The sequence below is a fragment of the Microtus pennsylvanicus genome, chromosome 4 (genome assembly GCF_037038515.1).
Source record: "Microtus pennsylvanicus isolate mMicPen1 chromosome 4, mMicPen1.hap1, whole genome shotgun sequence".
Classification (NCBI taxonomy): Eukaryota; Metazoa; Chordata; class Mammalia; order Rodentia; family Cricetidae; genus Microtus; species Microtus pennsylvanicus.
The window spans coordinates 37000009-37071875 of NC_134582.1; the positions used below are offsets into that span (position 1 = coordinate 37000009).

General features: G+C 43.0%; 3 protein-coding genes across 3 annotated transcripts; 2 read left to right on the plus strand and 1 right to left on the minus strand.

Annotated features, from left to right (window-relative positions):
* Positions 1-11957: 11957 nt before the first annotated feature.
* On the minus strand, positions 11958-24785 carry LOC142847731 (eukaryotic translation initiation factor 1A). Its single transcript, XM_075968709.1, has 2 exons — positions 24608-24785; positions 11958-13661 (listed from the first exon to the last, which is right to left on the minus strand). The coding sequence occupies exon 2, from the start codon at positions 13448-13450 to the stop codon at positions 13016-13018; it is 435 nt and encodes a 144-aa protein (XP_075824824.1). The 5' UTR covers positions 13451-13661; positions 24608-24785; the 3' UTR covers positions 11958-13015.
* Positions 24786-24889: 104 nt separating this feature from the next.
* Tmed7 (transmembrane p24 trafficking protein 7) lies at positions 24890-34954 on the plus strand. The gene is made up of 3 exons (XM_075968708.1): positions 24890-25296; positions 29026-29271; positions 32199-34954. Exons 1-3 carry the CDS (start codon positions 25093-25095, stop codon positions 32433-32435), a joined length of 687 nt encoding a protein of 228 aa, XP_075824823.1. The 5' UTR covers positions 24890-25092; the 3' UTR covers positions 32436-34954.
* Positions 34955-38081: 3127 nt separating this feature from the next.
* Ticam2 (TIR domain containing adaptor molecule 2) lies at positions 38082-60197 on the plus strand. The gene is made up of 2 exons (XM_075968707.1): positions 38082-38422; positions 53921-60197. Exon 2 carries the CDS (start codon positions 53979-53981, stop codon positions 54672-54674), a length of 696 nt encoding a protein of 231 aa, XP_075824822.1. The 5' UTR covers positions 38082-38422; positions 53921-53978; the 3' UTR covers positions 54675-60197.
* The last annotated feature ends 11670 nt before the right edge of the window (positions 60198-71867 follow it).

Sequence of the window (71867 nt, forward strand, 5' to 3'; positions counted from 1 at the left end):
GATTTTTTTTCTCAGAAAGATGAAGTCGGAAAAATTCATATTCCAAACACATGTAATGGGATTGCTGAGAAAAGACACAGGGCCCAGACATGGTGTACATCTACATGTATATATTGTACACGTATGTACACTCACATGTATGTAATGAGGTTGCTGAGAAAAGACATAGGGACCAGACATGGTGTACATCTACATGTGTGTATTGTACACGTATGTACACTCACATGTATGTAATGAGGTTGCTGAGAAAAGACATAGGGACCAGACATGCTGTACATCTACATGTATGTATTGTACACGTATGTACACTCACATGTGTGTAATGAGGTTGCTGAGAAAAGACATAGGGACCAGACATGGTGTACATCTACATGTATGTATTGTACATGTATGTACACTCACATGTATGTAATGAGGTTGCTGAGAAAAGACATAGGGCCCAGACATGGTGTACATCTACATGTATGTATTGTACATGTATGTACACTCACATGTATGTAATGAGGTTGCTGAGAAAAGACATAGGGACCAGACATGGTGTACATCTACATGTATGTATTGTACATGTATGTACACTCACATGTATGTAATGAGGTTGCTGAGAAAAGACATAGGGACCAGACATGGTGTACATCTACATGTATGTATTGTACATGTATGTACACTCACATATATGTAATGGGGTTGCTGCAGAAAGAAAGGCACAGAGTCCTGACATGCACAGGGTCCAGCACTCATAGCTGCTGCAGGAGGACCTGGAAGCCTCCAACAAGGCAATTTTCCAGGACTGGAAGGAAGAGGAACCAAACTGGTCATGGACTTCTAAGGTCTCCCCAGTGCTGTGAATCAGAGTTAATCAGCAGTAACTCTGATTCACAGCAGAAAAAGAGAGTGGAGATTCTTGGGCTGTATAATCTGCACAGGACCAGGAAGTTGGTGGTACCCTCAGGATGGAGGAGCATCTCCTTTGGAGTACTGCACCTCAGTTCACAGGCAGTAAAGGAAGGGAGATTAGATGCTCTTAAAGATACACAACCAAAGGGTTATCAATGTCAAAGAGCCACGGGAAGATCCAAACAGCAGAATTATCCTCCAGAATTGATGTCAGAAAACAAAGTAAAATTTCTAATTGTTATTACGATTTAGGCCAGGTGGTGTGGTGCATGCCTTTAATCCCACTCAGGAGGCAGAGGCAGGCAGATTTCTGTGAGTTTGAGGCCAGCCTGGTCTAAAGAGAGTTTCAGGACAGCCATGGTTGTTACACAAGCGCTGAAGATACAATAGAGGAAGTAGACCTTCATACTCGACATTACACTGCTGACAGATGGTAGTGGGGCTCCAGGTCTCCTGGACTCCTGGGTAGCACTTTTAACCACTCTGCATTAGTGCTTCAAGTTTACCAAATGCTGTGACCTTGTGCCTGCAACAGGAACACTACATGCATGGTCTTGCCTTTCTGAGGAACAAGGATCTCATTGGGGGAAGCACAGAAAAATTTAAATACATAGCTGTGGTTCCTCTTCCACTGAGAGTTAAGTAATTCAGTTCAGTTGATTAAAAAAGAATTCTACTGGGGCTGGAGGAAAGATGGCTCAGTAGTTAAAAGCACTGAACACTTCCAGAAGATCTGGACCAGCATCTCCATGAAGGCTCACTATTGACTGTCATTCAAGTCCCAGGGTATCTGATGTCCTCTTTTGGCCTCTATAGGCACCAGCACACATATGGTGCACAGGCATACATGCAGGCAAAACACCATACTCATAAAACTAATTGTACCAGGAGGCTGTTTGTTTGTTTGTTGGCCACCCAGACTCCCAAAATAACCACACAGAAACTGTATTAATTAAATCACTGCTCAGTCAATTACTATAGTATATTTCTAGTAGGCTCTTACAAATATAATAACTCATTTTATTATTTTATATTTTACCATGATGTTTGTAGCCTACTGGCAAGGCTTGAGCTAACAGCTTGCATCTTTCCCCGCTGGTGGCTACATGGTGTCTCCTGACTCTGCCTTCTTTTTTCCAGCATTCAGTTTAATTTCCCTGCCTAGCTCTACACTACCCTATTACAGGCCGAGGCAGATGTTTTATTCATTAACTAATAAAAGCAACACATAGATGAAGGTATTTCCACACCATTTCTCCTTTTCTGTTTAAATAAAAAAGAAGGTTTTAACTTTACCATAGTAAAACATATGTATATATTACATATAACAAAACAGATATCAAGTAAGAATTAAATTTACAATATTTATATTGACTTTATCTTTTATCATAACTAAGGAAAACTATAATTATAACTATCTATTCTTCAACTCCATCAAAGACGGCAGAAGGATATAATATTACCTAAGTTAACAGGAAGTGCATTGTAAGTAACTTTTAAAACTCTAAAATTACTGGAGACATCTCACTGCCTGGAAAGTCGCCCAAAGTTTTTTTTGTATCTTTGGAGCATCCATCTTTAGCCTACAGGCCCATAGTATCCAGTAGATTTTTCCATGAAGCAGGAAATTTGAAGATCGGTTTTGCCTTATAATGACAAAGTCCATTAGTTGGTTTTGCGTGTGTGTGTGTGTGTGTGTGTGTGTGTGTGTGTGTGTGCCCTGAAGAATGTCTGGCAGACTCTTTCATGAAGCAGGAATCCTGAAGGACTGTTTTACCTTCTTTAGGAAACTTTAGTAGCCATTTTTTTGTGTATGGGTTCTTCATGTCCAGTTTATACAGCATAACAGCAAGCAGTCCAGGCAAGAGCAGTTTCTTGGCCAAATGGCTAACAAACTTCCTAAAAAGCCTCTTTGATGCCCATCATCCTCTTGAAGTAATTGGCGCTGCCAAGAACAGATAGATGTGTCTCATTGTCATGAAAAGTCCTAAGTTCTTAAAACATTTTAAATGTCATATTTTGTAGTCTTTGAAAGATTTTAAGAATACCTATCTAACTGAAATATATCTTTCTATATATAGAAAACCTAACTAACATGACTATAAGCTTGACTAATATAGATGATTATCTATTAACCTTGAAGTTTTAATTATACTATGACTATAATCTTTAACCCCATCGAAGGCCTGAGAAGGGAGATACTATTACTGAGTAGGCAGGAAGTGCAGTCACGCAGCTTCCAAAATGTACAGTAGATGACACAGACAACTGGCTGCCTGAGCAATCACCCAAAGTCCCATTTGCAATGTTGAAGCAACCAATTTTGGCCAAGGTAATACATGTAGGCAAAACACCCTACACATAAAACTAATAAATACACGTAAATATTTTTATATGAGAAAAGAACCTACAGTCTATAGGCTAAACAACTGCAACAAGAAGAACCTGGACTAGAACCAAAAAAAGAGGAATGGTTGTTGCCACCATGCGATGGGCAGTTTATGTGGTGAAGAGTCAGTCTGACCTTTGTCCTTTGCTCCCAGGAAATGGGCCTTTGGAATCCCTCATGGCATTTGCTTACCTGGATACCTTTGGTAGCAGTAGACAGCAACGTGGTGGTTTCAACTCAACTTCTGGAAGGACTGAAAACTGAAAGTCAACCAGGTGGTCAGTCAAACAATATCTCTGTGACCAGTTCACAGGCCAAGCTCTGGACTTGCAGGATGGTGAGCTCCCTTGGTTGGCAGTGAACAGTGCATGCTGCCATACACTGTATAGGGGCAGGTAAGCCCGGTCCACAGCATCACTGGTAGCTCCCCAGGGCAACTATCATGGCCCATACACTGTTTGGCGGTAGTGTTCCACTGTAATGCCCCATCACCATGAGAATATCTGTCAGGATTTCATGAGTCCTTTGAATCTTGGGGAACTTTTGAATTTGAGAGTGGTTTTTTTATATTCTTTTTACACTTGCTGTGCAGTGGTGTGGGGTTTCCTGATTGTAGTTCTCATGGCTAATTGTGGAAACTATGCCTTTCTAGTCTTCAATCTATCTCCTGTAGAAAAATGGGGACATAATCTAACCCTCCCACAGGGAACAGTACACAGGATAATACAACTGAAACAATAAATCAACAGTCACGCTATCGTTGGTGGCATGCTGTCTGTTTTGGGGAGTTCCAGGGGAGTCATGCTTAGCTCATCCACAGAGGGTAACAATCCAGTCTTTGGACAGTGCCAGACACACATAGCTTTGATCCCACGTCCACTAATTACTAAGGGGCAGATTATTTAATCTCTCATCTTTGTGAGCTTCACCAATAAAATAATATTTAGATTACATAGAAATATAAACATTAAATTAGATAGACTCCATTTAACTCATTTTTTATCATTGATTAGTTTTTCCTGTCATTGGCTTTTCTTTTCTTCTTTTTTTTTTTGAGAAGGCATCAGTGAAATGTATAAGCCATCCACAACATAGTACCTGTACGCTAATAAACATTTTTCATAAAGTATGTTGAGAATATAGATGCTTCTGGGGAAGAGGCTTATGAAACTGTTAAGCTATGTGGGAAGACAAGTAAACTTTGCTTGTGAGGTGTGTGCTTAGCAGCAACATTACACACAAAGATATCACATGGTGTCTACTAAGGTTGGCCCACAGCCTCCAAATATGCCTTTTGGCCTATGTCATTTTCAAATATTTCTTCAGGTCTGGGAGCATCTAATTGGTTCAGAATCCCGAGACCTATTTGCTCCTAGAAGGAACTATGAGGTCTTGTTTTTGTGAATGGGTAGAAGAGGGCTGTATCTTTATACCTGGGCCCTTCTAGATAAGCTCAGCATGTCATCCTTGCTCTTGGTTTTTATTTTCAATTAACTATAAGTGTGGAGAGGATTGGAGCACATTAGCATATTTTTGCATAAAATCTCCATTTCACTAATCTTTTTCTTTCTGCTCTGATAGAATATTAAGTAGCTACCTATATTAACAAAGTATAGCTTTAAAACCTTAGATTTCCACATGGTTACCCTTAATTAGAATGGCATTTTTCTTGTCTGGTCTCTATTTAAACACTTACTACCAATTAGTTGATTGGTGGCTGATTAAGTCACTCATGTCCATGCCACTAATCAAAAGTGGATTCTAATAAGAATTCATGAAATCATGTAAGACTAGAAATCAAGGAGGGTTGGGAACTAGTGTAGCCAGTGTTGCCTGGGGAAGGCACGGCCCTGGTGCCGGGCAGTTGGTGAGCCTCTGAGGCTGCAAGTCCTCTTCTGAAGAGACTGGAGCAGTACCTCTGTAAATGGAGATAGCTCAAAAATTTTCCAGCCGCCCAGACCCAAATAATCACACAGAAACTGTATTAATTACAACACTGTTTGGTCAATGGCTCAAGCATATTCCTAGCTAGCTCTCATAGCTTAAAAATAACCCATTTCTATTAATCTATGCATCACCACGAGGCTGTGACCTCCCAATAAGGTTCCCAAGGCGTCTTTCTCCCTTGGCAGCTATATGGCATTTCCCTGACTCTGCCTACTCTCTCTATATATCTCTGTTTGGATTTCCCACCTAGCTTTACTCTGATAAGCCTTGGCTGAAACAGCTTTATTCATTAGCCAATAAAAGCAACACATATACAGAAGGACCTCCCACATCATCCCTCAGCCCATCCAGTGCCAGACAGATTTTGTCCTCCAACCTACTCAGTGAACTGTGGGCTTCTTATCCCAAAGTAAGGTCTTGATGTCTGACTTCAGGGTACAGGCTCCTGATAATTGTACCCAGGTTAGACCAGGGTTGCCATAAATTACATTCCCTTTCAGCTGGGTGAGCGTTCCTAAGACCAAGTGGGTTGCATGTATTCTACCAGCTCTCATGTGCAAGCCTGAAATGAACATTGTTACCTCATCCTGCTGCTTAGGGTCAGATCTCCGCCCATGGTAGTGGTGACTGTTCTTATCTGCTGGCCTGTGAGTGCAAGGAGCTCAAAGTGCCCAAGCACTTGGATCACTAGAACTCTTGGTACATGTCTTTGATTATCCTTTAATATCAGGAACCTTAACCTTTGAGAACCCAGAGTTCCCTGGAAGGAGATCCCTGTGTGTCAATGGCGGTGGCGGCAAGTGGAGCCATCTTTCTCAAACGCACTATTGTTTGAAAATAATTTAGGGATGTTCCTCATCCTTAATCCTCAGCGTGGTGGTGTGAGAGGTAGTGGGGCTGTCTAGCAGGAGGTCTTGAAGTTGTCGGGACTGTATCTTAGATGGGATTAATGCAGTCTTTGTGGGACCTCCATCATGCCCTGGCTTCTTTTCTCTCCATGCGATACCTCTCACATGTGTTCCCACCATGATGCCACCAGCCAAGAGCTCCTCATAACATCTGTGCCGCGCCTTTTGGACTTTCAGCCTCCCGAACTGCTAACTAAATAAGCATCTTTTCTTCATACGCTTTACGGTTTCTGATATCTTGTTATAGTGATGAACACACACCCCTTGGGCATCAGGAACGTGTACTTCTTATAGGGGGACAGACAGCACCATATAAAGGCCTCTGGTTTAGTCTTTACACTGTGTCTTTAAGGGTGGCAGCATTTCTAGGGCAGTGTGCCCATAATGGCACCTCAGCTCTAACTGTATATGACCATAGCAATACTGTGTAAAGTCGGGAACGTTGAGGCGATGCTATAAATGGCATGGTATGAGTGGATTGCCCACACTCATGCCTACTTTTCTGTGGAATGGGTTCGGGCTGGGTACTAGCTCTTTGGGAACTTATGCAAGTAAACATTCTCTAAGTCCCTAGAGGGTGGTGCTGACTAAGGCTCCCAGAGGTCAAAAGGTCATCCTATACCCAAAACAGGCCTTTTCCCTAGAAAGCTTAACTACTGACCATTCTAGGACAGAAAGGCCCCTGCCTAGGTTGACCTCAAGGTAGAGTGTCATCCAACCTGGCCTCTGGTGATGACAGATTAGACATAATTAATAAATGGTTAAATCGGTTTTGGTAATAGAAATGACATTATTGAGCCCATGCGTAGTCTTTGTCTCTGCTATAGTTCTCTTCTCTCTTCTAGTTGCGTTAATTCCCGTATAGGTTATGACAGATGTCAGGGACAGCACTACTAATACGGAGATGGCTCGGGGGCCAAGCGAATGGAAGAGCGAGCCCTGACCCTCAGTGCCTGCAGCGCTTAAGAACCGGCTCTGCACCCCATCCGGGCAGCACACTGGAGCTGAGCCTAACTTCAGGAATGCAGGTGGACCAGCCCTGAGGGCAGGAGGGCGGGAGCATGCCTCTGCCCCTCCCCAGCTGCCACGTGGTGGTCACCTGTGGTAGGTGACAGAGCTGGCCCCGGGGTCAAGAAAATGAAAGAGCTAGTCCTGTTCCTCACCAACTGCTGCACGCGAGAGAGTGGGCCCTGCACTCCACTTGGGTAGCACACTAGTGTACCAGCCTGGCAAAAGGAAACGGGTATGGGCCTAGACGTTAGGGACAGACACTTAGGTCCGAGAGTAGACCTGCTAGCCAGTGCAAACGCTGAGACGGGAACCGTGTGTATCCAGGGGGAGTAACTGGGGACGGGTGGCTAACAGAGGAGAAAACAGTGACCTTCTGCGGTCACACCGAAATCCTTCCCGTTTAAACAAAGGACACGCTCACCACGGTGCGTGGAACGCGAGGCTCTGTGTACGTGTATGCATCTGGAGAGATTTTTCTTCAACATTCATTTCTGAGAGCCAGAATCACGTTGTGGCTGATGGTTGGTGCAGTGTGCTAACAACAGAGCAGTCGGCTCAGATGGTTACAGAGGCTCCGTCCAGGGCTGGTGAGCAAGCACTGGCCACCCCAGGCTCTTCACCGCGGGAGGCTAGCCTACTGAGAACAAAAGCTCTTCTCACCATGCCAAGGCTGGGAAAATTGAGGGCTCTGCTTTAGGTTTTTGTTTTGCTTTGTTTTAACTAACAATCAGAAGAGGGACTTCTGCAAGCAAGAGTCAAAGCATTTACTGTGCTTTCAAGCAGTTCTGAAGTATGGGAGTTACAGACTGAATAAGTTTGGCCATGTGTCAATCATTGTTGGGCTGAGTGATAAAAAATATTGTGGGTTTTTCCCATGCTTTGTACGCTTGACAATTGCATAATTTAAAACGTTCCATCTGTTTGTAGCACTTTTATCTGCCCATAACTCAGGAGTGCTGGGTCTTTTTATCTGTCTTGATCAGAAGCTCATGTCCAGTGTCTGGAACAATCACTCCCCATTCTATTCTGGTTGAATTGTCAGCTTGGTATACAGTAATGCCTTTAAACAAAGATTCCGACTTTAGTTTCTCCCTGCCCAGTATGTGCATATGTGCATTCACTCTGGTGCTCGGCCATGTTCTTGATCTAGCATGGATTTTTTTTTTTTTTCGAGACAGGGTTTCTCTGTGGTTTTGGAGCCTGTCCTGGAACAAGCTCTTGTAGACCAGGCTGGTCTCAAACTCACAGAGATCCACCTGCCTCTGCCTCCCAAGTGATGGGATTAAAGGCGTGCGCCACCACTGCCCGGCTCTAGCATGGATTGTAAGTGCTTCTGTTGTAGTGACTTTTCGTGCCCGTTGTCACAGCAGTGACAAAAAAGGACAGGGTCAGGGACACCGGGGAGGAACAGAGCACAGGGAGTGCCCTGGGCTCACCAAAATGAAGATAGAACACACCCAAACTTGTAGACGGCCACCACAGTAATCCTTTAAGGGGAATTTATAGCTGTAAATGCCTGCGTAAAGAATGAAATCTTGCCGGGGGGCGGTGGCCACGCCCCAAACCACCTCCCGTTAGTGGAGTACTTTAAGGCGTGTAAGAGAATACACGCATAGCAGGAGAAACAGTAAAGGTTAGAGCGCAAAGACATGAAGCTGAAAATGAAAACCAGCAAGTCTAAAAGCTGGTTCTTTGAAAAGATTCACAAGAATTGCCAACTTTTTAGCTGACTAAAATAAATAAATAAAATGGAGGTGGAGGAGAAAGATGGAAGAAGGAAGAAGAGAAGGATGAGGAAGAGGAAGAAGACTCAAATGGCTGAAGCCAAGAACGAGTTAGTGGCCATCACCTGCTAACCCTAGAGAGCACAAGAAAGGTGCACTGGGCATTGGCACGAGGCTGTCAGCTTTTCCAGAGTCACTGAACACAGCCTTCCCATTCTAGCGTTCCCTGGGCTATGTGGAGGAAACACTACAGAAGTTAACACACGCATTACCGGAATGCCCGCACTTACTAGTCATCAATTGCTGAACCTTTGGAAGGGAAATCTACCTCACCAGGCTGTTTCCATCTCCACAGGCGGGAGGAAATTGGTGCTAACAAACTAGAGAGAGCCAGAAAAAAAAACAGTAGCAATGTGGCAATTCTACAGACCACAAGCACAAACTATAAAAGTGACATCATAGTGACCATTTGAAGAACAGCAGCAGCTGCATGAGCCCAGGCAGATGTTGATGATGCAGACAGTAGTTTAGCCTGCTGGAGAATGATGGAAGCTCTGGTCTTTCTGCGCATGGCACTTTGGGGATTTTGTAGCACTCAGCAGCAACTAGATGCCTGTGTAAAGCTCCCCAGTTAACTCTGGCAAGTGGCTAATCTTAGATTATGATTACTCAATTTAGGAACCCTCCAGTATTTACTTAGGAAAATATGGCTGCAAAATTATACATTTAGAGACCCATAGGGATAAAAGGACCCCCAGCTTGAAAGGCTCCTCACATGCTGTTCGTGCTTGGCAAGTCTTTTTTTTTTTTTTCTTTTTTGAGACAGGGTTTCTCTGGTTTTGAAGCCTGTCCTGGAACTAGCTCTTGTAGACCAGGTTGGTCTCGAACTCACAGAGATCCGCCTGCCTCTGCCTCCCAAGTGCTGGGATTAAAGGCACGCACCACCACCGCCCAGCGGCAAGTCTTATTTTAAGTGCTAAGAGCCGCCTGTGGTCCGTCAGTTGATTGCCTGTGTACAGCACTGTCAAGGACCTTTAGTCCTTATGAAGGGCAAATCAACCTAAACCCTGTGCTGACTCCTTGTCTGAAAGGGTGGACCCTCAGCTGAGAAAATGCCTCCATAAGACCTACCTGTAGGGCATTTTAGTTAATGATTCATGGGGGGAAGGCTCAGCTCACCTTGGGTGCAGCTACCCCTGGGCTAGTGGTCCTGGGTTCTGTAAAAAAGCAGGCTGAACAAGTCACACCCCTCCATGGCCTGTGTTTGCTCCTGCTTCCAGGTTCCAGCCCAGTTTGAGTTCCTGTCCGGACTCACTTCCTTCAACGAAGTGTAAGCCAAGCAAACCCTTCTCCCCCACTTGCTTTTGGTCATAGTGTTTCCTCACAGCAACTGAAACCCTAAGACAGCCTCAGTCAGTCTTCTGGAAATCCAAACTCTTCCTCTAACTTCTGTCTGCACAGGCGTTGTATGCAGGGGTCACATTCAGTTGTGACTGCTTTCTTCCTGTAATGAGACCTTCCGGCAGTGCAGAGGTGGAAATCCCCACACAAAGTCTTGTGAATACTTGTGAGATGGCAGGACACAGTGACACAAACACTGGGGAAGAAGCTTCTGCCTCTACGTGCCCTTCACTCGTGTCTCTCCCCCACTCCCGTCTCAGTTTCTACTTCCTGCCCTCGTTCCAACTATGCTCCATCGTTCTTGTTTCTTATTGTCAAGTACTGTTCTCACCCGTTTAGAAAAAGCACCCCAGCTGCAGGGGAAGAGCCTTGGCTCTTCTGAAGACAAGGCACCTGCGAATGACTCTCGGGCCTTTGGGGTGCAGCTTCAACTTGGCCCATGTGACGTAGGATTTTTGCCTTGGAAAAAAAAAAAAACACCTGTGACTGGCAAGCAGGATTTAGTAAGAGGATGCTCAGCCACCTGTCATCTTTCCAGGGTCAGTCTTTATCTTCAGGTGCACAGAATGTGGAGATATCTAATAAATGTTGATTAAATAACCACTAAGGATAAACCAACAAAAAGCAAATCATGGGGAAAGAGGCTAAGGAGTAAAGATCTCTAGGTTGGATGGTGGGAAAAGAGGGGAAAAAAGCTCGAGTGCAGAGAAATAGCCCTTGGTGTTGAGTGACAGCACAAACCCCAGTATTTTCATGAACAGAAACAGCAATGTCCATCTAAGGGGAGGTAGAAAACTGGGTACTTCCAAATGGATATGGATAAAATTGGAGGGAGGTATTAGGAGCAAAATGTAACACAAGAATAAAAAGTTGCTGGCTAAGGGCAGTGTTCATGTATAAGCTCTTATTAGAAAATCAGTTTTAAATAGGGCAGGGTGGCACTAAGGCAGGGGCATGGCCATTTCAAGGAATAAATAATGACAGCTATCATAACACATCCTAGGATATGATCTACATGAATTGTTTTTGTGGTCAGTACTGGCACTGAGGGTGAGAAACCCTGAAGCTAGAAGATCTGACTGGTTGATCTACAGGAACAGTCTCTTGTTTGCTGTTGAAAGAAAACACCAGGCTAGCTGGCCCATGATCACGCTTCTTCTGTATTAACAGTTTACAGTGGTAATGGGACAAATGTCAGCTAACAGTATAGTTAGGTATGCTGCGTAGAACAAGCTCCAGAAACGTGTTCTCTTTCCAGAAGACACATTGTCCTTCTGGGGAGAAAGACAATGCCAGTCCGGCACCATGTCCAGCTTCATTTCACAAAATTAGCCTTTACAAGGAACTGCATACCCATCTGAAGAAATCCACCCACCAATGACCAGGAAAATAGAATTTGCTTTTCTTTCTTTCTGACTGGGGAATTTTCTTAAGCTACATTATGGGCTAATTGGGAAAAAAGAAAAAGGTGAATACTGTTATTTTCATGTCCAGTCTCCATTTAAAGGTGCCTGTAACAAAGCCTGAGAAAGCAACTACTCTTTAGGGAGAAGGTATCAAGGGCTGACAGACAAGGTTTATACTCACTTCCCACGCAGACCGACACCAGCATCACTTAAACGAGCAAACAGCAAATTCATCTCTTAAGCACCAGAGTCTAATTTAAAGAAAAAGCCTCTCGCATGATGAACTAAAAATCATCCAGTCATTTATTTTTGTTACATACCAGAGAGATAATGAACTTATTAAAAGGAAAAAGTATTTTTATGCCAACATATTTCACTGGGCTTCTCTTCTGGACTCTGCCGTTCAGGAAACAGGGACTGCCTTTGCATTAAGCTGTGGCTCCTCTCCCTTTAACCTACGCTTAGGTTAAGGAAGACTTTATTTATACAATTATGTAATTAACTTCAATCCATACACAGCAATTATTCAAAGCCTCAATACAGTAGCTTTTTGGAACTGACTTTTTACACAACCTACTTTGCAAAGTAAAAATGTTTTATGTGCTATTAACAACCACCTTCTCTATGCAAGTATCAGAACATATTTATTTCACTTTTTATTTTCAACTCTTGCATATGCCTTAGGAAAGTAAAAATTACATATAAACATTGTCAACTACTGTATTTCTAAAGTCAAGATGATTATCACCTAAGTGTTTAATTTCTGCAATGGCTAATTTTTAAAACTCAAAATTGCTACTGATGTAATTTAAAAACTGCACTGCAAAATGCCTATTTATGGGTGGCAACAACATAAAGGCTAAAATGTACAGAACATGAAAAGTATAAAATGGCATGGCTCCGTAAGTACAAAAACAGCTGCATTCTGACTACAAATGTGGAAATCTGACTCAAGTCTCAAGGCATAAGGGCCTGAAGCAGATGTGCTGGAACCGGGGCATATTCAGCCCAGGATGCTCGACAGGCGGAACTGCTGACACAAAGCACTCACGTGCCAGAAATGAAGCGTCCCAAATGGAAAGGCAGTCTCAACAGTGCACACTGCTCTACCCCTAAGTTCAGTTACATCTATAAGAACAAAGGGTTAACATGTCACTTACGATAACATCTTTGGTTTTCAAAGAAATATAATACTTCAAAAAATAAAAATACATCAATCTGCTTTAACAAGTCATATTCATGCTAAAAGAAGTTTTACTTAACAGCTGAAGGTCAAGATCCCAAGTATGCAAAACTATCTTCAGAAAACTTGGGATGTAGCATGCTTAGGTTAGCTTAGATATCATCAATGTCTTCATCATCATCTCCAATATCATCAAACTGGATTTCATCATCATCCCCAGGACCAAATGTGTCTGTTTCATTGATTTTCGCATGTTCTGGAAGTTCCCCGTACGCCTTCAGACTTCTTGCTTCATCTGCATTATACTTCAAGATTACATCAGCTTTGTTATCTTGATAGTCTCGTAGACCAATCAATATAATGTCTGAGGTATTTATCCAAACCTTTTTTCTCAGCTTTCCTCTGATGTGGCACAGCCTCCTTACACCATCGAAACACATTGCTTCCAACCGTCCATTTCCCAGCATTTTGATCACCTGGGCATACTCTTGCCCATCTTCTTTAAACACCAACTCTCTTTTTTCAGATTCATTTTCATTTTTACCTCTGCGCCTGTTTTTGCCTCCTTTGCCTTTATTCTTCGGCATGATGGTAAGGGCAACCACAACAGTCGAGGTGAGAGAGACTTTACTGACGTTGCCTGCAACTCCTCTCCAAGAGGAAAGGATGGGCGGCAGGAAGTGTCTTAATAGTGGTAGATTGGAAGAAACTGTGCAGTGGCTGGAGCTTTCTGGTAAATTGTCAGTTCAGAAGATCCACAGGCAGCAGAAAGTGTTCCAGAGTCCTGGCTTCTGCTAGCTGCAAAAACAAAAATATTTTCAGTAAAAGTTCCCTGTAAATATTAAGTCACCATGGAGAACAGGCTGGGTCAGCTCTGGGTTGCACCGTGTTGTCTGAAATATTGACTTCTAACCTCTGCCCAGCCATGGCTTGATCTATCTAATGAAGCAACAGCCCTGACCTGAGCTACTCCATTTTCAGCGTTAAGTGCCAAGAAAAAATGGCTCCACATCTTGTTTACACAAGTAAATACCATCATCTGCTAGCACACCAGGAGACACAGACTGGTATTTCCTGCCAATCAACAGTGAAACCCATCAAATTACAAGACACATGAGCTTACCAAGCACACAAAAGGTCCCCTCCTCACTGGAGACTGTACCAGAAGGTGCAGGCAGAGGCCGAATGTAGCATTGAATAGCTGTGGTCTAAGTGCCCTACAGGCCTGCCCCTGCTCCTCCAGTAGCTGTCTGCTTTCAGAACAGCCCCTCTACAATCCGAACACAGGCAGCCTCTTTGACCCCTTCTTAAGGAAGACTCTGCAACCCACCATAAAGTGACGTGCAATGTGTGATCTGGGAGTTAATATCAGTAATTAAGGTTGAAATAAAAGACCCTGTAATTGTCAGTGATCAGCTAGCAAGCAAATCTGGCTTTCTTAAATCAAATAAAATTAATGTGGGTTTATGAATTATTGTATTCAATAAATTCTGGCATTGTATAACGACACAAGCATGTCCATCTATGCTCCTGATAAAACACTCAGAAAAGATATTCTTGACAGAAAGACTGTTTAGTTACTAAAAAATTCAAATATTGCACTTTTAATAAATTTAAGTTTTTGTTTCAAATTTGAACTACGTTTGTGTGCATACATTCGTGTGTCTGCGTGTAGCTGACACACGTACACACGAACATGTTCATGTGGAGGCCAGAGTCACCACCGGATGTCTTCCTCAATCACTCTGCATCTTGTTTTTTTTTTAATACAGAATTTCTTTTTAAAGATTCATTTATCTATTATGTGTACAACATTCTGCCTCCACGTGTGCCCACATGCCAGAAGAGGGCACCAGATCTCATTACAGATGGTTGTGAGCCACCATGTGGTTGCTGAACTCAGGACCTCTGGAAGAGCAGCTAGCGCTCTTAACTACTGAGCCATCTCTTCAGCCCCTCCCTCTTGTTTTTTGAAGCAGGATCTCTCACTGAACCTGGAGCTCCAGGATTCAGCTAGTGATGAGTAAGCCCCAGGGATCTCCAGCACTAGGCACGCTGGTAGAGTAAACCCAGAGTGCCGGGGAGCAAGTCTAAGTCCTTATGCTTCTACAGCAAGCACTTTGACCATCTCCCAAGCCTCCTTACTTTTCAGTTCTTTCGGGAACTTAGATATAATGCCTTTTTCTCTTTTCTTATATACCATCCATAGACCAATCAGATAAAATTAACATTTAATTGAGTCTAAATATCTTAAAATGTCGAATTATTTACTTTATGTAGATATATTTTAAATTTCTCAATTTTTTGCAGAATTTATTTCTGAATTTTTAAATTTTTTGAACTAACCCAAAAATATCATTTAAATATTTTAGTATTTTGATATTTACATAAAGATGTCCAGTGCTTTTACTAAACTCAAAATTCCTGTCAGTCCTGAGTCTTTTTAGGATGAGCAGGGCGAATAACCTCCAGTTAGTAATGTTCTCCCTGGCTCTTCAACTCGGAATTTTATTTCTTATCGCCAATATTATATTGGTGAGTTTTCTGTCATTTGTTTTTAATCCCAACAAGTTTTTCTTTTTATGGTTTACAATTTTTGAAAAACAAATTGTATATTATCAATTGCCAAGAATTTATTGTTCCTACTAAATTACTAGTACAGTTTTGCAAACATTTGTTGTTACTAGATTAATTCAGCCACTCATTTAAGGCACATACTCAAACATATAAACTAGCCTCCTACAAGCATGCTTTCTTAGAACTGTGTTATCAACAGGCTATTCCACTTTTTATCAACTGAGACGGAGCACATGTGAGACTAGTGAAACCTGGGTGGGATTTCTCTCTACTAAGTAAACCTTTAGTCATGATTCAGAATCCCACTCGTTTCTTTCCTAAGTGTCCTTACATTACCATAAGTAACCACATGGATTTGAGGGTTAACTGGTGCGACAATCCTTGCAAACCTATATTAGATCTTATGCAGAGCACTAAGCGATATTGTCTATATTGCAATACATGCATAATATATTTAGAGCCAGACTGCTCATAAAGTCTGGCTATTTCGTGTCTCCTTTTCTCCACTTATGTTCTCTAGGGTGCCATCAAAATAAGCCACATGAGACGCTATTTTAAAAAGCATTATCACTGCAGCAGTCAAGTTCCACAGCTACTTGATTTCTTAATACCTTGTCATTTCAGGTCATCAGTAGTGACAGTTGAGCAACAGTGCCCATTTCTCTATGTATTCCTCAAGTATTGCACAACACAATCTAGGGTCTGTTTCAAAGACTCTGCTTTGATTTCTGGGGCTAGTCCCAGGGTTCACTGGGTAAAAAGATGGTACAGTCATGTTGGGTAATTTGAAGGAATATTTATAAACATGCAATAGCAAACCACACCATAAAGAATAGTGCAATGCTCAGTGGGGTGGTGGTGGCGCACACCTTTAATCCCAGCACTCGTGAGGCAGAGACAGGCAGATTTGAGTTTGATGCCAACCTAGTCTACAGGGAAAATTACAGGACAGCCAAAGTTACGCAGAGAAACCCTGTCTTGAAACCACTAACCACACACAAAAGAACTGTACAATTCTCTAGGACTATAAACAATAGCTTTGTATTTAGGGAAAGAGAGAACAGTTACTGGTACAAGTTTAAGATATTTGGGCAAGAAATTCTGACACCCTTGTTGACAACTGTCTGTAGCTATGAGGCTTTAATTCCAGCCTCTCTGTGGATTTGTACATCTGTCCTAACACTAGAACCGCATGCTGTGTAAATTCCTGCAGTAAGTTTTAAAATGATGAGGTATGACTCACTAAACTTTGTTCTTTGGTTTTTTTTGACTGTTTGAGGTCTTTTCACATCCATATGATCAATCTGTCAATTTCTACAAAGGTAACTTAAATCTTGGTAGAAAATGCATTTGATCTAAAGTTAATGATTTAAACTTTTTCATATATATACGATATGTATTTGCCCCACAAATATGAGGTTGTTTAACATTTTTTATATTATTTGTGACATTATTAACAAAATTTCTTAGTATCACATTGTTAGAAAATGACAACAGAAAAGAAACTTTGGTCTTTTCATTTCCGAATTTTTTTTCATGGTATTGTGCTATCTTTAATAAAAACATGTTCTGATGGTATAGTATTTTCTTACATATTCTCTTTACTTAACAAAGGTTGTGTATGTTAGGAATGTAATCTTACTGTCTCTGACCTGCTGTACCCTGTACATTGTTCCTATTATCACAAGCCTGGAATCTGCTTTGTTATGAGAACTGTCTTCTCTGCACAGTGGTCTGTGCCTTCGGGCAGGTTTATTTCTTACGTCTCCACCTGGAAATGGAAGGGCTGTGACAGCTGGATGGAGAACTATGTTTTAGCTTTGACCTTTGGCATTCAGACCATTTGCTTGTGCAGTTCATCCCCCAACTAGTGTTGAGGAACCTAAGGGACAAAGACCAGAGTCTTATTCAGTTTGTGACACTGACAGCCCTAGCCATGTTTTTCCAGGGCTCAAGAAGAGCCAAGCAAACAAACTTGAGAAAACAAGGACATCATACTGTTCACAGCAGCAACGAGGGGCCAGTCAATAGGGAAAGATGCCCAACCTAACTACTGGTCAAAGAGTTGCACGTGTATTAAGAGATTTCTTTCGGGGGCTGGAGAGATGGCTCAGAGATTAAGAGCACTGACTGCTCTTCCAGAAGTCCTGAGTTCAATTCCCAGCAACCATATGGTGGCTCACAGCCATCTGTAATGAGATCTGGTGCCCTCTTCTGGCATGCAAGCATACAGGGAAGGAATGTTGTATACATGATAAATAAATAAATCTTAAAAAAAAAAAGAGATTTCTTTTAAGCTATACAATTAGCATAAGTTAAGTCAATAAGACCCACTGTGAGTTGGGGAAATTGGCTTTCTTCATCAGCTCTGCTGGAAATGGACCTGGTGGGTATGAAGAAGCAAACTGTGAACATGCTCAAATACCACAGCTCTGCACTTGGTATTAAGTGCAGTAACGTTGAGAGGCTGTGTCCATGGGCCGCCTGCCTTCCTCTTCTGGTGTATCAAGTCTGAAACAGCCTGACTGCCCTTCCTGAGGCTTTGTCTTGGTCATGTTTTGAGCTGCTAAATTTGTCATCTTACTTCAGATCGAGAGCAGGCTTACTTTACAGTAAAAGCAGTAAAAGCGGTGGGTTGCCCATTCAGTGAGCAACCCAACTCAGCTGCAACCCAAACCCACTGTTTGCAGCAGTCATCTAAGCCTGATCACTCTTGCAGGACTTGATGGCAAGAAAACTCAATAAAAATATGTGACGTTCATGCTGCCTACTGTGGAATGAGCAAAAAAAATCTGGAAAAAAAAAGCTAATATTTCAATTTTCTTTCCTTTTGGTTTTTCGAGACAGGGTTTCTCTGTAGCTTTTGGAGCCTGTCCTGGAACTAGCTCTTATAGACCAGATTGGTCTTGAACTAAACAGAGATCCGCCTGTCTCTTGTCTCCAGAGTGCTGGGATTAAAGGCATAGGCTACCACTGTCTGGCTTAACATTCCAATTTTCTATAAATAATTAAATTGGGTCTATTGAAACTAATACTTAAGCAGCACGGTGTACAGGCGCATGCCTGTAATCCCAGCACTTGGGAGGCTGAGGTAGAAGATGAGGAGTTTGAGATGACCTGATGTACACAGTGAGTTCCAAGCCAGCCTTGTTTACATGGAGAGACCCAGGAGGTAGGGGGGCTTCAGCCAAGAACGGAGGACTTCCAGTGTAATGGCTTCAGAGTAAATAAAGAACACCCATCTCAACCCCTTAATTTTCAAAAAACCCAAGAATAAAGAGTGTAGAATCCCATTAATATGGTTTCAAACCTTGACTTTACCATTATTAGTTTTACAATCTTAATTTCTCCATGTATTTAAAAACACAGTTATGTTTGTTTATGCAGAGATATATGTGTCTTTGTGTGTTTTGCTTCCCTATGACTTCTATGAGTCCTATGAACAAATATATCTGAACCCATATGAAAAGAACAGTTAATGTTTTGGAGCTTGCCTAGCATGCAAAAGAGCTGCATTTCATCCCAGCACCACAAAAGCAAACTGTCCTTCACACAGCACTTAAATAGTGTTGATAGAGCAGACCACAGGCTTCTTGGTGGTGGCAGGGACCTTGAAACTCCATAGAGTTCTGGCAATAAACATGGCTCCCACCAGTACCTCCACCACGAAGCTAGACTCTCAGAAAGCTAAGGAATGGTGTGGACCCAGTCAAAGCCACAGCTTTAATCCTAGCCACATCGCTTAGCAAATTAAAGACTCATGTGGTCAGAAAAGGATATACAGTAAAGTTAGATTTAGATGAAAAAACCTCTAAATGGCTTAGTGTGTGTTTAAAAATATATGTAGGCTTAGAACACAAAAGAAAAAGGATAACGTCCTTAAAAAAAAGGGAGAGAAGTTGGGTGTGGTGGCACACGTCTTTAATCCGAGCACTTGGGAGGCAGAGGCAGGTGGATCTGTCTGAGTTCAAGGACGACCTGGTCTACTGAGTGAGTTCCAGCGCAGCCAAAGAGACACAGAGAAACCCTGTTTAATAATCTAATAATTACAGTATTTGTCTGTAATTAGATTGAGGGGAGCACACTGGAACTACTTAAATATGCTTTATGAGCTGTCTTTAGTGAGGTGGGAAATGCTGAATAAGAACGAACGTGGCTCCACCTTAAAGGGATTGTCTAACAAGCACAAAGCCTGTTTCAGCTGGGAAGTGGGGAAGAATGAATACACAAATGGGCATGAACTGGCTCCCTGAGCCCAGTGGAGAGAGGACATTCCAACAGTGACTCTCTGAAAGGCAGAAGTTGCTTCAACAGACCTCAAAAGGGAACTGAATGTATAGTTAACTCTATCTATCTATCTATCTATCTATCTATCTATCTATCTATCTATCTATCTATCTACCTACCTACCTACCTACCTACCTACCTATACACACATACACACACACACACACAGTGGCCTTCCAAAGGACACTCACTCTTAACTGGGCTCTTCTGAGCTGTAATGTCCCTCACACAGGCTGTCCCTACCCCAGGGCCTAGATGAGGCTAAAAGACATTGTTTATTATTCTTTCCACTATTACTGGACGCACAGGACAGCTCATGTAAACCCTCAGTTACGCCCATGAACTGATAAACTTTTCAGCTGCTTCCTACCTAGAATACAGACTTACAACTACCTGTGGCTGTCAATGTGGTTTGCTTTCCAAGACATATGGCATTTTAAGTAAAAAGATAACCAATCACATGTGATACAAAACAGCCTAGTAAATACACCATTTAAAGCATGCATGCCACGAAAGTCAATTATTTACAATGATTAAAATAGCATTACCATGTATATCAAAACAAAAGGGGAAGATTTTGGTGCTCTATATTACACTTCTCTATCATTCTATAACATGTCTTTAACTAATATAGTCGGGCATTCATTATGTGCCAATACAGGAGCAAGAAAGTTATATAAGGGGAGTTATACGGTGTCTTTAGAGAATTGGAGTAACTAAAGGAAGAAAGTGTCTTACATAACAGAGGAAAGCACCATGAGTTATACTGAGCATGGGGCTTAGAAAACAGATCATCATTCATAGACTGAAACGACTGCTTTAAGCACCCCCACCCCAGCCTCTTCTGTGTCTGCCTCAGGTACTGCCCCCCACTTCGCTCTCCTGAGCATCCCTACCTTCATTCAGTCACAGCAGGCTAGTCTTTCTGCGCCTCTGTGATGACTCAGAACCTCTCCGTTCCAGTCACCTTGCATCAGCAGACACTCCCATCAGCCACCTAGTCAACCACTGTCATATTTTTGCTAATGACTTTTTTACATAGATTAATCTTACTTCCCTATTTATACACCTCAATCTAATCTAATGGCAGACAGAACATTCTTTTTAACAACAGAACTCCAACTAGGTCCTTTTGTGGTTCAATTTGCCTGTTCTTCACCGCACTAGGGAAAGGCTTACATTCCTAACGTGACTCTCTAGAAGAAGCTGTCAGTGTTCTTTCTCCATTACCTAACCACTCCCCACTCTCCCTTTTGTTGGTCTGGTGTTCTTGAGAGAATTCTGCTCAAATGTTTTAGCTGCAATTCTGTAAACCTCGGAAAGCTGAACAAGGCAGTGCCTGTGCGGTAATCTGGAAAGTGAACACCACCACCTGGTGGCCAAAGGCTGTTGGGGCAATGAGGTTTTCTGAAACAGAAAGGCAGCGTGGCTCTCACTACCTTCAATTTCCATATTGCTACACAGATTGGGGGTTTAAAATACTGGCCCTTATAGAGAAACCCTGTCTCGAAAATCCAAAAATAAATAAATAAATAAATAAAATTTTAAAAAACTACTGGCCCAAAATATCAAGCTCGTAACACCAAATTTTAATTCTGCCATGTTGAGGAACTTCTACAAAGAGACAAGCAATATGGTCTACCAAACTTCCTGACGAGCTAACCATCCAGGAATTGACTGGATTCCTGGCTTTTAGAGATTTCTTCCATAGTTGCCATTTCAGCTCCTGGTTAGCAGTTTCTGGAACTAGTGGTTTTGACCCTCTGCTTTTTCCTAGAAACAAACGTGCCCTGTCTGACAAAGCAATGTCAGGGCTTCCTCGTGGCTTTGTTCTCTATTCGGGATCAGATAGGCTGTCACACTCACACACCAAATTGTGAAATTCAAATTTACTGTGGGGAAATTACAGGCTGTAGAAGCTCTCAGAGATTTAGGAATATGGACTCCAAGCATCTGTCCTGTGTCTGTCTGTCTAGCTCTTGAAACAGACATTATGAAAAGGGGCTGGGCTGACTGATGGCCCAGAGGGTAAGTGCCTGCTGCACAAGCATGAGGACCTGAGCTCAGACCTGCAGAGCCCATAAAGAAGCCCAAGGGGGTGCCCTGTGCCTGCAACCCCAGAGCTAGGGAGACAGGCAGTTAGATCCCTGGGCTTGCTAGCCAGCCTGTCTAGCCCAATCTGTGAGATCCTGGATAACGTGTTTCCAAACCCAAGCGGAGATCAATAGAGGGCACTTGATTATCAACTGCTGTCCCCCACATCTGCATTGAGTGCTGACTACTGGGTCCATGTGACATTTCTTAAGTATAAAAGATATTTGACAAGTTTTTACTAAACTTATGAAATATGGTCATGTCCCTTATACCGTGTAACAAATAACCACCAACTCGGTGACTTAAAATAACAAGCTTATTCCCTGACAGCTGAAGTGAAGGTACTGGCTCACTCTGTCTGGAGGCTCTGAAGAGCTTCTCGGGACTATGGACAAGTTTCGGTGTTCCCTGGCTTGTGCACACACCACTCAAATCTATCTGTGTGTCTTTTCTCTATCAGGTCACCAATCACTGCACTTAAAAGGGCTCACTCGAGATTTAGGATAATCTCTTCTGGGGATCTTAATTTAACAATAACTGCAGAAATCTTACTTCCAAATAAAGCGATATCCAGAGATGGGAATGAGGTCTTGGAATTGTGTCTGAAGGTATACAGCTCCAACCTATCACACACAGTATGTTTGAAAATGAGGCATAATTACATCAAATAAAAGACACTGCTTTACTACTTTTATAAATCTAGACTCATAGAAAAGCCTGAATGCTCACCTCCTTCAATCTGCTATGCTGTGTTGATCAAAACACATGAAAAATCCAGCCTCAAAAAATACAAACCCTCTGAAAGATCTTCAGAAACCTCCAGACTTCAGAAGATATTCTGAGAATCATGCTCCACAGTAAATACTCTAAGGTACATTGTACAGTATGATATAAAATTATGCAAAGTGGGGCTGGAGAGACTGCTCTTCCAGAGGTCCTGAGTTCAATTCCCAACAACCACATGGCGGCTCACAACCATCTCTAATGAGATCCATTGCCCTCTTCTGGCGTACAGGCAAACATGCAAACAGAATACTGTACACTTAATAAATCTTAGCCCGGCAGGGCAAGGGTGGTCCATGCCTTTAATCCCAGCACTCGGGGGCAGAGGCAGACGGGTCTCTGAGCTGAAGGCCAGGCTGGTCTGTAGAGTTCTTAGGCAAGCATCAAAGCTACAAAGGAACTGTCTCAAAAAACAAAACAAAAAAACAACAATTTTAAAAATATGGAAAGTGAAACTTGCAGGTCATGTATGTATTCCATAGTCTACATGTATCTTTCACGTTATTACATGTTAGGCTTTCCCCAAACTGGCTGTCCAGTTCACCTTTCTACTAGCAGCGCACAACCATGTCTAGCATTGTTAGCCTGTCGAAGCAGCCACACCAACACTTCCTTCTTTCTAACCTCTCTTCTTGCCCTCTCTTTGCTATTTAGTTGTTTTGGCCACCAAGATTGCCTTTGTTATACTACACTTACAGAAATAAAATGTTTATCATTAAAAAAAAATTGCCTGTCTGGTAATATTTAATTGCGATTAAAAGTGATATTGCGCTGATTTTTATTACTTTTTTTGAGATTATAGTTCTATCATTTCCCCTTTCCTCCCTCACAAACCCCTCACACTGTACTGAGATTTTAAATCTTATTCCTTCTTTCCTATTTATTTGCACTGTCCTCTTAGGAAGAAAGAAGGCAGACTGGTTTGGGTGTGTTGTAGATATCCCCTCCACCCCCACCCCCGCAGGGCTGAAGAGTCAGCCTTGGACAAGCTCTCCTGAGTCACGTTACCGCTCAGTTCTTTTTTCTTTTCTATTTTGTTCGTTTTTTTTTTTCGAGACTGGGTTCCTCTGTCTATCACTAGCTGTCCTGAACTCACTCTGTAGATCAGGCCTGCCTCTGCCTCCCTGAGTGCTGGGATTGCGGCCCGAGGTTAGTTTTACCTCACCCAGTTCAGTCAGAAAACAGAACCTACAGTTCTGTCAAATTCAGTTTTACTTTCACTCGCCAACAAAATAATATTTGTTTCTGGCCTGGTTCTCAGGAAGGTGTAGTCTCTCCCCAGTGAAGATGAAATTAAGGCTGTGACCTCTGGCCTCCATTCCTTTGGCCACGGCAGAAGCTTTGGGTGCCCCAGGCTATAGAGTAGACTTCCGTCTCCTCTTTTATATAATCTACCCCACCCTCACTCACAAACCCCCGTTCTAATAAAGTCCATCCCTGCCTCTTTCTAAAAAAAAAAAAAAGAAAGAAAAAAAAGCCACCACCTGACTTGCAGACGCATGGTAAAATGTATTAAGAAACGCCATGTTGCTCATAGGTAAATTAGTAATTCTGCTGTAATTCTGTTGTGTTGGATCCTCAACTCCCTTACTCTGGTGGAAGGACCCTGAAAAGGGGTACACAACAGACGTGTGCTTTTATTAAACCGAAACTTAGCTAGTGCTCACCACGTGCCAGCCCCTCCTCTAGAGGCCCTTCCCAGATAATGAAGCGGTTCAATAATCCGTATTTATCAGCACTCTTTATATTAAAGCAGAGGATTTAAGCATCCAGAGGTCAGAGGGCCGGGAGGTAACGAGCGGGGACTAGAAATCCCAGTCTCGTGTTCAGCTCTGAGAACATGCGCTCTTTGCCGAAGCGGCCTCCTCCACCACTGTTACAATTAATAAGAGCCTCCTGCAAACCAGAAAACGCTCCGCCACCGGCGATGGGTCCCCGCTCCCCGTCCCCGCCCCGGTGAGCTCTTCGGAGTCCCTCGGAGCGTCCCCAAACTCGGTACTCACGGTGACAAAACGCAGCGGAAGCCCTTCACCACCGCAGCCGGGCGAGCAGCGAGACCACGCGCCCCTCCTAGGCAACGGCCGGCCACGCCCCTTCCGTGGAGTTCCCGCGCGGCCCCGCCCCTCGCCCAAGGAGGCCGCCCCCGCAACGCCGAGGCCTCGCGCGCTTCCACGTCCTCACTCCAACGCCTCGCCCGCCCCCCGGATATCACATCCGGGTCGCTGGGGCCTGCCCCGGCCACGCCCCTTCCGCCGAGGCGCCCGCTGTACTTCCGGTCAGCGAGGCCTCTTGCTCCGCTGGTCCGCCGGCTGTGCCCCTGCGTCCCTCAGCTCTTCCCGGAGCGGCGCCGGTTCCCTCAGCGCGTCTCTTCGGAAGCCCGCGCTCGCTCCCCGTCGCACGCGTCGCTGAGGCTCGCGGGCCGGCGGGGGCCGGGACTGCTGCGCGCGTCGAGGCCCCGCAGCTCCGTTGAGGCCTCCGCGCTGCCGGGATGATGCCGGGGTCGGCGCCGTCGCCGCGCTGGGCCACCGCAGCGGGCCGTTGGGGATGCAGGCTGCTTCCGCTGCTGTGGGGGCTGCTGCTGCTGTCGGGCCCGAGCGGCGCCTCCGAGATCACCTTTGAGCTGCCCGACAATGCCAAGCAGTGCTTCTACGAGGACATCACTCAGGGCACCAAGTGCACCCTGGAGTTCCAGGTACCCCCAGCCCCAGCCACTGTGGTTGGCCTAACCTGAGTCACATCGGTTATGGAGGCAGGGCGTTGTGAATTTCAGAAATGGTTCCTGTGGCTGTGACATTCTCCGGTGCCATTCATTGAATTTGAGCACTATTAAATTACTTTATTCTTTAAGAAATTAAGGGGTTTATTTTAAGTTGTTAATGCACACAAATGCCCCATCTCTACTCCTGTAATACACAACTCCAGTGTAATCGGATTTAATATAACTCCATGATCTTTTAGGGTCTTGGGGGGTTGTCTTTTTATGACCCCGGACTCTTGGTTACTGCAGACGTGATTGGAAGCTCTCTGTTAGGGGATTTTTAAAGATCATCTGTCTAGGGTGTTGTAAAAAAAAAAAAAATTGTGACTACACCAGAGGCTCTTTCTCAGTTTGGGGACAGTGTAAACCAGGAACTTTTCTCTTCAGTGTGATTTCTTAAAGTAGACTAAAACAGTCTCCCGTTTTTGTTCATTGGCTCATTTAACATTCCAGCAATTCTGGAGTGCTAGGTGGCTCGTAGTCACCTGTAACTGGAGCTGCATCCCTTTGTTATCCAACAACCTCTGGCCTCGACTGGCACTCATATGCATACACTCTCTCCCAGACACGCCCATACACATAATTGGAAATAAACGTATTTTTTTAAAGAAGCGATAATAGCTTCAACTAGGTTCGCTTAGTGCGGAAGGAGAAAAACAAAAGGTAAAATCAACAGTACGTGGTAATTTGTGTTTATATCGGTGGTAATACTTGATGAGGGAGGGAGAGGAGACTAAGGATCAAAAAAGAATTGAGGATATATGTGTGTATCAATTCTCAGCATATATAATTACAAAGGAATTGTAAGATGTAAGTCAGACTTTCCTGTGTTCAATATACATTTCTTGAACTTTATATCTGTAGATAATATGCTTGGTGCTATAACAGTTTAAAAAAATCTCTATGTATACAGAGTGCCAAATGTTTTATATATGTTCTTTCTCAAGAAAACTAATATAAAATAGAGAAGAGTTTGTATTCCTTTCAATTGGTAAAACAGAACCCAAGGTGGGCTTAGATCCAAGGTCACCCAACTTGTAAGGACTAGAAATGAGAGTCTCAAGATGAACTCTATTGTGGTACCGCCTAGAGTAGACACAGTCTGGATATTAAAGTGCAGTGCTACATGGGCAGAATGCTGGCAGGGGACAAAGCGCTCACCAGGAGAAATGTAGTGGAGCAGTGAGGTTTGAGCTGCCCGAGGAAGGATAATTAAGGTTTGGTCTGCGATATAGCAGAGGAGGAAAGGGCACACTGAAGAGATAGTTTGAAAGTTCCAGCAGGCCTGGCATTAGGCTAAGCTCTGGTACTAAAGTCTTAGCAGGTGGCACTGAAGTAGTAAGAATAGTTTTGCTTGGGCTGGAGAGATGGCTCAGAGGTTAAGAGTACTGGCTGCTTTTCCAGAGGGCCTGAGTTCAATTCCCAGCAACCCTTGTGACTTACAGCCTTCTATAATGAGATCTGGTGCCCTCTTCTGGCATGCAGGCAGAACACTATACATAATAAATTAAAAAAAAATTTGCTTTTATGGCTGTGCGAGCTGAGAGTTCTAAGAGGTGATTTTGGATCAGATTGTCTTTTTTTCCCCTGTAACTAACATGATTTGTATTTGGTCTCTCTGCTCCCCTGTAGCCCAATTCCTGACTCTGAGCCCTGCTCTAAAGTTTAGTTACCTGTGCCTATATGGCCAGAAGACTACTCAGACAAAACTCAGCTCTGGTTTCTCTGGTTGCACGGTGTTCCTTTTCACACTCGAATGGTCCTGGTCTGAGTACATCTGGCCCACATGGCAAAAGGGAAGGGCAAAGAAGGCCCATACCTGATCTCTCCAGATCTCTGTGAGAACTTTTGGCAATGATGTTTTATATTACATTGTCTTGTAATAAACTAGGTTTATAAACATTTGCAGTGTTAGGTCCTGTGATATGTTGGCAAACAAATTCTGTTGAACTCCATTGTCAGTAGAGATGTTAGGCAGAGAGCTTGTGAAGTCTGGGGGTGACAACAGGAAGTTGCTGAGGCAAGAGGTGGTAGGAGGGAGTGCATGCTGATATGACAGATCTTGACTCTTGATAGGGTATAGTGAGTGTTCAAAAGATTTTAAGTGAGGGATTTTTTTTAATTGAAGGATAAAAATAGATAGGACACCCCAACTCCCACCCCACAAGGAGAAATTGCAAGTTGTGGGGTGCTGCAGCTGACATCTAATATACTGAGATTGCAGAGAGATTAGTCCTAAATGTGAATGTGGTATGGTGCCCAGAACAATACAGCCCCTACTACCAGGTTGGGAAACCCCATGTTAGAAGAGATTAGATTTGAGAACCTTTAGGCATTTGGGACCATAGCATATTGTGGATTAGTAATGGGCGGTTTAGGATGGTCAAGAAAGTGTTGTGACCTTGTGAACAGATGGTGGAATTTGAGTTTGAGATGATACCCAATTTTAGTCGGAACGGATGAGCAAATTTAGAAGAGGTACTGTTAACTAAAGTAAGGTTGCTTGTTTTTAAATTTGATAGAACAAATGTGGCTGGTAACCAAGTCTTTTTTTTTTTTTCAATTTGTTTTATTCAGAGTCCTGTAATCAGGTATGAATATCTAGATATGTTAGAATGAAGACGTTTTCTCTTAGAAGAAAGGGTATTTACTTTTAAAGAGAAGGGTAAATGCCCTGTTTATTAAATGCTTTTTAAAATTGTAGCCTCAAATGTTTTATCTGACCATGTGTGCTGGCATACATGTAATCCCACCTTCTTTGTAACTGAAGTGGTGAGTTACAAATTTGTAGTAGGCCAAGCAGTGGTGGTGCACGCCTTTAATCCCAGTACTTGGGAGACAGGCTGATCTTGCTCTGGTCTACAGAGCAAGTTTCAGGACAGCCAGGCCTTGGAGAAATCCTGTCTCCAAAAACTAAAACACAAAACTGAAAGGAAAACAAAACAAAACAAAACGTGTGCTGGCTGGAGGGAGAGTTTACCCGTTAAAGGCTTGCAACCAGATCAAGTTTGTAGTCATTCTGATCAGGTTAGCAAGATCTAGTCCACAAGCAAAATCAGGCAAGGGATGTAGCTCATTGGTATAATATTTACATAGCATTGCACAGCCCTAGTCTTAATCCAACAAGTTCATTCATTTATATTTATACTTGTACATGTTTGTGTGTATAATATATATGTGTACATTGTAGCTCTGTGAGTACAAATTATATCTTGTGTGACTATTGAAACAAAAGGTCATATAAGTAATAGAAATTTCTTTGAAGTCTAACTTAGACCTCTTTGTCTTACTGATGTATAATGTCAATGGTATGTTAGCCAAGAGAATTAATGCCTGAAATAACATTTCTGTACCGTCCACTTTCGTGGTTAGAGATTGCCAAAACTGTTGTCTCACCATTTTGTTTTAGCTATAGCAACCAGTACAGTTGTCTGAATGGTTGATATGATTATATTTCCTCTCTGCTGTTAGGAGGGGACCTCTTCACTTTCTATAAAGCTTTAGCTGAACTGAAATTTTAACTCTGTCTTTAATCCACTGGTAAAACTCAGGGTCTGTGAAGTTGTGATAGGAAGACCTCTGTCAGCCTTACTGTCATTTTAGCAAGAAACTTGATTTTGTTTTCAAATGTTAGCTACCGTGATCACTGTAACTCTCTTCCAGGTGATCACTGGTGGTCACTACGATGTAGATTGTCGACTAGAAGATCCTGACGGTCAGGTGTTATACAAGGAGATGAAGAAACAGTACGACAGTTTCACCTTCACTGCTTCCAGAAATGGGACATACAAATTTTGCTTCAGCAATGAGTTTTCTACTTTCACACACAAAACGGTGTATTTTGATTTTCAAGTTGGAGAAGACCCACCTTTGTTTCCCAGTGAGAACCGAGTCAGTGCCCTTACCCAGGTAATGAAAAAGAGCTGAAGAGCATTGCTTAAAAGGGGGAAGAGTACATAATGTAATAGCATGTATTCACTCCTTGATGAACATTGAATTTTGAAATGATTTAAAAATCTAAATTCCTGCAGATTAGACATTCAATAGATAATGAGGCCTCTGTGGTGCAACCCCATGTTCAAAGATGTTATGAACCCCTAAGTATAGAGAAAGGAAGAAGTGCTAACGCGGGTGGTAGCTCACAGCTCGTCTCCCGTTGCTGGGACAGAGAGCTGCAGATAACCAACCTAGGCGGGGAAGGGTCATTTTGGTTCATGTGTCTCAGTTTGCAGTTCTGGTCAGCTAACCTGTGGAGAAGTAGAACACTGCCAGGGATGCGCAGCAGCAAAGAGAGGAGGGGCCAGGATCCTAGTATACCTTTCAAGGTTGAACCCCCAAAGACATAACTCCATTCTAGTAGACATTGTCGCCTAAAGATTCTCTCTTCTCCCATCAGTGGCCAGTGCTTTAGCATATGACCTTTTGGGACACTGGGGACCCATACCATAGCAGCCACTAAGATAGAAAAGTAGCAAGGCTAATAATTCCAGTGTTCTAAAGCATCTTCTTTCAGTTGTAAAGGAATGCTACAGTATCATAGATGGCTTTAAATATGGATGGAATGTTGGCTCAGCAGTTAAGAGTGCTTGCTGGTCTGTAGAGGACCCAGCAATCATCAGTAACTCTAGTTCCCCAGGATCTGATGCCCTCTTTCAGACCTTGGTGGGCATACGTACATGCAGAAAACACTCGTGTGTGTGTGTGTGTGTGTGTGTGTGTGTGTGTGTGTGTGTGTCACGCATGTGTAAATGGAGAAAAAATTTTAATAAAAAGAACTGCTCTAAATCATTAGAAAGATAGAAATAAAGATGAAACAAGATCAGCCATGCATTAATTAATATGGATATGGGACTCACTATTTTGTTTTTTTAATATATATGAAAAATTTTCACTTTTAATGATTTAAAAATTAGCCTATATCTCAAAAATTGTAGGAATGAATTTAACTTAATTACAGTAATTTTCTCCAACATAACAGTTCTTTGGGGTTTTTTTTGTTTGTTTGTTTGTTTTGTGGGTGAGGCAGGGTTTCTTTGTGTAGCACTGACTGTCCTGGAACTTACTCTGTAAACTAGGCCAGCCTCGGACTCACAGATATCTGCCTGCTTCTGCCTTCCAAGTACTGGGATTAAAGACATGCACCACCACACCAGCAAGTATAACAGTTCTTTTTTTTTTTTTTTTTTAAAACAGGGTTTCTGTAGCTTTGGAGCCTGTCCTGGCACTAGCTCTTGTAGACCAGGCTGGCCTCGAACTCACAGAGATCTGCCTGCCTCTGCCTCCTGAGTGCTGGGATTAAAGGCGTGCGCCACCACCGCCTGGCTCAAGTATAACAGTTCTTAATTCATGCTCCCTGACATAATCCAAGGGGTTCTTACATGTTAATTGCTATATTGCCTATCAGAAGGTCTTGTTCTGTATTCCAAGCTCGTCTGCAACTCACCACATAATCCAGTAGGTCTACTTGTGCTTTGATCTTCTTGTCCAAACTCGCCCGGTTTCATATTATAGGCATGCATACCTGGCAGTAAAATTTGAGTAAATAGGTTATTTCCTAATGTCTGTGTATCTTAATTAAAATTAAGACAAAGTTAGATGTGTCTTATAAATTTTTCCTACATGGTTTGTGAGATAAAATAGTAATGAATTGTGTATTTCATTTCCAGGATTAGGTTTTCAACAGTAGAATATTAAACGCTGCTATGTGTGTGTGTGTACATACATACACATATATATATTTAAAAAGTATAACCATTTTTAAATCAGATAACAATCATACAAAAAGTAAAATGTCATCCAAGTTGAGGACCACAAGCCATTTAATAGTGATGCTGAAACTTGAATGTACTGGGTTTGTACATATTGGTTTAGTCACTGGCCTGACAGATTTATTTATTGAAGAGGTAGCTGTTTAGAAAAAGATAATTCTGGAGCTGGAGCGAAGGCTCAGCAGTTTAGAGCACTTGTTGCTCTTGCAGACGACCCAAGTTTGGCTCCCAGCATCCATGTGGTGGCTCACAACTGTCTGTAATTCCAGTTCTTGGGATCCAGTACCCTCTTCTGGATTCTTCTGGCACCAGGCATGTACATGGTGTACATGCACGTATGCCTGCCAGACATTCATGTGCATTAAAAAAAACCCTAAAAACTAATGTGAAGAATAACAGGTATTCTTTTCCCACTGTCAGATTCAAAAGTTAGCTAAAGATGTTGATAATACTTCTGCCTGTTTAAAGTTTCAGATAACTTTGATTAGTTGGTTTGGGTCTTTTGCATATTTGGTTTATTTTTTTAGAGTATGTTGGTTGTGTCCTCTGCTCCCATTATTGGTGAATTTACTAACCTACTATTGTATTCTTTTAGTTCCGTTTTTTTTTTTTTGGTTTTTCGAGACAGGGTTTCTCTGTAGCTTTGGAGCCTGTCCTGGAACTAGCTCTTGTAGACCAGGCTGGCCTCGAACTCACAGAGATCCGCCTGCCTCTGCCTCCCGAGTGCTGGGATTAAAGGCGTGCGCCACCATCGCCCAGCCTCTTTTAGTTCTTAAGAACTTTGTGAAATTTAATAGCCACTGACCCTAACTAAAAAAGGAAAATATTCACTTTTGTTAGTTTGTGTCCCATCAACTGGTTGGTGGAACAGGCCTCTTTCAGTGGCTGGCCCAGGGGAATGTATAGAAGAGCATCGCTGCCAGGGCAACTAATAAGAAAGAAAGAATGGCTGCCTGTTCACTACAGCAGAGTTAAACCAGTGAGAGATTGAGGTGAAAACCAGCAGGAGAATATGCTAGGTGTAAAACTATGAAAGACGTTAAACTAACTGGAAATGTTTCTATTTAGATGGAATCTGCTTGTGTTTCCATTCACGAAGCTCTGAAGTCTGTCATCGACTATCAGACTCATTTCCGACTGAGGGAGGCTCAAGGCCGAAGCCGTGCAGAGGATCTAAATACAAGAGTGGCCTATTGGTCAGTAGGAGAAGCCCTCATTCTTCTGGTGGTTAGCATAGGGCAGGTGTTTCTTCTGAAAAGTTTTTTCTCAGATAAAAGAACCACCACAACTCGAGTTGGATCATAACTACGCTTTCAGATGCACCATTGCCACTGTAATTACTGTCCTCTAACTCTAGGTACTGAAGATTTAACATTGGCAGCATTCTAAAACCCTTCTCATACGTGCTGGGAGAGATGTACGATGCAGATCCCCATGGGGAGAGGACACCTTTTTTATTTGTAAAGATGGAAAAACTTTGGACCTTAATGCAGCTATTCATATGAAATACCTAACACCAATGATCTACTTTTTCTTGGTTTATATGTACTCTTCATACACTAAACTTTGGTATTCTGATTCCTTTTAACCATTTAAAAATCCTTTTCTTAATAGGTAGTTGAGACTTTAAAAAACAATCTTAGATTTAATGTCTGTGTATTACAGAGGAAGAAAACTGCCTTTTAATTGTTTATAGTGAATAAAGTTGTGTTTTTAAGAAAACCAAAAGTGATTAACTGTAGTCAAGCCCTATTCTGCACTGCTTAATTTTATGGGGGAAAATAATCTACCATAGAACTATTAGTTAATATTGGTACAATTCTCATTGATATATCATGATATAATTTATTTCTTGCTAGTTTGGAAAATGTACAGGTTTTTGGTTTGTTTGTTATCTCTCATTCTATGATTTATAACTAGCTATGTTATTTGTTTAGAGGTGTTGCCATCACTCAGAAAAAATGCATAATAGACCTTAAAAATCAGATCGTGTAACTTAGGATAAAGAATATGAGACACTACAATGTGGGTAATGAAATAGAAACATTTTTAGTGAGTTGTCGGCGACATTGCATTTCCAGGGCTTTTACAAAGAAAAAAGGGGATCTGAGTCGTTTGAATGTTCTGGTCATGTCATTCCCAGCTTCAGTCTACAGTTGGGACCGGTACCACATAGGTGCCATACTGACTATGTGGTGCACTGAGAAGTCAGTTTTTCTCTTCATTTCTGTCTTGTTTCTACAGATTCTGACTAGCAGCCCTAAAATTACAAATTTTGAATGCTGTGAATGTTTCCTATTTTAAAGTCTTTAGAATTGGTTCTACTGTTTGTGTCTTACTCTTGTGTGGATTAAGTTGATTGAAAGAGATTTTGATCCAAGTATTCAGAATAGGATACATAATGATGGAAAATTGTATAGGTAGCAGGCTTCTCTTTTGTTGAAAAGAGGACAACCATGGCAGTTGCTTTTCAGTCATGCCTCTTCACCACAGGTGATGAGAATCAGATGAGTCTCGTGCTGTGGAGACTTTAACACTTGACATCATAGGATAGTGACTGACTAGCGATTCTAGTTTTTTACCATTACTGACTAGAGAAGTTGACTCTTAAATTTAAGCCATTTTAAGATGTGCACGCGCATGCACACACACTTCTGCATGTAAGAGCAAAATGAGTTCAGGTTGTCTTGCTTACTAATTTATGATGTCCCAGTGTAGAAGGAGTAAACATGTTTTCCATCTCTTAGGGTCTTGACGACTAGACCACTACTCCTTAAACAAACTTTACAAACAGATTAAGAAGAGTTTAAGATTTTGGAGATTTATCTATTTGAGTTCTTGTATTGAAGTTGTCCTGCAGCTTTTTAAAATGTCTCATCTACTTAGCTGTGAATGTTTTAATCACCAATATTAATGTGGTTACTCAGCATGGGCACATATTAAATGCCATATCTGGTTGCCATGGACTCTTCAGATACTTTACACTGTAATTAAATGGAGTCAGGTATAGATTCTGCCAGGTTTGGCATAATAATGCCCTCACTTAATCTGTGCCTCAAAATGTCATGATAGTAAATATTACTATAAATCATTTTTAATGAAACCATGAGTCAAACATGAAATCAGCAGTTACCTAATGTCAGAAATAGTATGAATTTAGTTTCATTTCTTAATAGCTCACTAAATTTTGACAGCTATCTATTCAACTGGTATGAATATATAAGAAAATACATACCCAACATAAATGCTGTGATATTGTTTTCCTCCTATGATGTATTTTGTAGCTTGTCTTTTTTTTTCTGTAATCTTTATATAAGTTGTTGCAGGAGTTTGAATTTTCCAAATATTGTTTTTGTTTGGTCATATGACTAAATACATATTTGAACATCATAATTGTATTATTTTTAAAGTAAATAATGGAAAACAACTTTATACATGAGTTATTTCAATATGAAATATTGAATGAAGATATGTTTTAAGATATTGCTTTGCTAATAATCTAAACATTCTTGTGTTCTATTAAAACTATAGTTTGTGGCTTACAGCTTTTCCTTTGGGCTCAAATACAGTGGACTGAAGCAATTTACTGAACGGTTTCATTTATGCCTATGCTATCCATCTTTTGTTTCAATTTCTTAAATCTATCATTTATAGTTAAGTAGGATAAAGCTATGAGTTTGGTTTTCAAAAATTAGGCAAATTAATATATAAATAATACAAAGGATTTTTGTTTACTTTTGAAAAAGAATTTTCTCTAAAGATGGTTCCACAGGATTGCACCAATCAGTTTCATGTAAAATAAAAAATTTTAAAAAATCAACAAATTGACTTCACTTGTTTCTATCAGAATTTAATTCTTTCTAAAACTCCTTAGAAATACACAGCTCATAGTACTGTTTCAGACTGGGCAGTGTTTATATGTTAAATGGTTTCAGAGAGGAAAGAAAGACAAAAGAGATTAGCCAGTGTGTAGCAACTGGCCAGGTGTGGTGACACACAGCACCTTTGATCCCGGCACTCAGGAGACATGGGCAGGCAGATCTCTGAGTTTGGGGCCAGCCTGTCTTCCAGGACAGCCAGAGCTAAACAGAGAAACCATGTGTGTTTCAAAAAACGAAGACAAAGCCGGGCGATGTGGCGCACGCCTTTAATCCCAGCACTCGGGAGGCAGAGGCAGGCAGATCTCTGGGAGTTCGAGACCAGCCTGGTCTACAGAGCTAGTTCCAGGATAGGCTCCAAAGCCACAGAGAAACCCTGTCTCGAAAAACCAAAAAAAAAAAAAAAAAAAAAAACGAAGACAAAGAACAAAAATAACACAGCTCATAGTATTGTTCTGCAACAGTAGTGTTTATTTTTCGTTTCATAAAGGAGGAGGACATAGGAGGAACTAACGAAAATATTATAAAGAAGGGTGCAACCACTGCTTTGTTTTTTTATCCTTAAAATTCTTAATGAAAATGTTCATGGACGACATTGATACCATCAGTTGGTCTAATTTTTAAGTCAGCTAACTTAGATTGTTTAAAATTTAATAGCCTTAAGCTGGGTGGTGGTGGTTTGGGAGGCACAGGCAGGTGGATCTCTGAGTTCAAGGCCAGCGTGGTCTACAGAGTGAGTTCCAGAACAGGCTCCAAAGCTACACAGAAACCCTGTCCTGAGAAACCAAAACAACAAAAAAAACTTAGAGTTGACTTGCCTTCACCCCACCCACACAGACTGACAAGACATCTGGTTCCTGGGCAGGTCTCTACAAAGAGGAAACTTAGAGTTTGTGCAAACTGGCATTTGTTGAATATTTACTTTGGATTGTGAAGGACTGAAAAGTCTTGTTTTTTATCCTTTTAAAAACTTAAGTTTGGGGCTGGAGAGATGGCTCAGGGGTTAAGGGCACTGGCTGTACCTTCAGAGGCCCTGAGTTCAATTCCCAGCAACCAATTCTGGCATGCAGGCATACATGCAGACAGAAAACTGTATATATAATAAATCTTTAAAAAAAAAACAAGTTTATGTGTGTATGACCAATTTAACTTCTTCAAATAGTACATGTATGTGTTGTGATTATCGATGCAATATTTGAAGCAATTTAAAAGAGTGGGAAAGGCTGAGTCGGTTTACCCTGGACGGTAATGACTTTTAGCTCATTGGCGCACTTGATGTGTCAAATGGGGAAGTAGGTGTTTGTTACATCTGTCATTAGTTTGAATGTTTCGGAGGAGAGACAGGTGGAGCAGTATTTATTGATTGAAGTTCTGTGGTTGCTAGGATGGTAAACCTTCCAGCTACCTGCATTCAGCATCTTCACCTTACAGCAGGAACGCATGGAAGAAGGTGAAGTTAGCCATAACAGATGGCACTGCTTTCCTTTTTGTCGTGTCCTTGATGAGCTAACCCTCCTATTGATTACTAAATGGCCTGGCCCGACAAATGATCAGCCTCACAACTAACCAATTGCAACAAAGACTGATAAAACTAAACCTTGCTGGTTCCTTCATTGAGGGAAAACTGGGGACATGCTGCTACAAAGGCTAATTTTCCACTGAGAACAAAAGCAGAGGTTTGCAACATTGTCCAAGTCACCACAATAGAGTTTGAGATCACACATGAGGGACTTAGAGATGCTGGCTTTACCGCTGCTTCTTCGCAAACAAGGTTCTCTGAATTTCTGGGAATGGTCGGGAGAACCAGAGGAAGAATACTGACTCAACATTAATCTGGATGCACACAGTTAGATTGATGATGTGATTATACATTGTACACAAGTGGTACACATAAGTAGTTTATAGTTTACTAGAGAAGAAAAGGGGCACTGATTCTTAAAGCTTCTAGAGGAAGAGGGGCAAGCAAAGGAAACTGAGAGAAGAGGCAAGAAGAGTGCAAAGACCATGTGGGGCAACACCCAGGCAACCCTGGAGAAGACAATGGCCAGAGAAAAAACAGGGCCCTAAGGAGCGGCAGGGCAGCAGTCTGAGTAGGGACTATCTACTGGCTCCCAAGGTTAGTGGTACACCCAGTTGGCTGCTGAGAGAGGAGAGTAACCCGGAGGTCTGCTCTGTGTGCCTCTGACAACAGGCTTCCAAGCCCAATTTGCTATCCGTGGGCTCCCTGGATTTGGTTAAATTCCTTTCCTCTATAAGCAAGTGGAAATTGTCAGCCAGGCATGGAGGCGCACACACTTTAATCCCAGCAGAGCCAGAGTCCCTAAATTGAAGGCCAGTTTGGTCTGTGTTAAATCTCAAACCCTGGAACAAATGGCTGGGGTGCCTATTAACAAATCAAAACGAACTGGCTGCCAGATTCTCGCAGCATCCCTCAGTACCTACCCTTCCCCCAGAGACTCTTTCCTATATAATCCAGATCTTTTGGTTACTCGCTCTTTTACCTGTTGCTGTCTTGGCTGCTGCACCTGGTCCCGGTCTCCCCCCCCCCCCCCCGTCCCTCTCCTCATGGTCCACTGTGGACTCTCCCAGATGTCCCTGTCTCTGACTATGCTCTTCCCATATCTCCACAGTAAACTTTCTTCCATCGTACCTCAGAGCAGTCGCATCGGGTTTTTTTTTTTAATTTATCCTACTAAGTGAGTTCCAGGACAGCCAGAACTGCATAGTGAGACCCTGTCTCAAAATCACCAAAATGTCAGAAGAGAGAAGATCTAACGGAATTTTTGAGGTATGTCCAATATTGGAGCCTGAGGTAAAAATCTCGAGTATGGGGACTCCGGAAGGTTTGTAGTTTTACTAGATTCTTCTTGTTGGTTGGTTTGGTTGGGTTTTGTTGTTGTTGTTGTTGGTCTTGGGCCTTATTTGGACTGTAAGGAACAGATAGAAGCCGAATTCCTTTCCGGGCTTCTCCTAGTCTGGACTTTGGGACTTAATTTAAAAGGAGGAAAACAAATTCAAAACGAAGAAAACAAAAACCAGGGAGCCAAGCCGGCATTTGCCTGGGTAGCAGTTCCCCACGGCATTTCCCCTCCTCCGCCCTTGGCCATCTGCTTCCTCCTGGGGACAGTGCACCCCATCCTCCCTCCACTCGGTCGTTGGTGGCCCAGTCTGCCAGGACACCGGGAGGCCCGCAGAGCACGACCTCTGAAGGCGAAGCCCATCGCCCCAGGGCTCCAGGACCAGCCCAGGTCTTCACTGGGCGTGGCGTGCCGAGTCGCAGCAGCTTCGGAACAAGATCTCTGGCAGTCACGTCCTAACTTTCAGACCTCTGCGACAAGTCACCTGTCAATAAGGGCTTGTTCAGTGGGAGAAGAAAACTGAAGAGCCTCGTGGACGCACAGCCCTGCTTCCCAGGCAAGTTGCGGGCTCCGGGAACGGGCGGCTGGGAGTAGAGTAGCGTGCTGCCCAGGTCGGTCCGCAATGTCTGCTGGGCAGGCCCGGTGCCTCCATCCGAGGGCTGCCCCTTTCTGGAGGGAAAACCCGCGCACCTATTTGCCAATCTTGGGTTTCGTTTTGACTAGGAAGGTTTTGTTTTAAGACATGTAGTGGAGGCTAGCCTCCACCCCTATGTAGCCCATCAAATTTCTATCCTTCCTATCCCTCTGGAGTGCTGGCAACAGATTTTTGAAAGACACCCAGGACCATGAGCAAATAGCCCAGCGGCTTACGTGACTTTTAAGAGCTCTGTGCTGTTTCAGCCAGCCACGCAGAGCCAATGCAGAAAGATTTGTGGGTGAGGCTTTTTATTCTTCTGCTTTTCCAGGGCTAATTTGAATGGAGGTCATTTGAGCTGGTTTCAATATTGCATTAGTTAGAACCACTCAAGTTCTGTAGAACAATAAACTTCTAAAAAGTATTTTAAAATATGATCCTTACTGATGTAACATTTTAGCAGTGTCATGGACATATTCGGAGTTAGCTCCATTGTCTATCATTTCTATTGGAGAACAGATGAGCACGTAAAGAATAATGAGTTATATTTGAGGCAAAGTCATTGTTACTATATGGGGCTTGAAGTACAAACCACGTTTCTTTTTTTAAAATATTTATTTATTATGTATACAATATTCTGTCTGTGTGTATGTATGTAATGGGGGCACCAGACCCCATTACAAATGGTTGTGAGCCACCATGTGGTTGCTGGGAATTGAACTCAGGACCTTTGGAAGAGCAGGCAATGCTCTTAACCTTTGAACCATCACTCCAGCCCCCTACAAACCACGTTCCTGTCGTACAATCACATCTCCTTTGCTCCTCATTGGTGGGTTTTTTTTTTTAGTCATCAATTTAGCAAGTGTGTAATGTTGAATACCACCTTTAAATAATACCCCCCAGGCCAAATGTCCCCATATCCTGGCTCCCCTTTATAAGTAGCCTCTTTGAAAGGCTTGCCTCTGGGCCTGTGTTCCTACTTCTATTTTTTTTTCTCCTCCTCCTTTTCCCCTTGCTGGCTCTGGGTGACATCAGGGACAGTCTTGTGAAAGCTGGTGTCTGTGCACAGTTCTCAGTTCTCGTCTTCCCTGACCAGTCAGTCGCCATTGTCATAGGCGCGTGCCTCCTCAGTGGTCTGCTTTCTTCCTTAGACTTGCAGCTTCTTGGTTTCTGCTGTGTTCCCACCCCATTGGTCACTGAGGCTTCTCAGTGACTAAAGAATGTCCCAGAGCCCAGGTCTTGGCTATCTCTTTCTTAGTGATATATTCTCCCCAGATGAGTTCCACCGGGAACCATTAGTCCCTGACTATATGTAACATCTATACAATGATGGCTTACAAATTATAATCTCTAGCTTTACTTCTCCAGTTTGCAAGCCTACATCCAGCTCTTTATTGACGTGTCCAACTAGCAATCCAATAGATGTTTTAATTTCGTATATGCAAACAGAACTATTGATGTCACACACAACGCACTCAGCCTCTCATTTGCTTGCTGTTAGTGATCTTCCGTATCTCAGTGAACACTGTTGCCGTCCATGCGGGTCACAATCCGGGAACTGTTATTTTCTGCCGGCCCTGGGGACTGAGCCTTGTGCATGACCGGCAAGTGCTCCACCTCTGAGCTACGGCCCCAGCTCTAGGAATCATTCTGGCCTTTGGTTGGTTGGTTGGGTTTTGTTGTTGCTGTTTGAGACAGGATCTTGCTATGTAGGCTGGGGCTGTCTTAGAACTCACTGTGTAGACCAGGCTGGCCTCAAACTCAGAGAGATCCATCTGTCTCTGTCTCCAGTCTCCTGTGTGCTGGGACTGAAGGTATGCATGAGCACCCCAGGCTTGCTGTCTTCATTTCAGCTGAGATTCAAGCCTCCAGCAAACTCCGTGGTCTGCACCTGACTGCCTTCTCCCTCTCAAGCTAAGCCATAGGAGACGTTTCTGCCCTGGCTTCTCTAGAGCCAGCCTCTAAAAAGCAGTGATTTATTTATTTATTTATTTTTAATGTCAACTTTTATTCTCTTCAAAACCCTCTGGTAGCTTCTCATCAGAATGATTAAAAAGCAAAACAAACAACTTTAACAGTGGCTTTAAAGCCTGGGATCCTACCCCCGACTTTCTGATCTCTTCTGCCTTCCCTCTCTGCCACAGTGACTGCTACTCCCTCTGACTCTTCGCTCCCCTCTTCCTTCTCACGTGCAGTTGAGCTCTGCCCTGGTATAACCAGACCCTCTGCCACTGCCCTGCGAGTGGGGTGCTAGGTACTGAAGCTAGTACAGCAGCCGGCCTTTATCCGCTCAATCCAGGGGGTTCCTGAAAACCGTATGAAAAGTAAGGGTTTCTTCATGCATGTACCTATAGGATGGCTTAATTTATCAATTAAGCATAGCTAGAAATTAGTAACTGACAAAATAGAACTGTAATAGGCATATACTGTAATAAAATTGCCAAAATAAGGGTTACTTGGATACTCACCCTGTACTACTCTGACAGTTATCTGATATTCTACACAGTGACTGCCGGACAAACAGAATACAGTGTGGATATTACCAGACAGAAGGATGACTCAGGTCCAGGTGGGACACGGCTTAGACTAGTAAGAAACTAAAACAAGAATTACACATTTCTGGACTTTTCCATTTAGTAGTTTTGGATTGTGGTTAAACCCATGAAACTGAAACTGAAGGAAAGCAACCCCCAGTAAACAGAGACTGCTGTGTCCTGTGAAACTGTGATATCTAAACCATCTGCCTGCTGCTGATGTTAAAACTGTACAGCCATCTTTCTTTTTATTTTTTTATTTTTATTGATTTTTATTTTTATTGAGTTCTATATTTTTCTCTGCTCCCCTCCCTGCTTCTCCCCTCCCCTTCAATCCTCTCCCAAGGTCCCCATGCTCCCAATTTACTCAGGAGATCATGTCTTTTTCTACTTCCCATGCCGATTAGATCTATGTATGTCTCTCTTACTGTCCTCATTGTTGTCTAGGTTCTCTGGGATTGTGATTTGTAGGCTGGTTTTCTTTGCTTTATGAGTGAGTACATGTGATAATTGTCTTTCTGGGTCTGGGTTACATCTTTCTTTTTTTTTTAAGATTTGTTTTATGTATACGGTGTTCTGTTTGCATGTTTGCCTGCTGGCCAGAAGAGGGCACCAGATCTCATTATAGATCGTTGTGAGTCACCATGTGGCTGCTGGGAATTGAACTCAGGACCTATTGAAGAGCAGTCAATGCTCCTAACCTCTGAGCCATCTCTCCAGCCCTGCCGTCTTTCTTTTGACTGTCATTTGGACATTCCATTGCCTTAAAATTAATTCTATTTTTAAAAGTAAATCACCTTTCCCCCTTTGGAGATTTGTCTTTTATACAAGTTCTTATTTTGTCTTCTGAATATAGAAAATTAAAGAAAAGAGCTGGATACGGTACCAGTCATCCATAATCCTAGAACTTTAAAATTCATCAAAAAGAATAGGCAATAATCTGGGAGGGGTGAGGAGAAACTCTAAAAGATTAGATTCCCAAAATCAGAAAAATAGATACGCGGATGAAAATCAATTTTTCATTTTGTTTTTTGTACTCGGACAGAGGCATTTTTTAAATTATTTATTTATTTTATACATATACATGTATATGTATATGGGTGGGTAACCACTAGCTTTAAGGCTTCCTACAGACACACACACACACACACACACACACACAAATATATACATATATATCAGTGTTCTGCCTGCATGTATGCCTACATACCAGAAGGGGGCACCAGATCTCATTAGAGATGGTTATGAGTCACCATGTGGTTGCTGGGAATTGAACTCAGAACCTCTAGAAAAACAGCTAGTGCTCTTAACCTCTGAGCCATCTCTCCAACCTTGACAGAGGCAGTTTTTAAAGTAACTAAGCATTTGCTTTTTCTAGGGCCTCCTCTGCACGCTGTGGCGATGCCCAGATTCCGGTGACTGAGCAGTATTTATAGTTGTGGAGAGGACTGGAGAAGCCTGGGAACTGGATTTTTTGGGGAGTTAGCAAATCCATGCCATTGCAAAATTTGCACACATATAAAAAGAAGATGGAATATAGTTAAATATAAGGTGGCTTAACCCACGCTATATGGGCATTGAGTTAATGTGGCCTGCATTTTAGAAGACAAAACAGAAAATATTTTTATATAGTAAGCCCCCTTTCTTCATATAGCATAATCCTTGTAAAATACATGTACTTATGTGTGTTTATGTATGTGAGAAATATTTATGTGTTTATACACATGTGTAAATATATATGAACAAAAATAGTTATATGTCCTTGTATATATAACATCCACAGATAATCAATACTAACTTTGGTGTAGTGTTTCCTGTCTATTTTATCTGTATTTTGCATTGCAAAGCTAGGGTCATCCTATATATACTATTTTGTATCAACTAATTATTACAGAAGGAGTTAATTTAATTGATAAACATTGTTAATAGGATTCTGCCATGGGAATAAATAACACTTTACATTGCCATTTGCCAGAGTGGGTTTTGAGGCAGTTTGAAGCTGCCTCCCAAATCAGCAAGGACTACAAGAGTGCTGAGGTGACCAGGACACCACAGCAACTCAGGGGAACACTACTCAGTTCAACCCAGACATGGTATGCTTTCTGACAACATGGCCCTAAACCGTGTCTTGAAATAGAAAAGACTACTTCTTAGACAATGGGAGCATATGTTCTAAACACGCAAAACACAGGTAAGACACACGAGGGTGTGCTGGTTAGGTTTACTGGGAACTTACGAAACTGTATAAATGAGGTGGGCCTGTTGTCTACAGGGGACTGTCTTGATTGTTAATTGATGTTGGGAGACCCAGCCATTGTGAGTGGCACCATCCCTTGGCTTTGGGCTCTGGGTTCTATAAAACTAAAGAGCATTAGCTGAATACTGAGCAAGCAAGCAAGGGTGCATTGTTCCCTCTTTGCTCTTGACTGTGAATGTCATGTGACTAGCTGCTTGACTTCCTGCCTCCATTTCCCTGAATGATGGTGTCTTGGTTGCTGTTCTGTTGCTGTGAAGAGACACCATGACCACGGCAACTTATAAAAGAAAGCATTTACTGCAGGCTTACTTAGAGGATTGGTCCATGACCATCATAGCGGGGAGTGTGGCAGCGGGCAGGCACGCATGGTGCCGGAGCAATAGCTGAGAGCTTACATCCTGATTCACAGACAAAGAAGGTAAGACTGGTCCTGGTCTGGGCTTCTGAAACCTCCAAGCTCACCCCAGTGACATGCTTCCTCCAAAAAGGTCATACCTCCTAATCCTTACGAAACAGTTCCAACAATTGGGAACCAAACATTCAAATATAAAAGTCTGTGACCACCACAGATGTGTTGGAACTTGGGACTATAAGCCAAATAAATCCTTTCTCTTCTAAATCACCTGTTGCTGGAATATTTTCTCACAACAACAGAAATGAAGCTAGAACAGAAGGTTTGGGGATTGCCAATAGTTTTGGATGTTATATCTTTGAAAGCTAACAAAGTAGGGGCAGATGTTACAGAGAAAAGGAGAGATGCAGTCATGGAGGGTTAGTATATTATTCAAAGAAAACAAGAGTTTTTCCCTCAAAGGTATAGGTTATTATCTGGGGATCTTTAAGCAGTTGAAAAATAGCATTTTTCATTTCTGATTTTCCATTGTAGAAAAATGTTTCTAAAAATAACCTAAAAGGGTAGAGACGTGGAGGCCATGAGGCCAGCTGAGTTATGGGATTTATAGACATCTAAGGAGGGATGTGAGTCTTTACCTCATAGAGACAATACCATGGAAAGGATTTTAAAAAAAAAGCTTTGTAAAGTTTAGGAGACATATTTGTAGGAATCAAAGATTAGTTGGGAGAAGCTAGGGAGAGAATGGGGGAGGGGGGAGGGTTCTTTCCAGGGTTCTGTCTTGGTAAACAGATAATATAAACTTTTCATCTACAGAGAAGCATGTCTGAGGTTGAACAGATTAAAAAGAAAAAAATGGTCCATTGGTCCATCCACCCATCAATTTTGCACGTACTGACAGTGTATTACGGGTCAGGGGTGATTGGCTTGACCTACAAAGAACAGTAGTGGTGAGCTGTTCCAGGAAATGCTATGGTCCCTGTCACTGGCGTTTATTCTTGTGGTCTTGCCTTCATGGAAATCCCACAGAACAGCGTTCAGAGTTTGAGTCTCTCATGGGCTCAGAGGAAGGGGTGACTTATAGAAATAAGAACACTAAGTTTGCTCTCTATTGGACATCTCAAATACAGACGAGCTCATTGACCTTTGAAAATGTCTCCTAAGGCAGGAGTGGTAGCACATGAGGCAGGAATCAAAGCTGGACGACATAGCAGTACCCAAAGATCTCCTAGAGTCATGAAAGGCCTTCCTTCAGCCAGATTTTTTCCACTCCTGTAACTATCAACCAGTCCTCCCAGGCTGCAGGAATATTTGGGGTGCTTTCTTAATACCAAAACATTGCTGCTGTTTCTGTGTGAGTACATGTGGGAGCCTGTGGGTATGGTTGTGCATGCACATATATACACATACATTGTGTGCGCCAGAGATCAACCTATGGGATTGTCCCTTAAGATGGCCGCCCACCTTGATTTTTGAGGCAAGGTCTCTCGCCCTGGGACTAGCCGATTCAGCTTGGCTGGCTAGCAAGCCCCGGAAGACCTCAGGTTTCTTGCTCCCCAGCACTGGAAAATCCAAGCAGGAAGAGCTTGAAATCGCTTGCTGCATCACAGTGCCATCAGGAAGCGGAAAGTGATGGATGCATGCTCGGTTTACTTTCTCCTTCTTATACAGTCCAGGATCCCAACTCGGAATGGCGCTAACCCCAATACCCAGGCCTTCCCACCACAATGACCTAAGCAAACAATCCCCCGCAGGCATGGCCAGAGACTAAACTAGATCATTTCTGGTGGGTATGCGGAGATGCGTGGCTTCTAAGTGATTCTAGATGCAACCAGTTGACAGTTGGCGCTGACTGTCATGGTTTCACTTCTTGTCGACATCACAGGCAAGCGCATCGTTTTTAAGCCGTCACTGTTCACTCTTCGTCCCTGTAGGCTCATAGCTGTTAATGGACACTAAATTCAGTCCAGCATCAAAAGATCTCATTAATAGTTCCTAAACTTTAAAAGTCAAAATTCTCTTAATTATGAGTTCTGATAAAAGTTTAAAACTAAATCTCATTCTTCTAACATAAAATGACACAAAGTAAACATTCTTGGTTTATTTTATTTTTAATTATGGGTGTGTATTGGGTGTGTACACGTTGTCTACAGGTGCTCTTGGGAGCCAAATGTGTCAGAGCCCCTGGAGCTGGAATTACAGGAGGTTGTGAGCCCCGTGACTTGTGTGCCGGGAACTGAACCTGGGTCCTATAACAAGAACAGTATGCTATAAAATGCTTGTATAGCTATAACAGTATGCTCATCACCTCTGAGACATCGCTCCAGTCCCCTGCCAGAGTTAGCATTCTCATTTCAAAAGAGAAGAATCCGAGCATAGCAAGGGATAGTCAGACAAAAACCAAACCAAAACCCAGCAGGGTGAACACCAAATCCTGTAGCTCAGTGTCCGGTATAGAGGTAGTACTGTCACAATTAAATTGGCCAGGCCTTGGGTAGCCTAACTCCTCCAGCTTTGCCACCTGCAGCACTCAGCCTTGCTCTTGAGCCCCCTCCACTCCATACCCACAGCTTTCCATGGCAGACATCCCACAGCTTTGCCATCACCAACATCCTGGGGTCTCCACTGAAGCCTAGGTTTCGTCTTCACAGGTTCACACATGGGTCTCTCAACACTTCCTTGCAAGGACTCTAGTCCTGGCACATACTGCCTGTCCTCAGCTGCTCTCCAAAACTGTGGATTGGGATTCCACAATCCCTCAAATGTACGTCTTCCATGCCTCCCAAAATGAGTACCACAGGGATGTTCTGCTGACAGTTTGAGACGTAGCCTTGGGCTACAGCTTTTGTGTGTGGATGTCTGTACTTGAGTCTAGGAGCCCATAGATCCAGAAGAGGGTATTGAATCCTTTGGAGCTGAAGTTGTAGGCAGTTGTGAGCATCCAATGGATTCTGGGAACTGAACCCTGTACCACCAATCAGCTCCCAAATCATGACACAGAGACTTACTATTAGTTTTAAATGCTTGGCCTAGCTCAGGCTTGTTTCTTTTAACTTAAATTAACCTGTTTCCACCCCCAACCCCTACTTTTTCTCCCCCGAGACAGGGTTTCTCTGTGTTTCTTTGGAGCCTGTCCTGGAACTCTCTCTGTAGACTAGGCTGTCCTTGAACTCAGAGATCCACCTGCTTTGCCTCCCAAGTGCTGGTATTAAAGGCATGTGTCCCACCATGGCCCAGCACCTTTTTCTCTTTACGTTTTACCTTGGGCTTTTCACCTTTCTTTCTGTATGTCCTATCCCATAGCTGCCTGGCTGGCTGGCCCTGGGCATCTCCTTCTCTTTCTCCTTTATTCTCTTCATTCTTCTCTCCACTCTTCTTCCTGAACCTAGATTTCTCCTCCTATTTATTCTGCCTGCCAGCCCCACCTATCCGTTCTTTGCCTACCTAGTGGCTGGTCAGTTCGTTATTAGACCAATCAGGTGTCGTAGGCAGGCAAGGTAAAACAAATGCAACATATCATTACATCATAAACAAATGTGACACACCGTTACATAGTTACAGTAAAATTCTACACCATAAACAAATGTAACATACCTTTACACAGTTAAAGTAAAATTCCACACCATAAACAAATGTAACACACCTTTACACAGTTAAAGTAAAATTCCACATCATAAACAAATGTAACACACCTTTACACAGTTAAAGTAAAATTCCACACCATAAACAAAGGTAACACACCTTTACACAGTTAAAGTAAAATTCCACATCATAAACAAAGGTAACACACCTTTACACAGTTAAAGTAAAATTCCACACCATAAACAAAGGTAACACACCTTTACACAGTTAAAGTAAAATTCCACATCATAAACAAATGTAACACATCTTTACACAGTTACAGTAAAATTCCACACCATAAACAAAGGTAACACACTTTTACACAGTTAAAGTAAAATTCCACATCATAAACAAAGGCAACACACCTTTACATAGTTAAATACTCCACAGCAGAACCTGGCTTCTCAGCAAGTCCAGTATGTGGGCTTAATTACTGAACCATCTCTCCAGACCCCTGAACATAATACCTTTAAGTCTCCTCTGCTCATCATTTCCCCCAGCCTTCCCTTACCTCTGTTCTATCCCTGTATCCCACATGTGTAAACTTGAACCCTATAACTATCTACTGCAGAATGATCCCGACACAGTTGGGCCTCTGATTCCTGAGCGGTTCTGAGACCCATGCGCTCCTGGTCCTTGCTCCTTGCTGTAAGTAGTCCTCCCGAGTGCATCCCCATCATCTGGACCCTGCATGAAGCAGAGTGCAGTGGGTCCTGATTGTCTGTCTGCCCATCCTGGCTTCACATCCTTCAAACCCAGCAAGTCTCGGTGTAGAATAACTTTTCAACAAAACCTGTAAATGACAATAAAGCAGTTTTTTTTTCATTAATAGCAAAACATTAGTTGAACAAGAAGCATCGACTTTACCTATTTCTGCCACAAGATGGTGCTGTTAGATAGGAAAGAAAAAAAGGTTCTCCGACTCAAACATCACAAGACATACTAAGATTTTAAATGTGCTAAATTTCAAAGGTACTTATTTAAATATATAACCTTTTCCCATGATAAACACACAGACAGACTGAAAGTTTAATGTTCATATGTATTTTATCAGATTATTATTTTACTCCTACCATTTGAGAGCCCTTCTAATTAGGTGGTCAAAATGTTTTTAAAAGATTAACTTAAACTTAATGACAAGAAACTCTTAGGTGAGCATTCTATCAGCTGAGCTATGTTTCCATCCTTCCAAGGAAGACTGTATTAAAAGTCCTTCCGAAACAATGGGCCCCATATGAGATAACTGGAGGCCAGGAGAAGGGTAAATTTTAAAGATTGGCTTGCAGGACGGGGAGTGCCTAAGTAGGGTGAACCAGATTGAGAATTGAGAGCGCATTCCTGGGGTTGTGGGTGTATCTCAGTGGTAAGGTGCCCCCCTAGCCAGTATTTGGTGCTAGGTTCGATCTCAAGTCTGGAAAAACAACAAAATAATAACAACCAAGAATAGCAACAGTAAGTTGATACATTCTTGACTCTAAAGACTGTGTTGCCTTCTCCGGGCAGAATCCTTCCTCTGAACATCCAGCTGATGGGATGTGGCCCATCTGCATTACTAAGGCTAACCCCATTCACTCCAGCTTTACTGATTTAAATGTTAATCACCTTCATGGATTTACACTGGCCAAATCCCTGGCTACAATGGCCTAGGGAGCCAACACATGAAATTAATCATTACAAAGAGCGGAATGGGGAGACTAAGCTTAGCAAGAAGGGGGATGTGCACACTGATGTTTCTTTCCATCTTTAGTCATGGGCCAGACGGGGTGGCTTGCAGCTGGAACACCTGAGAGGGACCTCCTGGGAAATTTCTGCAGAAAGAGCAGCCCTGGTGCTCTGACCTGCATGCAGACATCTTCTAGGAAGAAGAGTAAGCCTAAGACTCCTCCGTTCTGCGGCTGTGCAGGAATGCACACATGCATGCAGACATGATATTTCTCCCCAACAGGCACTGCCTGTTACATTTCAAAATGAGAGAGGAGGCAACGTGCAGCAAGGTCCCCATTCCTATCTTATTGGGAATAGAGAAGAAGAGACCTTCTACAGATATCCACCAATGCCCTTCCACCTCCCCCCCACACACACACAATTGTATCCATACCACTCTGCCCATTTATCTAGTGAAGACCAACTACTCCTTGTCTGCTTGTCACATCCCTGCCTGCCCTTTATGTCTTCAACACTTTCCTACTGATAAACACCTTTATAAATTATCCCTTTCCCCTCCACTAGTCTTCATTTTTTTAAACCTTTTTTCTTTGTGACAAAACTTTCTTGGGATGGGCAGATAACTCAGTCAGTAAAGTGCTTGCAAGAGGACCTTGTTTTGATCCTCAGAACCCATGTTTCTTTTTTTTTTTTATTTTAAAGTTGGGGGTGGAGGTGTTTATTTTGATCCCAGCAAACTCAGATCTCTGGGGCTCAGTGGCCAGCCAGCCTTGCCTAACTGTTGGGCTCCAAGTCTCTGTCTGAAAAATGAGGTGCATAGGCCCTGAGGAATGACACTTCAGGCTGTCCTGCATCCTGCGCACACACGGGGTTTCTTTCTGTTTGCTTGTTTTTTGAGACGGGATTTCTCTTTGTAGCTTTGGAGCTTGTCCTGGAACTTGCTCTGTAGACCAGGGTGGTCTCGAACTCACAGAGATCCGCCTGCCTCTGCCTCTCGAGTGCTGGGATTAAAGGCCTGCGCTACCACCGCCCGGCTTCACACAGGTTTTCTATATTGCTTTTCTCTGGCTTCCTTTTGCACTCTCCCCAAGTGATCTGTCCGTCCCTCCTGCACTGTGCTGAGTCTGCTCCTCTCTTGGCACTTCTCTCTGCTCTCCTTATTTCTCAGTGCTTGTCTCCTGCTGTTGGTTGTCTTTTACTCTTTGACTCCTGGGGTCCACCCCCCAGCTCCCAGATAGTTACAGGGAAGCTTGTTCTTACTTACCAATGCCAGGCCTTAGCTTGACTTGTTTCTAGCCAGCTTTTCTTAAGTTATCCCATCTACCTCTTGCCTCTGGGCTTTTATCATTATCCTATACACCTTTCTTTACTTCTTACTCTGGACCTTCTGTGTAGCTGGGTAGCAGGCCCCTCACGTCCTCCTCTCCTCCTTTTCTCACTCCTCCGTCCCCCTTCCCCAGATTTCTTCTATTTATTCTGTCTGCCAACTCTGCCTATCCCTCTCCTGCCTTGTTATTGGCTGTTCAGCTCTTTATTAGACTATAAGGAGTTTTAGACAGGCAAAGTAACCCAGCTCCACAGAGTTAAACAAAAGCAACATAAAAAAAAAGCAACACATCTTTGCATCATTAAACAAATGTTTTACAGAATAAATGAATGTAACACATCTTAAATTAATCGGTAACAGATCCTGTGACATCAGTTAGAGCAGGCTGCCCCTCTCTGCCTTCTCTTGTGATCCTGTGAAATCAGTTAGAGCAGACTGCCCCTCCCTCTGCCATGTAGTCCTTGTGCATGCTGCTTCAGTCTCTGTGAGTTCATATGTGTGTTGGTCATTGATTTAGCGGGCCTTGTTTTCTTAGTGTCCTCCTTCCTCTCTTTCTCTTCCACTTTTTTCAGGTCCTCTTCCTGCCTCCTCTTCCAGAGGGTTCTTTGAACCCTGAGGGGAGGGATTGACAGAGCCATCACATTTGAGGGTGAGTGTTCCTAGGTCTCTCATTCTCTGTATGATGTCTGGTTGTGGGTCTCTGAATTTGTTCCCATCTGCTGTAGAAGGAAGCCTTTTTGATGGAGGCTGAACAAGATCATTCATTCTCAACCAGTGGATGGTGACCCCTTTGAGGGATCTAATGACCCTACCACAGGGGTTTCCTAAGACTATCTGAAGATCATATATTTACATTATGATTCATAACAGTAGAAAAATTATAGTTATAAAGTAGCAAGAAAAATAATTTTATGGTTGTGGGGGTCACCAAAACATGAACTGTATTAGAGGGTCACAGCATTAGGAAGGTTGAGAACCTCTGCTCTGATCTATTAGTATTTCAAAATGTCATTAGGAATCATTTTATTAGTATTTATGTAGTTACTTATTTATAGAACTGTCATATTTGATTTTACCCTAGGTCCCTGGGCTACCTAGCCTCAGGTTCTAGGTCACCCAAGCATTGTTGTGTATGGGTTGCATTTTATGGAGTAAGCCTTGAGTTGAATCAGATATTGGTTGGTTACTCACACAAACTTTTTGCCACCATTGCACTAGCATATTAGTGTCTGGCTTGGTGTTTTATATATCTCCTTTGGCAGCAGGCAGACTACTGTGGGAGCTCCTTCAGCTCCTTCAGCCAATAGCCTTTAAGATATCAGCACACTTGGGTGTGGTCTCTTATATTATAAATGCAGCTGTAAAGTGTGCGCTCACTCTCTTGCTTCCGGTTCTTGCTTCCAGCTATTAGATTCGGTTCCTGTTCCCCATTCGTGTAGAGGACTGTGATCTAGAACAGTGATCTGTGAGTCTCCCCTAAATAAATAACCCTTTATTATACATAATTCTGAACTACTGTGGGATTATTTTGTATCTTCCGCCATCAGCAAAGTATTTTGCTGTACCAAAGACACTAGAACATAGGGGTGAAGGTACCAACCCCATTTCTCGATGTTCAATGAGTTGTATAGGTGGTGTCTTTAGTAATGCTATCAATTTGTGGAGAGCAACCTATAGTCTTGGCAATAGCCTGGGTTGTTTGGGGGGTTCCCATGGGACCCCTATGGCCAACAGTTCAATTAGATATAATCCAATCCTGGAAACGAAAGCTTCATTGGTGACAAGAGATGGCAAGTTGGAGATCTGTCTCCCCCATTATTTGGCTCCTTCATTTAGCTCGCCTTCATTTGTGTATATATTTTAGGAAGCTTCTGTTGTATTAGGTTTCCACACTCTTCCTCAAATGGCTGTTAATTTTAGGTGTCGCTCCATATTCCCTCCCTCATCCTCCTCGCTCTCCTTCCCCTCTTGATCCTTCCGTTCCAGTCTCCCATCCATCCATTCATAAATATACTACTCCCCTGTCCTGGGGACACCTATCTGCACCCACTCACTCTATACCTAACGGATGTGGTTCTATGGATTATACCTTCTTACCATTGACTTATTGACTATCTCCACATATAAGTGAATATTTACATTTGTCTTTCTGGGTCTGGGTTAACTTACTCGGGATAATTTTTTCTAGTTCTATCCATTTACTTGCAAATTTAATGTTTTAATTTTTTGATGGCTGAGTAATATTCCATTGTATAAATGCACCATATTTTCTTCATCCACTCATCTCTTGAGGGACATGTAGGTTCTTTCTAATTTCTTGTGGTTGTGAATAAAGCAGCAAGGAACACGACTAAGCAGTTGTTGCTATGGTGGGATAAAGTACCCTTTGGGTATATGTCCGAGAATCACTGTCTTTTTTTAAAGGGTGAGCCAGACTAAACACAGACACACACGGTGAGTAGTGACCTCATGAGACCCTCCCCAGTAACAAAAGGCAGCAGTGAGTCCTAGCCAATGAAGAATGGCAAATTAATTGGGTTTTATTACTTCCAATGCACGCGGACTACATTTTAGAGTGGCACTTTAGACTGCCTCTTGGTCAACTAGCACCTTGGAGCCAGCCTTAAAGAACAAATACCACACGTGACAAGCAGGGACTATCAATTCCTTCACTAACCTGAGGCAGCAGCAAGGGATTTTGTCCTCTCCACGTACGAGAATAATATTCCAGGTGTGTTTTTCCAACAGTGTCACCACTTCTTCTAAATCTGAATTATATGGAACCTTGCCATTGTGTTATTTAGGTCATTGCAGATGGCTGTATACACATATATGATGGTATGAACAGAAACAGAGAAAGTCATTAAGAAAGAGAAAGACGGCACCAAGAACGTGTGCAAGCTAGGAAAAGCACAGGCTCAAAAGCCTACTTTATTTTCGAATCTGGTCTTTGAGCATAAATAATAGATTATATATCCCGTAGCTTATATTTGAAAATATGAAAGTAGTATTTGTGTAGTCTAAATTGTCTTTTGATGAAAGATTCTCCCTTGAAGTTAACCTTGCCAACATCTTCTGGAATGATTTAAATCCCACTCACATGGGTCACGCTTCTTTTGCAGCTGGTCTAATTCTTCTAATTCCAGAATCTCAGATCACAAAAGAATAAATGGGAATTCATCCTCGGTTGGCTTTACTCGAGAAAGCCGCAGATCTTAGTCCCTAGATTTTGACACAAACTGGGCTATTAACTTTCCTCGGGTGAATATTTCTTCTCTAGCATTCTGAAGACTACCTGGGGAAAGATGGTTTTGTGTAGCCTAATTTCTTCTCTATCACGTCCACCGCCACGGAAATTCAGTGAATCCTGAACACGGTCATTTCAGATCCCTTGGTGCTGACTCAGCAGAGCAACTGTCAGTCATCTGTGGGATATTTTCCTCATTTGTATCTGTTTGTTACCAAAATGTTTCTCTTGTCTCTGGCAGCCCTAGTGAAACTCACAAAAGCCTGATAGTTTGGTTTCTTGATTGGCTGTTGTTTCTTTCTTAGGCCTTTATGTTACAGTGTTTGTCTATTTTTAGTTTTTTTCAGTTTGAACAAAATGTTTTTTTTAATATTTTGATTAAACATATAATATTCTGTTTTGTTATTCCCTTTTTAGATTGAGAAGAAATGCTGAGTCTCAAGTAAAGCTCCCTCTTCTGCTCCACGTGCCTGCCATGGGAGCTGGGAAGTCTAAACTAGATCACTGTCCTCTTTCTTGGCACAAGAGACACAGTGAGGATGCAGCTCCAGACTGCCATGAATCGGAGGATTCTAAGGATGTGTCCTTGCATGGTTTTGTGGAGCACAGCAATGGAACAGAGCCGCCAACAGGAGAGCAGGAGGGGGCTGAGGCAAAAGGAGAGATGCCTGAGGAGGAAGCTGAAGAAGAAGCCTTCCTCAAATTTGTGATCCTGCATGCAGAGGACGACATTGATGAGGCCCTCAGGGTCCAGGATCTGCTGCAAAATGACTTTGGTATCAGGCCGGGGATCATTTTTGCCGAGATGCCGTGTGGCAGGCTGCATTTGCAGAATCTAGACGATGCTGTAAATGGGTCTGCGTGGACCATCTTGTTACTGACTGAAAACTTCCTACAAGACACCTGGTGTAACTTCCAGTTCTACACCTCCCTGATGAACTCTGTGAACAGGCAGCACAAGTACAACTCGGTCATTCCCATGCGGCCCCTGAACAGCCCCCTCCCTCGGGAAAGGACTCCCTTGGCGCTACAGACCATCAACGCCTTAGAGGAAGAAAGCCGAGGCTTTTCTACCCAAGTGGAGAGGATTTTCCAGGAGTCCGTGTACGAGAGGCAGCGAACGGTATGGAAAGAGACGCGGAACCCGCTACGGGGACAGTTCGTTGCCTGAGACGAAGCAGACACCCGGCTGGCTCCTGTTTTGTAAACAAAATGATTCATCTTCACTTGAGAAAGCAGTGTCTAGGCAATGCTTCTCTATGAGTGGGGCTGCTTTCAAGAACTCTGTGGAGCACAGGAAAGCTACATTTCTGCAGGCTTGGGGCTGTGGTACTTTCTGATGATAAACTCCAGGCTGTCAGTTTCTAGCACTTTTTTAAAGTTTCCACAGTTTATGAATATTCTTAACTCATTTCTTACGTTACTGTGAACAGGTATGTATGACAGACATTTCCAAACTACGGTATTAAAAGTCCTCAAAAGACATGAACAAAATGGCTCTGATCGTGAGAGGCCCAACCACCTCATTGCTATTTCTCTCAGGAATGGTACCACATAGCATCCTGGTGCTGTCAAGCAGAAACACGGATGGCCAGATTGGGACATGTGCCGTGTGGACGCACACACGTAGTAGATCACAAGTAGATGTCAGAATGGTAGGGCTTTTGATAATAATCCAACCCTCTGTGGTTTTGTTTGTGCTGGAGTCTGGAACCAGGTTCCACCATGAATTAGCAATCATTCTGAGAGTGTGGTACTAGGGACTGTGTGGAGATGTCCCCTGACCTCCCAGTTCCCATCTGTAACCAGGGTTTTATTCACAGAGCTTGTAAAAAGCATGCGATTCTCTAGCTGTTTGCCTCTGAAATCAATAACCTCGTATGTGAACCCTTAGAAACGTCCCTCATACACAGTGATTGATTCAGGGGATGTTTCTTATCTAGGGTGGTCCGACTGAGTGTGGGTGTGGTGTGTTTGTGCAGAGACTGTATTTTTAGCATCTCCCCTTTCTGGGTCTAATAGGCCCACATGGACCTGTACCTTCCCCTCACAGAACTGCAGCCTATTTGAGACCGAAGCACGGCAAACAAGCACAGGCTGGGCTTGTGGCTAAGGGTGAGTCATGTCAAATAATGAGAAAGTGCCCAGTGGGGGCCAGGAGACCTACTTGCAAGCCAATCTCTGCCACTGAGGATGAATGTGCCAGTGGGCAGCCATTCTCCTTTGTTTAGGAAATGAAAGGGTTGGATTGATGAATCTCTAAAGGCTTTTGTACGCTCCCAGGACAGGAAAAACTGGAAGCCAGAAAGCAACAAGCAAAGCCTTAAATGTTCACGAGGTGCTACATAGTGTGATCATTGCAGAAGACATAATGCATGCTTACAATGAATTAATATTTTGCATCATAATTGATTTTTAATGACAGTCACAGAAAAGAATCTATACATGCTTACTCAGGTTTTTTGGTTTTGTTTTTATACAGGCTTTCTCTATGTAGCCCTAGCTGCTCTGACACTTGCTGTGTAGACCAGTTGGGCATCAAACTCGCAGATCCACCTGCCTCTACCCTTGAAAGTGCTGGGATTAAAGGTATGCATCACCACATGCAGCTACTCAGGTTTTTTAAAAGATATATATATATATATATATATATATATTTTATAGGAACCCACAAACAAAGGCATTCCTCCCAGTTCATGTGTCTCCTGGTCCTCACCTCCCTGGATTCCCAACTGTCACCGCTCACTTCTTTATAGCCACTGTGCCCCACAAGGAGCCTGCAGATCAGTCAGACCTCCTGTCTGCTTCCCAGAGAAGGTGATTGCCTTCATGGCATTTTTCTCAACTTTCTTTGCCAGGGTAACTCACTATTCATTGTGTCTTTTTCAGTTTTGGTAAGTATCCCTTCATTATTATTGAAAGCTGTAATGCTTTCAATTTCACAAGTGCCATATAATAATAAGACATTAACCACCCACCCTTCACATGCCTGCCAAACTGGAACTGAGGCTGGGTGGCATTTCTTAACAAATGTTGTTCTTCTTTTTCATCTCCAGTGAAGACGGTAGAAAAGTATTCTGAGAAACATCAATCTATGTTCCTGAGAGAGCATGGCACGATGTTCCAGGCAACCTAGAGCTTGGCAGACTTTTTGTTGTTGTTGTTGTTTTGTTTTTGTTTTTATGAAGAACTAAATGTTAGGTACTAAGTAATTATAAGTGTTAAAATGAGCAAGAAATGGTTATCAAAATAACTAATGATAAAAGGAGGCAGAGACGTGGGCCTTATGGGTCTGTGTTAATGCACACATACATGGCTTTAGATATACGCATCAATGATTTGGAGAAATTCTGCCACATGCCAGCAAGTTGTCCGGGGTACTCTGTGCCACCCGCCTGGGAGCTGCTGTAGAAGGATGTGAGCTATGCCTGAACAAACAATTCTTCACGAAGTATAGAAGTAAAGAAGTAAAGAAGAAGTATAGTGTATTGCCAGGTGTGGTGGTGCATGCCTTTAGTCCTAGCACTTGGGAGGCAGAGGCAGGCAGATCTTAGTGAGTTCAAGGCCAGTTTGGTCTATAGAGCAAGTTCCAAAAAAACAGTTACACAGAAACTCTGTCTTGAAAAACTAAAAAGAAGGAAGGAAGGAAGGAAGGAAGGAAGGAAGGAAGGAAGGAAGGAAGGAAGGAAGGAAAGAAGGATAGTTTATCTCACTTCTAGGCATCCTAGAAGATGCGGTGGCTTAATGAGGTCACTCAAGACCTAGGGTCTTTCCTGCAGTGGAATATTATACAGCCTTGAAAAATAGTGAAATTCTGACATGTGCTAAAACATAAATGAACAATATATTTAAAAAGAAAATATCACATGCTTTTACATATATGTGATAAATTCATAGAGACAGAGACTGTAGCGGGAGAAATAGGATGCTAATTTTTTTTTCGAGACAGGGTTTCTCTGTGGCTTTGGAGCTTGTCCTGGAACTAGCTCTGTAGACCAGGCTGGTCTCGAACTCACAGAGATCCACCTGCCTCTGCCCCCCAAGTGCTGGGATTAAAGGCGTGTGCCACCATCGCCCGGCAGGATGCTAATTTTTCAATAGCTGAAGAGGTTGGTTTGGAGTAATGGGGAAGTTCTGGTAAAGCCCTTGCTAGATATATTGTGAATGGACCCAATGCTATGAAACTGTACACTTAAAAAATGATTAAAACAATACGTTTCCATAGGTGCATTTTGCCACAGTAACTTTAAAAAGTAAACAACAGACCAAAAAGTATCCACCACGGGCTGGGTCCTCCCCCACTGATCACTAGATGAAAAAATGCCTTACAGCTGGATCTCATGAAGGCATTTCCTCAACTGAGGCTTCTTCCTCTCTGATGACTCTAGCTTGTGTCAAGTTGACACAAAACCAGCCAGTACAAGGCACTAAGATAAGGACCAGTTTTCTGGAGATGGTATCTTCTTACTGCCTACTCACGTGGACGAAGAGGAAACGGGCTCCTGGAAGCATATTTAGTCAGGGAACGAGTCCTATTCTTGAAGGCAGAGCCCTCTTCCCAATAGTCTCTCAAGCTCCTGACCTTGTAATACCATCATCACATTGCGGATTAAGGTTTGGCTTTGGAATTTTGGGTGTTCACACATGTAGTCAGCCATCAATAAACCTTGCTGATCTCAGTGTCCTCGAAAAATAAAGATAATACCCACAAGAAAGAGTCACTCTGAGGACTGTTGAGCGGCTCACACATTGTCCTAGCTGACTTTCTGTTGCTGCAATAGAGCGCTGACTGAAACCAGCGAGTCATCTTACACCTCCCAGGTCAGTCCATCTGCAGGAACCAAAGCGCAAGCCTGGAGACAGAAACTGAAGCAGAACCACAGAGGATGCCTGCTTGTGTTCTCCAGGCTCATGTTCTCATGTTCAACTTCTTTCCTTAGTATCTCCCAGGACCACCTGCCCAAGGGTGCACTGCCCCTGTGGGCTGGGCCCTCCCATATCAATCATTAACCAAGAAAACACTCCACATATTTCCCTGCAGGCATTTTTCAATTGAGGTTCCCTCTTCCCAGATGACGAAACACTTGTGTCAAGTTGACAAACAAACAAAAAAAAAACCCAAAACTAACCAACACCCACACGCGCATGCACGCGCATACACACACACACACACACACTCACACACACACACCATATCTTGGCTATTAGCACGACCATTGTTTAGCACTTTTAACCCACAGCATGGGATGGGGAAGAGGGAACGAATGTTCTTGATCCTTCCCACAACCCTACTCTTAGAACCATTGCTTCTTGTGAGGAACAGGTTTCAAACAAAAGAGAAGCTGCTGGGTATTTGCAAGGGAAGTATGTATAGCTGGGTATTTGCGAGTGAAGTATGTATAGCTGGGTATTTGCGAGTGAAGTATGTATAGCTGGGTATTTGCGAGTGAAGTATGTATAGCTGGGTATTTGCGAGTGAAGTATGTATAGCTGGGTATTTGCGAGTGAAGTATGTATAGCTGGGTATTTGTGAGTGAAGTATGTATAGCTGGGTAGTTGCGAGTGAAGTATGTATAGCTGGGTATTTGCGAGTGAAGTGTGTATAGCTGGGTATTTGCGAGTGAAGTGTGTATAGCTGGGTATTTGCGAGTGAAGTGTGTATAGCTGCACTGGCGAGGGAGGAGCCCCCTGATCTGCCAGGGGTGTGCAGCTGTTAACTAGTGGGGGGATTTTGCATGGAGAAAGCTGCTGGTGGCAAAGATGGTGCCTCAGCAGGGTTCCACGCATCTAAAGAATTGGGACAGTTGGGCCGTAAACTAGGAAAGCAGAGGACTGGAGTACAGGAGTACTCATCTTGAACCCATCTGGGGGAAGAGTAGCTCAGGAAGGATGCCTTCAGCTGGATTTTGTGGATTCATTCTGCACGCATTTGCATTTGGGGAGATGGGCTACAATCCATTTGATTTAGCCTTTTATGGTGCTCAGCCCAGAGAAGTTGTCTCATTTAGGAATGGGTGGAAGTTGGGCTATCTCCCTTGAGGGGGTGGTAGGTAGGAGGAACAGTCATGGATGCCCGTTGCCCCTTGTTGTTCTCCTATCTGACTTATCTTCCAGTTTACCAACTGCATGCTGGGTGTTCCCATGGCCAGACAATGAGGTTTACCTTAGCCCTTGACTTTGCCTTTGCAAACCCCAAGGCCTTGGGGTGAAGCTGGACCCTCCTGAGTTCATGGGGCATCTTGCTGCTATCTTCAGAAACAGTTCCCTTGAGCCTTTGAGTCATCTCACTACAGCTCCAAGTCAAAGCTCCAAGCCTCGTTGGTGTTGGTAGTGCCCATTCTTTCAAACCTGCAAAAGCACAATGCTTGTGTCTCCTGGTAGCAAGTTGTCTTGGTTTAAGTAAGAAATATCCCCCATATTCTTAGCCATTTGAATACTTGGTCCCTAGCTGATAGCACTGTTTGGGGAGGTTTGGGACACGTGGCCTTGTTATAGAAAGTATGTCACTGGAAGGGGCTTTGAGAATGTAAAGGCTCATTACCATTTCCAGTTGGATTTTTCTCGGCTTCGTGCTCACAGCTTGAAGATGTAAGCTCTCTGTTTCCTGCTCAAGCCACCATGCCTCTTCTCTGCCCTCAGGAACCCTAATCCTCTGGAACCATCAGCCAAAATAAACACTTTCTTCCCCAAGCAACCTGTGTTGTGGTGTTTTATCACAGCAACCCAAAGGTACTTAAGACACAAATACAAAGTTTACCTGTAGTCAAGATGTCAAGATCTTGCCAAGTCATATCTCTGCCTGACAGAGGACTCTGGGGGGGAAGAGATGAAAGATACTCGTTGTGGGGAAGAGACTGAACTGAGACCAAGAGCTGAAGGTAAAAACAACAAAAATCTTCACGTGGGTAGAGGAACGACATGCTAAACTTCTGCACTAGGCTAAGCATGTCCAGCTTTGGGTGAAACCAGGCCATCTGTGACTGCATGGGGCTTGCCATGGGGCGTGGAGGAAACTGTTGCCGCGGTCTTACTGGGAGGGGGATCCAGCGTGTTGACTTTGGCAGTCAGTGCAGCCTCTGCGGCTTTTCCTTCTCTTCACAGTTGCAGGTCACCTATTACACCGTTACAGCACATGGCCATGCCTTCCTCAGGATAGGCCAAAGAGCAAAGAGGAAAGAAATGTCAAAGCCGCCAAGTACTTGATGTCCTTAAGCCCATGAGCGAGCACAGAGCTAATGTTGCCCATGAGCCTGGTGCTTCTTATGAGGGCCGAGCGAAGAGTTGATTAAGTTTTGACCATTAATACTTGGCTAAGGACAGTTTTCACACATACACTCACACACACATACAAGTTGTATTTGGTAACTCCCCCTACCAATCAGCATATTGAGTTTGAATTAAAGAAGTATCTTTTTTTTATTTATTTTTTTTCTTTTTTTTTCTTCTTCTTTTTTATTTTTCTTTTTTTCTTCTTCTGGGTATTCCAAATAAGTATCATTGAAGAAGCTATTAGTCAATAACTTGGGTCATGAAATCACTTAACTAAACCCCAGCAGGTTAGCTTGTGAACACACAGAGTGTTGCTCTTACCTTGCCTTCCAAGTACGCAGGCTTCACAACCACTTGCTCCTCCATCCACACTCCTTCCCCCTCCATCCTTCCTGTCATTAGTGAGAATTGTTTTGGAGAGCCATTTCCTTTACCTAACTTAGCGCTTCTCCTGTTCTCTTCAAATACAGGGAGTTCTGGGTCCTTTTACTCTGGTGAGCGAATGGGGATGCTTATTAGCAAATACCGGGAATCCATAGGTTCCTGGGCGTTTCGCTTGGTTAGTTCAGTTGCTGGAGTGCTTGTCTAGATGTACAAAGCCCTGGGTTTGGTCCTCAGTACAATGTGGACATGGTGATGTCTGTCTGAAGTCACAGCACTTGGGACATGGACAGAAAGATAAGACTTTCAGAGTCATCTTGGGTATACAGTAAGTTTAGGTCTGGCCTGGGATACAAGAGGCTCCGTGGAAAAGAAAAGAAAAAAATGTCTGTGCAGTTTCACATTACATTTTCTCTTACGATTGTGTGTGTTACACGTGTGTGTGCAGGCTTGCACCATGGCACTTGTGTCAGTTGACAACTTTTAGGAATTGGTTCTCTCTCCATTCGAGTTCCAGGGATCCACCTTGGACCATCAGGTTTGCCTGCCAAGTGGCATCTTGACAGCCTCGTAGTTTTTATAATCTATTCAGGACTGTTCCTCCCAGCTATTTATTCAAATTACAGGTTTAGAAACAAGGAAATTTCAGCAAACTTGTCTTTCCAGAGGATTTTTATTTTATATTGCAAGGACACCAATCCAGCTGCAGATATTTCTGTGGTGGTGGCGCATGCGTGTTATGCAGTATATGCTCGTGTGTGCACACAAGTGTATGGAGGTCCGAGGTTGGAGGTCAGAGGTTGGCTTTGGATCTGTTCTGTCTCTCTACCTTACCTTTTGAAACAGAGTCTCTCGCTGAAGCCCGAGCTCACTGATTAAGCAAGACAACCTAGCCAGAGAATTCCAGGAATCTCCCTATCTCTGCCTCCCCAGTGCTAGGGTTACAGAAAAACACCACCGCCACTCCTACCTTTTCACGTGGGGGCTGGGAATCCAAATATAGTCCCCATGCTTGCACAGCAAATACTAAACAGACAGAGCCAATACCCCAGCCCTCAGCATTTTGTTTGTATAGCACTATGACATGGAAATATTCTAAAATTACACTGACGTGAACTTGCACAACTCTGCAAATATACCCAAACAATTGAGCTGTCTCCTGCACACAGTGAATTTTATGCTATGTAAACCATATCTCAACATGAAAACGTGAGGCAGAGGATGTAGTTCAGTGGTAGAGCATTTACTCAGCATGCAGGAAGCTCTGAGTTTGATCTTACTGCTCCAAAATGGACTTGCTGAGTTATAATATCCACTCATAATTCATATAGGTAGTCCACAAATCCTGCACCAATTTACATTCCTACCAGCATATTGTCACCCCATATTTTCCCAAAATGATGTCCCCACATCTTTTAATCTTTGATAACTTTAATAGTCAAAAGGCAGGAAATAAAAAACTACACACAGTTAGGTTTGCTGGGGTTTTTGTTGTTGTTTGTTTGTTTGAGGCAAATTCTTTAGCCCAAGCTTTTTGGAGTTTACTAGGAGGCCCAGGGTGACTCCAAACTTAAACAAAGGTGAGATTGCCTTGGCCTCCTGAGTGCTAATCCTATTCATTTGCATAATTCTCCTCTATTATACTTGGGTTTTTACTATTGTGTGTGAATACTATTAATTTAAATACAGAAATATTAAGATGTGCTGATATTGCTGTGAAAATCCTTATATTCTTGAGCTAGAGAGACTGGCTAAGTGGTTAAGAGCATGTGCTGCTCTTGCCAAGGGCCTGACTTCAATTCCCAGTATCTACCTACACAGGGACTAACAACCATCTGTGACTCCAGTCCCCGGGGATCTGACGCCCTCTTCTGGCCTCTGCGAGCACTGTACATACCCATTACACAGAAATACAGACAAAACAGTCATTTAATAAAATAAAAATAAATAAAATCTCAAAAGGAAAATAGAAGTTAGATAGATCCAGGCTTAGTGGTGCTTTCCTTTAACCCCAGCACTTGGGAAGCAGAGGCAGGCGGATCTCTGTGGGTTCGAGACCAACTTGGTCTGCAAGAGCTAGTTCCAGGACAGGTTCCAAAGCTACAGAGAAACCCTGTCTGGGGGGGGGGGGAAAGCAAGAGAGACAGAGAGCTAGCACGAGTATCTCTGTGAGTTCAAGGCCAGCCTAGTCTACACAGAGCATTCCACCTGACGCTGCCCTGGCCTGACTTTCTACTTTAGAAGCACCTTGTCTATTTAATCAATGCCATAAAACAGGAAGTCCAGCATTCTTTCTACAAATAAGGAAACAAGGCCAGGGATGAAAAGAGGCACACCTGGGAAAACTGGACTTGGAGTCTGAGATTTGGATTCAACAGTGCTAGATTTCTGTATTAGCACCATACTGTCTAACTGGTAGTAAACTGCTGGCCTCTGGAGCAGCAGCTTTCTGTCTAAAGGGGGAATGGAAACGTACCCATGTGTGATGCTGTCTGCTTCTTCCCCAATAGCTACCCTTCTTTCTCTCCTTCCTACCCAAGAGTCTACCAATTGTTAAAACAGCAAATTCCAGACCCAGGTGTGTTAGAGAATATTATTTTAAGATGTGTTACATTTATTTATGCTGTGGAACATTTATTTAATGATGTAAAGATGTGTTGCATTCTTTTATGTTGCATTTGTTTAACTCTGTGAAGCTGGGTTACTTCGTCTACAACACCGGATTGGTCTAATAAAGAGCCGATGGCCAATAGCAAGGCAGGAGAAAGGATAGGCGGAGCTGACAGAGAGAATAAATAGGAGGAGAAATCTGAGGAGAGGGAGAATGAGTGAGAAAAGAAGGGATCAGCCACCCAGCAACACAGCCAGCCACGGTGTAAGAAAGAAAGAAATATATAGAATAAAGAAAGGTAAAAAGTCCAGAGGCAAAAAGTAGTTAAAGAGAAACGGGATAATTTAAGTTGGAAAAGCTGGCTAGAAACAAGGCTGGCCATCTTGGGAGTGGCAATTTCCCACCTGCCTGAGGGGAATTCCTTGTGCAGCAGCTAGGTAATTGAGGATTTCCCTAAGGTTGAATAAAGGAATGACCCAGGTCTCTTGTGTGTTCTTTCAGTCTCCAGGCTCTTGCCCAGCTTGCTGTGAGGTACAGTGGTGCGCGAACTGTACCTAGAGGGGTAACACAGATGCAGGTGTTACACTCTGGGCATGTCTGGACCAAGTTAGTTGAGGTGAGAGGGTGTGTCTCAAGTCTAGGCCGCACCATCCATGGCGTGGGGTCCTGGGCTGAGTAAAAAGACACAGCAAGGTGAAAGCAGCTCCATAGCTCTCTTCTTCCTGCACGTGGACTCAAGATAACTGGCTGCCTAATGTCCCTACAACCACGACCTCTCCACCACAATGGGTTGCCAAGCTTTGAAAGAACATACTTTGTCTTCGGCTCCAGACCCACCTCCAGGCTTCCATCAGTGAACCGTTTTCCTCTCTCACAGTTTCTGCCTTAAAGCAACCTGACCGAATGATTATGTACTAAATCTATAAAACTGAGAGTTAAAATAAATCTTTGTTGTTTCAAAAGAAGGTCTTACTATGTAGCTGGCTGTCCTGCACTCACTACAATCAGGCTGTCCTGCACTCACAGATATCCTTCTGCCTCTGCCTCCCACGTGCTAGGATATAGGTATGTGCCACTATTCCCAGTTTCATACAGTTTTAACTTCCTCTGAGTTGTTTCTCTCAGACATCTTGTAGCAATAGAAAGCTAACACGCCTGGTGACATTGTAGTCGTATCATTCTGCAGCGTACTTCTCATGCTTAATGATGACACTGGCTAAACCACACTCACTCTTCTGCCAGCAGCACGTACAATTACAGATGGCACCCGCTGCTTGATGGGAGGAAGCAGTCATGCGATGGACTAAACTTCACTGTGCATTCTGTGATGTTTGCACAGTAACAAAACCACCCGATGGCTCATCTATCAGAATGTATCTCTACCATTAACAATGCATGAGAGTGATACATAAACCATCAATGCTGTTTGGCTCTGCAGAAGATAGGGTGATGGGAAGTAAAGAGGGAGCAAAACTCTTGCTTCTATTGAGAGTTGACTTCATTTGGTTCCAAAAGCAATTGTCTTCATTCAGAAAATCTACACAAACACCCGAATTCTAAAATCATTCTATCTTTCCTGTGAGAGGTATAAGTGACCTCAGTGTTCAGGTTAGAATCTCCTGCTGCTTGTTTTTTTTTTTTCTTTTGTGATTGGATTTAGCAAATTACCTACAATTAGTTTTCTCTTCTTCTGGATCATATTCCACTGGGACTTTTTCCTTCAGTAGTAATTTATAATCTATTTTAGCTGAGACTCTTAAATTTTTATTAATATATGCAACTCAGAAGTAACCTGCTTTAGAATACAGTTGGGATGAAAGCTGAAAAATGCGACCGTCAAAACTCAAGACTGTCAACCCAGTGGCATATCCTGTTGGGAAGACTCCCATGTGGCAACAGAAGAAGCTGGGTCTTGCCTAACCTCATGACTCCGTGGATCGCAGGTTGCTCATTAGCAAGCAGTAAGTGTGAAAACACTAATGCTGTGGGTTCTCAAACATTACTGCATATGAAAATGGTCAACAGGGCGTGTTAGAACAGAGGTTACCAAGTCACACCCTTCATGGATAGCTGACTCTCTAGAACCTAGTAATTTGCCTCTCTAAGCTCCCAAGCACTGCTGAGATGACCAGAATAGTAACCACACTTGAAGAACCATTATTTAATGGAGAAGTAATTCTTTCCATTTCTATCTGTCGAACCCACCCCAGGTGTGTTGTACAATCCTCATTTCAAGACTGAGCTTTTAACTCTCTGGCATCAGTTTGTAATGGCTAGCTTCCAGTTTCTTCTTCCTGTGCAGAGAGTACTTGCTTCCTGCATCTCTGATCCTAGAACCGAGTATTCTCAGGCTGGCTCCACAGTTGTTTCTCAGGCCTTCTCTGTCTTAGTGGGCTCACCTTGACATTTCTCTTGGCCTTCTTTCTGCACCCATGCATCTACCTCCTTTTGCACCAACAGTTCTGTTGTCCCCTAACTTCCTCATGAAATTAATCATCTATAAAACTCCAGTGTAGTTAAGTTTCGCTGTTATAATGGGTAAAATAAATGAGAATTTTCCTTAGAGGTTAAAGGGAAATAGGAATGCTTATTCGATGGAGTCTTAAGGCAGGGTTATGTAAATTGATAGTGGCTGCATTGCAACAACTAATAGCACAATAAGCCATTGATTATTTAATTAGTAATTGGCTTCACATACACAAAGACATATTGTTTATTGACACAGTCAATCAATGTATTTATTTTCTCTTGTTCTGTGGATCTCACATAGCAAGACTGCTATAGGTCACTCCTTTACCCCAATGATTGACAACACCCCAAATTTTGTGAACTATAGCGATGCCCATTTATTCTTTACAGTTCTATTGGTTCAAGTTTGGTATAGCAGGGCTGGGTCTCTTGCCTGGAGTTTCAGAAGACTGAGATCAAGTATCAACTGGCTGCGTGTTCCTCTCAGGGCACAAGGGAGGAAGAATCTGTTTCCAGCCTCATCTCTGTTATTCACAGAATTTAGTTCCTTGTGGCTACAGGAGGTTTTACCTCTTTGCTGTCAGCTGGACACCAATTTCTACCTTCAGGGCCCTTCCTTCTTCCCAAGCGGTGGTAACAGAACCCTTTGATGCTAGTAAGAGAACTTCCTTCAAGGTCAACTCCTCTCATGCTTCTACTGATTTCTGTTGTCCCCTGTCAAGGAGTAGCCTCAACAAAATTTGTATTTTCCAGGTTAGAAGCGTGAGGATTAGAATTATTAAGCAAAAGTAACAGAGATATGAGAGAAATAAGAGACAGAAACATAGAACAGCACTGGGAGGAACATTCAGTGAATACGGAGCTGCCCACGTTTATTCTCCACGTGCTTATATACTTCACTCCAAAGTGGGGTGGGGAGAACAACAGACTTCATTAACATGATAGAAGGATTAAACCTGAATTCTCCCACCTTAGGTCCAGGTGGAGCAGATCCACCTCTATACCCAAAATACTAATTACCCACACCCTAAGTCAGGGTCTCTCGTTTGTAGCCACATCTGTTGCCGACAACTTTGAAAGAGCAAAAATAAGTTCAAACTCTCTGACCTCCAGTCAAGGCGGAACAGGCTCACGTCTGTGGGTCCTCACAGTCCCCAGCCAGAGAAAACTTTACTGTCAAAGGCTCATCTAATTAGCTAGACAAAGTAGACCTATGACAGGCGAATCTTCATCTGACTTAGAACAATAGTCGGCACCCTCACAGATTCCACTTGCACTTGAAAGGGGGTTAACTGTAAGGCTGGGAGTTATTAGAATACAAGTTCAACTGCTATTGTTTACTCCTAGGCCCTAGGGATCCCCAACAGTCTACGTGGAAAATATCTATTTACTCCAAAAGATTCACGGAAGTTTCTTCCTGTCATGGCATCATTTCAAAGTCCAAACACTTATCTAAAGATCACCAGCCCAAAGATGCAAAACACCACCTGTATCAGGTCCAGATGAGGTCCCAGGGAGGAATAAATTCTAAGCAGATTTCCTCTTTATTCAAAGACCTATCTATAAACCTGAAAAGATAAGCTACCTTCCCCATACTTTTGACATACCATAGTGAAAGAGGCTAGGATAAGTGGCAGGCATTTGAGTTAAAAAACAAAACAAAACAAGGTTACACAGGGCTAGAGAGATGGCTTAGTGCATAAGAGCCCTGGCTGTTCTTCCAGAAGACCCAGATTCGATTCCCAGTGCCCACAAGGTGGTCCAAATTTGTCTCAATTCTAAGGGATCCAAAGCCTTCTTCTGACCTTTAGAGTACCAGACACATAAGTGACAAACAACCATGCAGGCAGAATACACATAAAATAAGTGAATTAAAACACACACACACACACACACACACACATACGCACATACACACATGGCAGGAGGACGGGGGTGGTACACCACTTCAATCCCAGCACTCGGGAGGCAGAGACAGGCGAATCTCTGTGAGTTTGAGGTCAGCCTGGTCTACAGAGTGAGTACCAGGACATCCAGAGCTGTTTTACAGAGAAACCCTATCCCACAAAACCAAAACCCCAATCAACCAACCAAATGAACAAAACCACACACACACACACACACACACAACAAGGTAACAGATAAATTTTCAGTCTAATGCAAGATATGCATCCACTTAGGCCATTAGGTTTTGAAGACCAAGACTGTAGCAATTCTCCTTGACTTTCCTTTATTAGACGCTCCGCATTTCCCTTAGAGGTTTGTGATCTGCCCTTGGGAAAGGTCATGGAGGAGGATGGTCATTGTGTAGCCCACATTTGCCATATCTTGAGGATCCACAGCACATACGCAGGAATGCATGCTACAGTAGCAAAGCACATAGAAATCAACATTTATAAAGTCAATGAAACGGCACCTCATTTTTTAAGCGTGATAATGCTAACCACCATATGCCACACTTACCACCATATGCCACATTATGAATAAGTCCCTTGGTCATTTCCCCAGTAGTGATTTCATACCCATAAGTGACGACTCCCTGAGATTTGGAACACTTAACGGTAACGGTGAGCTAATAGATAATTATATCAATAAAGAAGTAGGAGGAAAATCAGAGAATCAAGAAAGATATCTAAAATAAATGTTATAAACAAAGCCCACTGGCATTTCTTTAAGTCAAGCTTTTCCTGAATACTCAACCTCATCAACAAGAAAAAAGTCTACACAAATCTCAATTGCATGAGCCAGTCAGTCTCTAGCAAGAGGAATAAGAACAGATTCCCCAAGACCTAACCAAGGTACAATACCCAGCATGAATGGTCCTCTGGGAGATTTTAAATCATCACATCCATGCAAGGCTGTCCCGAGTGGGACCTGTGGGAAAGATGACAAGAAGATTGACATGGGTGGAATGGGGAGAATGTCATTAATGAACTACAGCAGAGGGGCAGGGAAGGGCCAGCCAGGACCGAAGCCTGGGACCAGCTCATGCATCTGATTGTGGTTCAGGGACAGCCTTTCAGATTTCTGAGTGGAGGCAGCAGAGGGTTAATAGTGTTGGAACAGCAAGCCAGAGGTAACCTTGGCAACAGAGTAGTAAATGGCCCAGACCAGGATAATAGCAAGAAGAGGACAAGGGGAGAAATTACAGGATAATGTGGACATTTTGTTCTTCGCACATTAAAACAATGGTTCTGGCCTGCTGTCAGCACAGAGTGTTCTCTGGGGAATTTGTGAACGGCAGTCATGGGTTTGTGCTGATGTGGCCTCCATTTCTTGTTCAGACTTGCTCATGGCCAAGGACAAAGATTAGAGTGAGCTATTGTTACAGTTACTACACTGAATAGGGTTGCGTACAAATCTGGTGTGTGGCAGAAGACGCACACACTTAGCTAGCACAAACAGAATATGAATGCTGGAGTCTGGCCTTACATAATTAGATAGATAGAACATACTGAGTGGCTACTGTGTATAAAACTCTGTTTTTTATGACTGTTACTTTACCTAGGTCTCAAGGCAGTCTTTTGGCAACTGGAACTTTTGGCTTCATGTTAAAGCTGAAGAAGTGGGATGTCTGAGAGAAGCTGTCTTCCTGAGGACAATTAGCAGGTAAGCTGTGGTTGTCTCTGTAGATCTGTGTGCTTTCTCTTGACCCATCTAGTAAAGTGAGTTTTCTGCCTGGGGATGGAGCTCGGTTGGTAGAGTATTGCTTGCCCGGCATGTGTGGAGTTTTGGGTTTGACACCCAGCACCTCATTATTTTAGTCAGCTATGATGGCACACATCCATAACTCCAGCACTCAGGAGGTAGAAGCAAGGTCATGAGAAGTTCAAGGTCGCTCTCTGCTTCAGAACAAGTTGAAGGTCATAAGACCCTGTTTCAATGAAATAAATTAATATAATAAAATAGTTTGCCTATTGATGTCTGTTGCCCACGATGGTCTTAGGGGTCATGTGGGTCTCTCTTAGAGAGAGATTGACTGAACCTTTTGTGGGCAATAGACCTGTGTTGAACTGAGTTTTCTGTATGTATAGTCTGCTGTTTATCATCTGGCCTGATATGCTAACTATGTAAATTCAGTAGCCATAACAATACAAAAATGTATCTGGAACAAAATCAGGCCTAGATAGTACATATTAGTAATAAAAGGGCTTTTAGAAATGTCTTTATCTTCAGAAGATTTCATTCTCAATATTCTGTGATCACTCAAGTTCTTCTTACTGAAGAGAAACTGGACTTCATGAAGAGCACTTAGAAGCTCTTGAAAAAATTCTTTCTTTAATTTTCTCTGTCTTGTCTGAAGAACACACAGAATAATGATAGAAATTCAGTAAAAGTTAGTATGTGTCTCCTATGTCCCTGGGACTGTTGCTTGGCATTGGATACAACAAGGAAACACAGATGCTCACAGATCTCAGAAAGTTAAACAAGCTGATGTGGTTTGAATGACAGATATTCCCTAGGTTCCCAGGCATTTGAAAGCTTGGCCCCCAGTGGGTGCTACTGTTTAGGGAGGCTTAGAAAGTGTGGTCTTGTTGGTGGGGAGTATGTCACTGGGGGTGGGCTTTGAAGTTTCAAAACCCCACACCACTCCCAGTTTGTTCTCTACTTCCTGCTTACTATTTAAGAGCTCTCAGCCCTGTGGTGGTGGTGGTGGTGGTGGTGGTGGTGGTGGTGGTGGTGGTGGTGGTGGTGTGGAACAGGTTTAATCTGAAGCATTAAACACAAATTCAGAAAGAAAAAGAAACATTTTTCTCAGTGTACTTATTATTGTAAAATGATCAGGAAAAGAATCAGTTCTCAACCACGATAATGATACGAGTGTGAGGACTGGAGTTCAGAATCCCAGTATCCACATGAAGTCTATGCATACGGCAACCACCCTGCAGTCCCAGCACTGAGGAGGAGATAGGAAGTTTCTTTGCAAGTTCACTAGCTAGACTAGCCAAATGGTGAGCTCTGGATTCAGCAGAATACTCTCAGTGAAGTAAAGTAGAGCACAATCTTGGAAGACACTTGACATCAACTTCAGTCTTCCATGTGAGTACTTACACCACACACACACACACACACACACACACACACACACACACACACACATGCGCGCACACAGAATGGTGGTTATCATTGTAATGGTCTGTCCTGTCCCTTTAAGAATCAAGCCCCGCCCACTCCCTCACTCTTTTGCCAAGGCAAGTGGATCTTTCTTCTGCTTCCAGCCTGACTTCCTGTCTCTTTCCCAAAGAGACCTTCTCCCCACTTCTCCCCTTCATTCCTCCTTTCCCTCTCTTTCTCTGTCTCTCTCCCTCTCTGTCTTTCTCTCTGCTCTTCTTCCTTCTCCCCTTCCATCTTTCCCTTCCATAACCCACTAAATAAATACCCACTTTCTCTGTGTGGCATGTCTCTGTCTCTCACCCGCTGTGCGGCTCTGTGCCTGGGACCTGCTGACCCTCATAGACCGCGGGCCACTTGAGGAACTGCAGTGTTTTACCACCTCACTCCTCGTGGCTTGCTGCCTGCTACAGCCACTTGGGGAAAGGTGCCATTTTATTTTTACCATAACATTTGGTACTTGTGATTTGGCCAGGCATGTTCCCTTCAGCCTGCATTTGGGCTATCTGAGGATGCCTGGAA

Bases quoted from the DNA above. Each gene is read 5' to 3' on its own strand.
- LOC142847731 (XM_075968709.1), bottom strand. From the start codon at position 13,450: ATGCCGAAGAATAAAGGCAAAGGAGGCAAAAACAGGCGCAGAGGTAAA.
- Tmed7 (XM_075968708.1), top strand. From the start codon at position 25,093: ATGATGCCGGGGTCGGCGCCGTCGCCGCGCTGGGCCACCGCAGCGGGC. The intron at 25,297-29,025 runs GTACCCCCAGCC...ACTCTCTTCCAG, and splicing joins AGTGCACCCTGGAGTTCCAG to GTGATCACTGGTGGTCACTA. The intron at 29,272-32,198 runs GTAATGAAAAAG...GTTTCTATTTAG, and splicing joins GAGTCAGTGCCCTTACCCAG to ATGGAATCTGCTTGTGTTTC.
- Ticam2 (XM_075968707.1), top strand. From the start codon at position 53,979: ATGGGAGCTGGGAAGTCTAAACTAGATCACTGTCCTCTTTCTTGGCAC.